Source organism: Mytilus californianus, unplaced genomic scaffold, assembly GCF_021869535.1.
Source record: "Mytilus californianus isolate M0D057914Y unplaced genomic scaffold, xbMytCali1.0.p SCAF_10, whole genome shotgun sequence".
NCBI classification, from domain to species: Eukaryota; Metazoa; Mollusca; class Bivalvia; order Mytilida; family Mytilidae; genus Mytilus; species Mytilus californianus.
In genome coordinates, this window is record NW_026262582.1 from 73,225,799 (window position 1) to 73,297,887 (window position 72,089).

The 72,089-nt window shown below is 32.1% G+C and overlaps 5 protein-coding genes across 8 annotated transcripts in view; 4 read left to right on the top strand and 1 right to left on the bottom strand.

The window, feature by feature from the left end:
- The window catches only part of LOC127718502 (uncharacterized), a 2,160-nt gene extending 28 nt beyond the window's left edge, over window positions 1-2,132 (top strand). The window contains exons 1-4 of the mRNA XM_052224555.1: window positions 1-80; window positions 846-928; window positions 1,493-1,586; window positions 1,819-2,132. The exon at window positions 1-80 is cut by the window's left edge and continues 28 nt beyond it. Of these exons, the coding sequence (XP_052080515.1) occupies window positions 17-80; window positions 846-928; window positions 1,493-1,586; window positions 1,819-2,063 (486 nt within the window). The 5' untranslated portion in view covers window positions 1-16 and the 3' untranslated portion in view covers window positions 2,064-2,132. The remainder of the gene's footprint in view (window positions 81-845; window positions 929-1,492; window positions 1,587-1,818) is intronic.
- A 21,614-nt stretch (window positions 2,133-23,746) lies between these two features.
- On the bottom strand, window positions 23,747-35,716 carry LOC127718497 (putative uncharacterized protein DDB_G0286901). Of its 3 annotated transcripts, none has more exons than XM_052224546.1 (4): window positions 35,584-35,716; window positions 32,034-32,094; window positions 29,256-29,801; window positions 23,747-24,588 (listed from the first exon to the last, which is right to left on the bottom strand). In XM_052224546.1, the coding sequence occupies exons 2-4, from the start codon at window positions 32,092-32,094 to the stop codon at window positions 23,894-23,896; spliced, it is 1,302 nt and encodes a 433-aa protein (XP_052080506.1). In that variant the 5' UTR covers window positions 35,584-35,716; the 3' UTR covers window positions 23,747-23,893. The 3 variants fall into 3 exon arrangements, with proteins under 3 accessions (XP_052080506.1, XP_052080509.1, XP_052080507.1); XM_052224549.1 differs by having other exon boundaries at window positions 23,747-24,576; window positions 35,584-35,715; XM_052224547.1 differs by lacking the exon at window positions 35,584-35,716 and adding an exon at window positions 33,372-33,396.
- Window positions 35,717-44,788: 9,072 nt separating this feature from the next.
- LOC127718507 (lymphocyte antigen 75-like) lies at window positions 44,789-47,406 on the top strand. Its single transcript, XM_052224561.1, has 4 exons — window positions 44,789-44,855; window positions 45,500-45,582; window positions 46,656-46,749; window positions 47,146-47,406. Exons 1-4 carry the CDS (start codon window positions 44,804-44,806, stop codon window positions 47,388-47,390), a joined length of 474 nt encoding a protein of 157 aa, XP_052080521.1. The 5' UTR covers window positions 44,789-44,803; the 3' UTR covers window positions 47,391-47,406.
- Window positions 47,407-55,701: 8,295 nt separating this feature from the next.
- LOC127718504 (uncharacterized) lies at window positions 55,702-59,770 on the top strand. Its single transcript, XM_052224556.1, has 4 exons — window positions 55,702-55,768; window positions 56,650-56,732; window positions 58,578-58,671; window positions 59,503-59,770. The coding sequence occupies exons 1-4, from the start codon at window positions 55,708-55,710 to the stop codon at window positions 59,745-59,747; spliced, it is 483 nt and encodes a 160-aa protein (XP_052080516.1). The 5' UTR covers window positions 55,702-55,707; the 3' UTR covers window positions 59,748-59,770.
- An 8,506-nt stretch (window positions 59,771-68,276) lies between these two features.
- Window positions 68,277-72,089, top strand: part of LOC127718506 (uncharacterized) — a 5,436-nt gene continuing 1,623 nt past the window's right edge. The window contains exons 1-2 of one of the 2 annotated variants that reach the window (XM_052224559.1): window positions 68,277-68,362; window positions 70,889-70,971. In XM_052224559.1, coding sequence (XP_052080519.1) covers window positions 68,311-68,362; window positions 70,889-70,971 — 135 coding nt within the window. In that variant the 5' untranslated portion in view covers window positions 68,277-68,310. Of the gene's footprint in view, window positions 68,363-69,522; window positions 69,609-70,888; window positions 70,972-72,089 lie in introns of those variants that run through there. The other variant, XM_052224558.1, reaches the window with a different exon arrangement.

Genomic DNA, 72,089 nt, shown 5'->3' on the forward strand with positions numbered 1-72,089 from the left:
ATAACCCACTTTCAGTATGAAAGTGAAAACGTATTATGTGTTGGTGATTTATGGACTTATATTGGTTCATTGCCATGATGGTATGTATCCAGTTTTTAAGTGAAACTCATTAAAATAAAGTGTTTTTTCTGTAGATATAATTATAATTTTAGTACATGGCTTTCAATTCATTCTTAGATTTAAAATAATAAAAATATTAGTAGTATCGACATTTTCGGTCCTAATCTGTAACGTCCTAGGTTGTTTCATTTTGTGGGCTGAAAGATTTAAATATGAGGTTAAACAATATGCGTTCGCAGTAAGATTCAATTTTTAGCATATTTGCAAACCCCAAAAAGCTCTTTGTGGTAAAAATCATTATTTTAGACAATATAGTTAATAACAAAAAATTTGAAATTGGAAAAAAAAATTGAATGATCGTGCAGGCCAAGGCTTTGGGTAAGCTCTCTTACTCGATGGGTGCCACATGTAGAGCAGGATCGGCTTATCCTTCCGGAGCATCTGCGATCACTTCCAGTTTTCGGTGGAGTTCGTGATGCTCAGTATCTTGTTTTCTATGTTGTAATTTGCGACTGTTTATTTTTTGTATTTCTTTTTTAGCCATGGTGTGGTAGTTTTTTTTCGACTTGTGAGGTTTAAATGTCCCAATTGCATCTTTTGCCCCTCTCTACCATAAAATCACCATAAATACCAGGCTTCAATTTGTTTACCAGATCATTGTTTCGTGTAGATAATACTCACCAGTTACTCTCGAATTACGAAAGTGAAAAGGCCAATGAATCACGAAGTTGACGAGCTATGACAATATTCCATTTACCTTATTGGCATATAACTTGTATTAACAGATGAATGCAGTCATCCATACCGACGAGTTGGTGAAGGATGTTATCTAATACACAAAGATACTGTATCAGGTGATGCTGCTTTTGTAAGTTTTGCTTTCTTTTGTAATATAAGGTCTGGCAAAAGATAATAGCAAGGGTGGACAAAGGCTGGTGGAACTCCTCTGTCTAGAGGAGACGAGCCTCGGTATAACGGGCACACCATATTTAGACCAGCTTCAATAAACAGGAGACACTTTCGGTCATCTCACATAAATTTTCACTAAGTCCTCACTCTATATTATCTAGATGAATAAATATGACAGATGAAAAAAGATAGATTTGCAAAGAGGTTATGTGTTTTTCGTGTTCAAACTGACAATTATCTTCCAATCTTCGGTAATCAAACTCAGTTGTGAAACAGATGTTATATAGTGTTTTCCTATCAAACAGAGTATTTTTACATACCTACAAGTGAAAAAAAATACTTGTAGATAATACTAATTTGCTTTTCTAAATATCGTTTTTTCTATTTATTTAAAGTTTTTGAAGAATTTAAAAGTAAGCTCCAGAATATAGCCTAAAGCCAATGTGTGCAATTTATATATATAAAATGCTTTCAGAATATAGTATATATCAATAAGTGCATTTATACTATTTCATATTTTCAGGCAAAGTGCTTACTACTTGGGGCATCGTTAGCAAACTTTGAAACCCTAAATGAAGCAATGTTGATGAAGCACGAACTTGTAAAACTGAATACAGGTAAGCTTGTTATGATCATAATGTCACTTGAATAATCTGATAAAAAAAGAAGTTCCCTTGTATGATATTTTTTTACATCCCAAATGACAATTGTAATTTCAGATAACTCAGGGGTCAGAACATGTGAATTGACATCATTGATATATAAAAATAGAAGGTGTGATATGATTACCAATGAAACAACTCTCATTGAAATATTCATTTTCTGTAATTTTTTCTTTTTGTTCTAAAGGCGTGCACTATTTCATCGGAGGACGTAACATCAATAGATATAAGCCTGGTGGAGATTGGAGATGGATCCGGAAGAACGGAGATATGGTGAAAATGACATACTTTGCATTTGATAGCGCAGAACCAGATGGAACAGTTAGTCGTTCAGAAGATTGTATATTCTTCTATGCTTTCAGGAAATACAAGTTTCACTCTGTCTGGTGCGAAAACGGAAGTTTACTAGGAGGATATATTTGCCAGAAATAAAAGGAGGATATATTTGCCAGAAATAAATAAAGTCTGTCTGTTAGAAATAAAGCATACACAAAAGTGTAATATGTCATTGCAAATCCTTTAGGGTTTGGTTGTCTGTTGTTTGTTTTGAGAAAAAGAGCCATATTTTGTATTTTTATGCATCGAAGTCATATTTCCAGACTTATCGATGACTTAAATGAATGTTGGTATCATTAATGTAATTCAGTATCCTAAATGGCACAGTAACTGACAGTGTTTTTCCTATACTGAATAACCAATGTTGGTCTAAAGTGGTCATTTTCATCTGAAAAGCTCTTTAAAGACTGAACAATAATATATTACGTCATGTTTAGTTTGTCAGTTAGTTTTCAGACTTATCCACTGCGGTAAATTAAGTATTGTTCGGACATTACGATTGCAGTCAATTTAGATCTGTTAAATTTATTTTCAGCCATTGAAGTAGTTGATATTTACCTGCACAGATCGACATTAAACTGATTAATCTGAAATGCTAATGTATAGTACTGAATATTTTACCCAATTTATTCCCTACAGCATTAATCAGTCTTTTATTTGAGGAAGTATTTTTTATTTTCCCATACATGATTGAACACCGTTTATGAAAAATTATTTTTCCATTTTGCAGCAAAACCAAATTTAAAGTTCATTCATATTGAGCATTGAAAGCGTAACTTTTCCATTCATCTAATGGCACAAACAAACTTGTACGGAAGCCCGTAAATCATTAAGACACTACAAACTGCTCAGAGTCTGAAAAGACCATATTTTGTGCTCGACCAGTAAGGTCGATCAAGGATTTTACTTGACGAGACTCGACATAATCTCGACAGTACTTCACTGTACTCGAATTTGGGTTCGACTTTACTTAATATGTCTGATTGAGTTCTTGATAATCTTGGTATAGTCTGAATATGATCTCGACAAATGCTCGACCAGTCTCGACTCAATATTGACCAGTCTTGACCTATCTCGACCAGTACCGACCAGTCTCGACCTGTCTCAACTCAGTCTTGCCCTTAAAATGTGGTCTCGACTGGTCTGAATCAGCCCATCTAACTTGATTATATATTGATTTTACAAAATTGCAGGTTATTTGGTAGTTTGGTTCATTGCTTTCAAATCAAATGATTTAATTGATAGGTTAAAAAAAGCTAAATGTTTTTGTTCTGATTAAATTCAGATATTCACCTTTAATTATTTCTTTAACTTTTTCAAATCAACTTGTATTTTCATAAAACTTTACAGCTATCTCAATTATATATTGATCTTACAAAATGCCAGGTTGTTTGGTTGTTTGGTTTATTGCTGTCAAATGTAAGTATTTAATTGATAGGTAAAAAAAAGCTAGAACTTTCAGTTCGGACTTAATTCTGATAGTCACCTTTAAATTTTTTCATAACTTTTCTAAATCAACTTGGATTTTCATAAAACTATACAGCTATCTCAATTTTATATTGATCTTACAGAATGCCAGGTTGTTTGGTATTTTGGTGTATTGCTGTCAAATTTAAGGATTTAATTAATAGGTAAAAAAGCTAGAATTTTCAGTTTGGACTAAATTCAGATAGTCACGTGCCTGTAAAATAAAATCAACTTGGATTTTCATGAAACTATACAGCTATCTCAATTATATATTGATCTTACAGAATTTATTCAATTTGTTAGTTTCTCCACATTTTTTCTCCATCCAAGTTACAATTTATAAAAGTAAACCATTATAGGTCAAGGTACGGCCTTCAACACGGAGCATTGGCTCACACCGAACAGCAAGCTATAAAGGGCCCCAAAAATTACTAGCGTAAAACCATTCAAACGGAAAAATCAACGGTCTAATCTATATAAAAACGAGAAACGAGAAACACGTATGAACTACATCAACAAACGACAACTACTGTAATCTGTAAGACTACCAATTGTGTCCTATTCCTGCTTGTGACATTTAGTCTGATTGTAAATTAACATGGCGGGTGGTGCATCAATAGCAGGATACGCATATACTGTTGACGCATTCGGTCTCGCTTCTTTTGGGGTTCATGCAAATGATGCAGGTTTTTTTCTTCCAGTCGTTGGTTTGGTCCATTTTACAGTGCAATCGTTAATGGTTTGCCTTTCATCCTTTAGTCAGCATGTCTGTGTTGACATGAATAATCTACTGAAATGGTCATAATTATAAATAAACTTTGAATATATCGAAAAAATAAGGATTGGTAACCTTACGTAAATTTAAAGAAATTATGTGTAATCTATAAAAATTAAAGAAAAATTAAAGCTAATTCCGTGTGCTTGCGTCCATGTTAAAAGCCTTTAAACAATCAGAACTGTTTGCAGAGACACTTTTAAATTAACTGAATATGTTTAATGAAACGTATGATAATAACTGTTATATTGATTTGCTTTATTATAAAAAAAAGCAATAATTACAAATTATATGTCTTTTTTTTTAAAAACAAGTTCTCAACTACGGTCATGATGGGGAGAAAAATAATATTTGCTTGTCATCAAGTTTTTAATCATAATTATCATCAATAAAAAGCTTATCTTCATCATTATCCTCATAATCATCATCCGCATCATAATCAATCTCATCATCATCATCAAAATCACCATAAGTATCATCATCATCATCATCATCATCCTCATCATCATCATCATCATCATCATCATCATCATCATCATCATCATCATCATCATCATCATCATCATCATCATCATCATCATCATCATCATCATCATCATCATCATCATCATCATCATCATCATCATCATCATCACCGCCGTCGTCGTCGTCGTCGTCGTCGTCGTCATCATCAATATCAGCAGCAGCAGCAGCAGCAGCAGCAGCAGCAGCAGCAGCAGCAGTAGCAGCATCTGAATGTACGCCTATGAAAATGTAAACGAGTAACTGACAGTTAGATTTCAAAACATATTTAAGTTAACCTTTAAAAGTGCAATGAAGCAGGAGGAAATTAAACATACACTGCATGTTATACCTGCTTGTTTCAGTTGTAATCATCGTATTGATTGTATTCAATTATATTTCTTTCTTTTTTTATTTCCTTGATAATGCTTACATGAAAGTGTTCAAAATGGTGGAAGTCTCTCTGCCAAGTATGTATTGATAACATCAGACTTTTAGTTGAATATTATGGAATATCTTTTGGCGTGGCTCGGTATTTATACATCTCGCCATTGTGCTATTGTGGTATAGTCGTTTTTTGTCATTCTTTTTTGCTTATGTGCTTTGTCTATAAAGTATCTACATGTCATTTTTGTTTTTTTCTTTGTTGACTAAGTTGTTTGTTTTTATAGTGAATAATATTAAAACACAATGTTGTGTCCCAATTTTTGACACGTTTACCTATTTTGTCTTTTTGTTCTGATCACACATATAATGGCATTTTATGAGACTGTCTTACAAGTGAGAGGTTATCTAGATATACAACCAGGTTTTTATCCACCATTTTCTACTTAAGGGAATACCAGTACAAAGTCAGGAATTTGACAGGTGTTTTCCATTCGTTTGATGTGTTTGAACATTTGATTTTGCCCTTTGTTAAGGGACTTTCCGTTTTCAATTTTCCTTGGATTTCGGTATTTTTGTTATTTTACTTTTTACAGATTTCCAAAAGTATGTTCAACAAATCCGTCTTCTTCTCCTGGATTGTATCATAACCGTAGTTATTTTTACTTTCAAATATCAACATTATAGTGCCATTAGTTCACATCCGGGTTTTAAAGGATTTTGTGTTTTGTTCAATGTTTAGTTTTCTGTCTATTGTTTTGTTTTTATTCTTTTAGACGTTATTCTGTTCAAAATCTTTCATGTTTTCGTGCATAATATTAACATCGTCGTGCATGCATCGCGAACCTTGATGAAGCAATGTTGATGAAGGACGAAATCTGAAAAATGAACACAGGTAATGTATTTAAAGCACATGGTGTTAACTATCATTGTAATAAATAAAATAACACTCAAGAAACGTTTTTTAGTAAATGAATCTTTGCTTGTTATTTTAATCTAAACATTGACTTTGAGATGCAGAACATTATTAAAAGTTATGTATGTAAGTTATTTCTCACCTTAAAATAGTTTTTTCCAGGTAAAATGTTGTTGTCCGTAGTGTTGGTCTTCAGTAGCGCTCAAGCACATAGTTAAACTTAAATCTTACATGTATTATACAAAAATATGATCTGTTCCCGTTGCTTTGAATGAATATTTTTACAATTTGCCCATGCATGATTGTTTTCTTAATTGCAACATCCAGAGGAATGCAAAATAACGCACTTGTGTTTTATACAAGTAGTTAATATGGTCGTAGGGAAAGAATAACTGTAGAAAAGTTGCAAATAGTCCTCATTTATAATAATTATAAACACATTTTAATAATATACACAATGCAAAAAATATCTGAAAGTCTAAGGTAAACTAAGTCCTTGTTCATTATTGGTAATTACAATAAATGACAATAAAATGAGAATGGAAACGAGGAGTGTGTCAGAGAGACAACAACTCGACTTAAGAGCAGAAAACAGCTAATGCCACCAATGTTTGTTTGTTTGTCGAAAGAATTTGTATATGTCTATTTTAAAGAGGAATAAATCATACTTTTCTGAAATAGACATTATCAATCAAGATGCTTGATTTCTTGATTGACAAACAATTTGTTTCGTTTGGAGCCTTGTTTTTCAAATTCAAATGGGAACCAACTGTGTTCCTCTGTCCATATAAGGTAGACTTCATACAAGAACTTTTAAGGAAGAATGAAAATAATATAGCATTGTCCTTGACCTGTACATTCCGCTATATAGATAATGTCTTCTCGTCGAATAATTCAAAGTTTGGTGATATTCTAGAACTCATCTATATCCCATCACAATTGAAATAAAGGATGCAACTGATACTTTTAGGTCTGTCTCAAAGCTTGACTTAATCTAGGAATTGACAATGAGGGTCAGTAGAGAACAATACATTATGACAAAAGAGATGATTTCAGCTCTCCGATTGCGAACTTTCCATTTCTATGTAGCACCATTAAATTAGCGCCTACAAATTGAGTATATATCTCCCAGTTGATTTTATGTTCCAGAGCTTTTCTTATATGATTTCCTTGTTAGAAGGTTGCTGCTTACAAAGAAGCTATTAAACGCAGAGTTCCGGTTGTTTTAATTTTTACGGAATCAATGTTCAAATTTCATAAATCAATTAAGAACAAACAAATCAAGGTAACAAACATAAACAGAATAAATCGATTGAACAATCGGAGACCAGATGAGTAGACAGGGTAATCGACTCCTGCTATTTATGCATCACTAATTCACACTCAGAATATAACACCGAGAGAACCACTAACCTTTCGTGGGAAAATAGAGAATTCTAAAAAATTGATATCGGCGTCAAACACATAATGCCACGAGCTGTGTTTGAACTCACAAGATCAGCTTTTACTGAATAGTGATCACTGTAGTGGAACTGTTTATGGTGCCCAAAATCTCAAGCTGTTTTATTTTGTTTCCTTTTGTTTCCACTGAAAATTACTAATGATAAAATAAAAGTACTAAAAGTTGAAAGTATTAAACAACTCTGTACTCGTACTGTGAACAACGAATTTATTTACTTTGAAAAAAATGTTTCCGTACTTCTAACAACAAAATTATTATATTTAATTTTACCTGTGTACGTTATTTTATTAAACGCCATTTTGTTCCAGGTTTGAGTTGTCTTTTTGACATTGTTCTACAACTTTTTTTATTAATATTGTATTTATATTGTGTCATAGATCAAACGTATTCGTTCAGTGTATGTTAACTTGTTTGTGTTTATATTTCTTTTTGGTCGAGTTAGCCATTTGAATTGATATTTCATTGTGTGTCTTTTTATATTGTAATGTTACACTACTATTTTAGGTTAGAGTGAAGGTTGGCGCCTGTTAAAACGTTTAAACCCGCCGCATTTGTATGTACCTATCTTAAGTCAGGAGCCTGTTGTTCAATGGTTATCGTTTGTTCATTTGGTTCATAAGTATTTCTCGATTCTCGTTTTTCATATAGATTAGAACATTGGTTTTCCTGCTTGAATTGTTTTACACTAAACATTTTGGGGCCATTTATAGCTTGATGTTCGGTGTGAGTAAAGGCTCCGTGTTAAAGGCCGTTCTTTGACCTATAATGGTTTACTTTTTACACATTTTGACTTGGATGGAGTGTTGTCTCATTGGCACTCATATCACATCTTCTTATCTATATTAATTTTAATTTCCAAGATAACGGTTTAGATTTTTTCTTTGATTTTGTATATTTTGCCAAGTCAAAACCTTAATATATGAGCAGTATTTGATGATAAGTCAAATAAAAAAGTATTGAAACTGTTTACTCTGTGCATAGCTGTACACTTATTTAAACATTCATATATCATCAGGACCTCTTCAAACCAAATATTTAGAAAATTGATAAGAGGTAACAAAGCATCGAAGTAGCCCCCAGAAAAAGCATCTTGCCATGTTCTTTAATTTCATCTTATCCCTCAAATCTTAATCAAGAAAGTTCCGACCGTGCAAGGTCGTTAAACGATCCCGTAGTAGTGATATTTCTTCGTTATTGATACAGATAGACGACTTGTAAAATATGGTCAAAAGCTAATGTTTTTAACTTTCCAATATCCATTTATTATTTCTCAACATGTTCATACCCTCTTCAATAAATGTAATTTATATCTTTATTTAACATTTTGATTATTTCTAATTATGTTAACAACTATATAATTATGATTCCATCCAAGTCAAAATGAGTAAATGCCGGAGGCGGGCTTCAGCTGGCCCCTAAACAAAATGTGTACTAGTTCAATGAAAATGGACGTCACACTAAACTCCAAAATATATAAATGAACTTAAGTTAAAAAACATACAAGACTAACAAAGGCCAGAGGCTCCTGACTTGGGACAGGCGCAAAAATGCTGCGGTGTTTAAAATGTTTTATGAGATCTCAACCATCCCCCAATACCTCTAGCCAATATAGAATAAACAAACACACAGCAAAACGCACAGTAAAACTCAGTTTAAAAGAAGTCAAAGTCCGATGTCAGAATAGATAACTAAAGAAACTAAGTAAAATGACAATTATGCATAAATAAATAAGGGACTACTAGCAGTAACTGACATGCCAGCTCCAGACCTCAATTAAACTGATTGAAAGATTATGTCTTTATCATATGAAAATCAAGCAAAATCCCTCCCGTTAGTGGTTTAGTATCTTACCATCATAAAATATACGAGAAGAACATAACCCGTATCATGCCAACAACTGGTTATAGAATAAATGTGTATATTTCATCTTAAATAATATGACAACAGTATCATAACTATATTCCTTCTGAATAAGTCTGTTTAAAGGTTTGGTTAGCTTTTGAGGTGAATGTCGAAATTTTTGTGCTTTGTACAGAATATTACCATAAAAAATTGGATGTAAAATACCTGAACGTAAAAGATGTCTGCATGTTGATTTATATTTACAAATGATGTCCTTGTACCGATGATACAATTTAGTAAAGTTTTGACTAGTTTGTGATATCGAAAACCTTGGTGTTATAATTTTTCAGTAATACAGAGATTTCTTTCGTTAAAATCAAATACGTTGTTACATACACGAGCAAATCGAACAAGTTGAGATATATAAACACCATAAGATGGTGACAAGGGAACGTCACCATCTAAAAATGAATAATTTACAATAGGAAATGACAAATCATCTCTTTTATCATAAATTTTGTTATTAAGCTTCCTGTTAAATATATAGATATCAAAATTCAGTACTGTGCAAGCACTTCGCTTGCAATCAATACATATCTGTTCAGACATGGTTCATGCTGTTCAGCAGTTGTTATAAGCTTGTACATACAACATTAAACTGAATTTCCTAAACAAAAACAAAAAAAGAAACAAAAAAAACTACTGAACAGTTCAGGATTGACCTCAAGCAAATTATCTAAACATTACTGAATTTACACAAGAAAAAACTTAAAAAGTTGCAAAGGCTCTTAACAGTACGTTTTTTGTGTTTAGAGTTTTCAGAGGCTGTTACGATCAAACTGACTGTTTCTAATTTAAATTCATTTACTAGTGCGGATTTTTTTATCGTGATCAAGGCATACAGTTTTTGTGTAATGTTTGATATTTTAGACTTAGCAACTGCGAGTACTCTCAGATCTGTACTTAGTGTCTTTTTGTTGCGGGGATGCATAATTACTCTGCCACGTCCACTCTGTGTTTATGTTAGATAACATTGAGAATGGAAATGGGGAATGTGTCAAAGAGACAACAACCCGACCATAGAACAGACAACAGCAGAAGGTCACCAACAGGTCTTCAATGCAGCGAGAAATTCCCGCACCCGGAGGCGTCCTTCAGCTGGCCCCTAAACAAATATATACTAGTTCAGTGATAATGAACGCCATACTAAACTCCAAATTGTACACAAGAAACTAAAATTAAAAATAATACAAGACTAACAAAGGCTAGAGGCTCCTGACTTGGGACAGGCGCAAAAAATGTATGTCTGCTTTGTATCGATCTGACGAGTTAAGCCCTTTTCAACTGATTTTTATAGTTGTTCTTATGTTGTATTGTTACACCACTGTCGATGGTTATGGGAAGGGTTAGCGCCTTCAATCTAGTTTAACACTGCCACATTTTGTATGTGCCTGGTCCAATTCAGGAGCCTGTAATTCAGTGGTTGTCGTTTGTTGCTGTATATCATATTTGTTTTCTGTTCATTATTTTGCACATAAATCAGGCCGTTAGTTTTCTCGTATCATTTTTTTACATTTGTGATTTCGGGTCCTTTTATAGCTGACTATGCGGTATGGGCTTTACTCATTTTTCAAGGCTGTACGGTGACCTATAGTTTTTAATTTCTGTGTCATTTGGTCTCTTGTGGAGAGTTGCCTCATTTGAATTCATACCACATCTTCTTACTTTTTTAGCCAAATTCGCCAACAACAACGATAACATGTTTTGGTTTTCTTATTCAATGTGTGCATTTATGTACAATTATTTGTAAAATCCAGGCAGGGGGAGATTCATATGTGTTTCAGAATTTCTTTATTCTTTTATATTATTGACAGCTAATATTGAAATAAAGTATCCAAACTTATTATTTTTATTTTTGTTGAATGGTTGGCATGGAAACATGCGGCCTTATTGCAGGAATTTATTTTGAAATCGTACATAAAATAGGGAAAATGCATGCTTTTGTAAGTGCTGCAAATTTCTGATAATAAGACTTGCATAAAAAAATTTTCAACACATCATTAAACATTATTTGAATTTTATATTTCTATTTCTAAGTTTTTATATTTTTTTTTATAAGACAAAAATGGTATTTTAAAACGTTACAAAAACCTGTATTTTCATATTTTTTGAAAATGGCGTGAAATTGCATTTTAAATCAAGTAAAATTGACATTGGGCAGATGATTTTCTTAACAAATATAATTGCACTTTAAAGTTCAGATATTGAATCATGGGGTTTTTTGGTATTTTTTGTTGTTGTCTTGGGAACCATCATTTATAGATTTCATAAAAAATGACAATAACATGCTTGTTCATGATCAAAATTTTGTCTATGTGTTATATCAATGCAATTTAACAGACAATAAAAATGTCATGTGTTTGAAAAAAAACGCTATACTTATTTCACAAAAAGACCATAGCAACCAAAATCCTTAGCAACCAACCTAAAGTTGCTAAAATAATTCAAAATCAGCAATAAACACATGCAAAAATGTGTTGAATATGTATATTAAATGAAGTTTGAAGTCTATACTCAATAACTAAGTATTTCACTCTACTTTTGATGCAGATGCTTGATTTCTTGATTGACAACATATTTGTTACGTTTGGAGGACGTGTTTTTCAACAGACTGTCGGAATTCCAATGGGAACAAATTGTGCCCCTCTTCTTGCCGACTTGTTTCTTTATTATTATGAGTCTGACTTCATACAGGAACTTCTTAGGAAGAAAGATAAGAAGTAAGCAATATCCTTTAACTTTACGTTCCGCTATATAGATGATGTTCTCTCACTAAATAATACAAAATTTGGTGACTATGTTGAACGAATCTATCCCATCGAACTAAAGATAAAGGATACTACATATACAGTTAAGTCTGCTTCATATCTTGACTTACATCTAGAAATTGACAATGAGGGTCGGTTGAAAACAAAACTTTACGACAAAAGTGATGATTTCAGCTTCCCAATTGTGAATTTTCCATTCTATGTAGCAACATTCCAGCAGCGGAGTATATACACGTATCTCCCAATTGATACGATATTGCCGGGCTTGTATTTCCTATCATGATTTCCTTGATAGAGGATTACTGCTCACAAGGAAGCTATTAAACCAAGAGTTCCAAATGGTGAAGTTGAAATCATCCCTTCGTAAATTTTACGGACGCCATCACAAGTTGGGTGGGGTTCGTGTTGCTTAGTCTTTAGTTTTCTATGTTGTGTCATCTGTACTATTATTTGTCAATTTGTCTTTTTATTTTTGGCCATGGCGTTGTCAGTTTGTTTTCGATCTACGAGTTTGACTGTCCCGCTGGTATCTTTCGTCCCTCTTTTGGTTACCATAGAAACAAAAAATATCAGATTTGATACTAACCGTTACTTTATATCTGTAAATGTACTTTATTCAACCAACATAAACATGCCATTATATTTCTTTTTTATTTACAACTCACAACCTCTGATTCCACGAAAGCGTTCTGTGGTTATCGTACACATTGTATGGCATAGAAATTTTAGATGGAAGGCAAAGTTAATACTATAGGATTGCTGAATTTGATGATTCCTAATAATCTTTATTCTGAGTAACAGTGACCTGCACAATAAATCTGACTACCTCAAATTTTAAAAAAAACTAGTACATTGCTATAGGTCCTTGCCTCTCAAAACATATGTAACACATCCATGAATATCATCAAATTTTACAAAGGTTAACCAAAGGCATGTAAGTTATTGCCAGGAAGCAATTTTCCTAGAGAACAAATTATTTTTATAAATCATAACTTTAACCTTTGACATTTTGAACTCAAACCCAATCTGGTGTATCCTTGTAACCATATATAAAGTCTATGTAAACATCATCAAATTATACCGAGACAAAGTAAGTTATCATCAAGAAACTTTTTTTACAGTAAAAGATCTGTTTTTAGACATTGTGATTTCACCATTGATACGAGGAACGGAACTCAAAATCAATCTGTACTTCCTTGTCACTATAACTTATTGTCTAGAATCAACAAAAAAATGGGTGGACTGTCACGAACAGAATGCTGAATATTTTAGTCCCAGTTATAACTGCCATATGCATATATGTTTATTTCAATCAATGAATGGAAACTTGATCATTCGGTAAACAAGTGTGGACAAAGTCCAGCGTGGATAGCATCTAGCATTCTGAGAGTATTGCATGGCACTACATAGTCACCTATCGATTGAAAATTTATTGTTCCAGAACAAAATTCAAACTGTTTTACACTGGTAATTTTAGGGCCCATTATAGATTGCTGTTCATGACGCGTGGAAAGGTGGAAAATAAAATGATTATATCAAGCAATCGTCTATATCAACCAACAGAACGGATGTAAAACAACAGCTGTCATATTCCTGATTTTTCTGAGGAAAATTAAAATCAGAAGAAAATTAAGGTAAAAAAATGAAAATGATAAAGAAAATATTAGCTGTAGTGAACAATTAAACTCGTCTAATCTTCTACTGAAATTTAGAAACAAAGTGTAGATTCTATTTACGTTGGTTGTTTATCTGATAATAAACTATCAATGATATTCTTAATCTCATTGTACGAGTAGTTTTGGAGATGTGTTATATGGACCTTTTTTATTTTCTTTTTTTTTTCAAAACCAGTGGCAAACTAAAAAGAGATTAATTATTTCTATTCCGTCTTTTTGGAGTCAATCTCAAATTATAAAGAAATTGATTTGTTAAAATGAAATATTTTAAAGTAAAGTTATCGCAATACAGTACCATATATTACACTGTCTGAATGTTTGAACGTTTGAACTCTTTTCCCTTTTGATTTTATGGTTTTTCACTCTTTGATAAAAGGTATGATTGTCAATTGATAGTTTTTTGAAAAATAATCTTATTGAGTTGATTTGAACGAAAATTAATGCCTTAGTGATAAAAATTAACTTCAATATTTTTAATATTGAATTGGGAAAAAAATCAAAGCTATTTATTCCGTAGAGGGTCATATGGTATTATTGCTGAGGTTGTTTACCCATCGTTTGAGCTTTTAACCGATAAAAAGCACTTTATGAAAAACACAATTCTGAAAATTGGAATAAAACCTTTGATTTATGTGTGGGTAAACGGAGAGCCTGATTCCGACAAGTCGAAGTAAGACAGACAAACCCATGGACAATCAGAAAAACGACGAATAGACAAACAAAAATCTAAAAAACACTTTTCCGAAAATAAAGGCTAAAAACACCAAAACCTGGGGTGATCTAAGGTGTTCCAGAAAGGTACGCAGACCCTGCTTCTTTAGTCGCACCCGATGTGTTTATCGTAACATGAATAAATCACGACGTTGCATTAGATGATGGCATAAACGAGGAAAGAACATGACTACAGTATATAGAACTATCCTTTTGTTTGGACAAGTCTGATGCCATACTGGACATCTACAGTCCAACTATTTGACATCACGGTTAAGTTGCAATGTCATTTCGGTTATTTAAAGAAATTAGTTTCAATCTTAAGACATGTCCAGGACTAAAAATTTGTCAGATAACAAACCAGATAACGAATGGACAACAAAATATAAAGAATCTAGATATTTTATAGTTCAATTTATTTTCGCATATATAACCTCCAAGTGTATCACCGTTTGCGCAATGAACATTGTGGAACATGTATCTTCTAGAAGCAAAGAAAAACATGCAATCTTCCTGTGTACTGAGTGATCCGTTAGGTTCCCTTGAATGAAATGCGAAGCATGTCATTTTGACCATCTATCCGTCCTTCTTGATCCATCTCCTGTCTTTTATATGCAGTAAGTAAGACTGGCATGCATTTCTGTTCCCTTCAGAGTATGATGAGTGATATATGCATTTCAATAATAATGTAAATATACTTTTAACGTTCTATTATAACTTAATCTTTTTTTGATCGAGGGAGAGAGAGAGACGCATGAACACTGTTTATTTCAGTGTACAATCAACATTAGTTTTTTCACTTTTTATTCCTACTGTGTAATTTTCATTACTTTAACTCCTTTTTTATATTATCTACATTACCTGTGTTCATTTTCAATAGTTCATACTTCATTAACATGGCTTCGTTCAGGGTTCGCCAGGTATGCGCCTCGTTTTAGCATTTAGCCTGAAACCATATTATTCTATGATTGTATATGAATATACACGTGTTATACACGTGTTATACACGTTAAACACGTTCCTGATGAAGGTTAATCCAGAAAAGCGCTTCGGACGCATGAAATTATTAAACGTGTTGTTTTCATTTTTTTATACCAGAAAAGGTCAATTAAAATTAAAGATTATATTTTATGCACAACGAGTAATATCAAAAAGGAAAAACAACTTTAAAAACATTTAACACATGTCTTCTATACATTTCTCAAAACATTCAACACGTGTACTTTATATAAATATATCAAAATATTTTATATAAATTTCTGAAAAATGAATGTAAAGCTTAGCAGTCTTATAAGATTCAAAAAAGAGATTGTGTTTGTTTCACTTACAAACACATCATCTCCCGATATATTATCTTTTTGGATAAGATAACATCCTTTACCAACCCGACGGTATTGGTAACTGCATTCATCTTAAAACAAAGAATTGCTTAATTGATACAAAGGTCTTGGTAGATACAATGTGAAATAAAACAAAAGATTAACTCTATGTATCAAATAGGACGAAAAGTCATACGTGTTTACAGGGTATGAACAGGGTACATATATTACATTATAAAAGGTCGTTGCTTCTCTCGTATCCAGTTTTTGTTCAATATTTAGTTACCTCACCAGCTTTTCATTGGATAGGGATAGGCATCATATAAAACCCTGAAAATACTCATCTTAAATTTTGGTAGTGAAAATCCGTCAGGAAATAAAATGGACTGGAGCATGTATATTTTTTATAGCTAAGAGATTTAACTTACTGATTTTTGGAAAATTTGATAACGATTCTAAAATTAGAAAATATTTGGTTTTCACGATTTCAAGTATTATTACATGTTGTACATTCTTTGATATATTAGTTAAATGGTTGTGCGTTTAAGATAGTAGTACGAATCCATACATCATTTAGGATTAAATATGCGATTGAGTGTTATTTTTTCTTAAATGAACATAAAATTCGTTTTACATACCAGCGTAACATTGAACCAAAACAAGTACAAACATATAGTAAGATAAGATTATCATACAGAAAACTGCATATATTCCCAAATGAAAATTGATACTAACTTTTCTTTTTTATACCACTGATATAGAGTGAAAACAGATTTTTAAAAACTGATATTGATCTTCTACTTAGCGGTTGCGACTACACTTTAGTTTACGGTAATTTTCTCCTTTCCACCTGCCCAATTTGTGTTGTCCACCTTTGTTCACTCAAATTTAACCTCAGACTGAATGTTAAATTCTACTGATAAAAGAAAAGAATTGTCATATCAAATCCATAAAATGGGTGCTTATACATCTAAAACATTTGTCCTTTCTTGTCAACATTGGAATGGCGGAAAAATACACTTCAGGAACGTGCACGTTCTAATGTTGAAACCATAAAGGGATCAAAATATGTCCATCTTTTCGACACCCCCAACCCCAACCACATACACCGTGTAACATCAATAAGATTGCTTGTCGTTAGTAATACTTTTGATGCTATTTCAAATCAATACTAATTTGTGATTATATTCAAAATTAAATTATATGAACTTACCGACAAACACATGAACATATAAGATATTATAAAAGTAATTTTGGAGACACTGATATTAAGAACACAGCTATATATATATATACGGCCTTCCAAATACCGTTTCGATTCCTAACATCACTGAAGAGACATTAATTGTCGAAATCCGGATATGGTGTACAAATTTGTGTACCTCATGTATGCGGTATACCATCTTTTCCGCAAGTTTATTGTTTTCTGTTTGGTAATAAATTAATAATAAGATCTATTTTGTGACATCTTGTTGTCCGTTTATTTGGCAATCGCCAATGGTCGTCAGCAGGGTTTAAGAACATTTGTTGTTTGACCTGCTAGTCAAATGCATTTTTGTTAAAATATACTTTTCACTCATTTGGTTTTTTGGAAAATGTTGTTTGTACTGTATTTAGACCCCTCTACCAAGAAATTTGTTTTGCATGCACACGTATGAAAATTGCGGTTTTTATCTAACGCAATCATAGGTTTGAACGTTGTTTTCAATTTAGACTTGTATATTTATATATATAGATATATATAATTGGTCTAAATAACAGCCCAACAATGTTAGATCTGTAAATTTGCGGAAGCAAATTTTTTGTTCTTCTCTGGCCGGGATTCGTACTCATGCTACTGAGATATCGTGGCAACAAATCGCCTTGCAATATCTGTATCTAGAATAAGACTTATACTAAAGGAATTGAATGATACTATTGTCTTAGTTCAAGCTGATAAGGCAGTAAAAATATGGTTGTTGTTTGACGTAAAAAGTATATTAATATATTTCTAAATCAGGAAAGTTTGTCAACTAACCTAAGGCAAATAAACACATCTAAGAAAATCATTTAGTCGAAACTTAACATCTGTTAGTATCGTATCGGAATCACGGTGTCCAGAGTGGGGACACTGTAATTGGCCACTATGAAACTATAAACCCCCCTTAAGAACAGCTTTACTACTACCATATTTAAATCATACAAAGTGTCTGTTCATCTGAAAAGTGAAATTTCTACCAATTTAAATCTTATATCTAACTTGAAAATAGATTATAAAAACTCGGGCGTCAACTATTACTTGATTATACAAATTCTGATGCAATCTTAAAATTATACTGATCGTGTTGTTAACTCTGTTTCTACTTTATACACTGCTCTTCTAATCAAAATTCAAAAATTCACTTGCATAATCAAACAGTTAGTTATTGAATTATTCTAGAGTTTTTTGTAAGCTTACTGCAGTCTATATGGGTTTGCTCATTGTTAAACACTAAACTGTGACCAGTAATTGTAAACATCTGTGTCCTGTAATCTCATGGATAGTTGTCCCATTGGTAATCATACCTCCTCTCATATTTGTTTACATCGGTAAACAAATATAATGGTTTTGATAACTCAGGTCTAGAATTTTAGTGTTGCAAAAAATTATGCAGCTGCTGGTAGACTCTTTGTCCCAAATGATATCACCAGCTCAGTGGTCTGTGCTTTGGTACTGAAATGATTTAAAACATATGTTTCTAACTTTCCCCGTTGATAAATTCCAATATTACTTAAAAAAACTAAAAGACTGAGGTCCCAAATTCCTGGAACACGATTGACCTTTCATAGTTGTGGCTATTCTTTTGTCGTCTCTTTTGTTTATATAGCTTCTTCTGTTTCTATTTACTGAATTATTTCGTCAAAATTGCCCCTCCAATCAATCGTCTGATGATTTTAAACACGTAGTGACCTCACACAGAAACTGCTGATTTCAATTGAATTTTATGTTGAGACTTAATGAAACCCTTTAGGGGCGTTGGTAGCTTTTTACTTAAGCGGTATGTACTGATTTTAACTTCAAGCTTTGTATACCTAGCTTTTTGTGCAAGTACAATTTTACCCTGCTTCCAAATTATGTGACTGTTTAGTATGTGTCGTCAGGGTGGTAGATATACTGTGTAGTTTGTTATGCGTGTTTATTTTTTGTGTCCCTTCTGTTCATACAGCTTCCAAAGTGTCTACGTATTTATTCATCCCTGGCTTGTAAACGTTCTGTACCAAGCCAACCTATGCATAACATATGTTCATGATGTCAATGTTTTTGGAATACTCTGGTTCTTGTGGTTTATGTGGTCTTCTGTATAAGTATCCTGTTCGTGAGTCATGACAAACAAATATGGTCATACATGGCGAATATATAAAGGAAATATTTTAGAATAAATCAGAGAAATAAGAGTTCTATAAGTTATTCAACGTGTCAATATATTATTTCAAATCATGATAGAACACAGTGAAATAGTATGCACGCCTACAATAAGTATATTATAATTATCATTGTTTGAAATCCATTTCTAGTTTATTCCAATGTACATACATTTAGTTTGCATATTATGATATAAACGCAATTTGTTTTTAAATCAAATTTAGTTGATTGATTAAAAGTTCCAAGACGATAAATACAGAAAATTCATTTATAAAGAATTTAATGACATTGGAATCTATGTCATTGGAATCAGAAATCACGGCGGTCGGCTGCAAAACTCATATTTGGTATTTAATACAATTTGTTTGATGAGATGAGAGATAGGGTGTTTAAAAAGATCCCCAAACGACACATAGAGTCCAAATAATTTTGGCAGTAAGATATATAAAATTGAGAATGGAAATAGGAAATGTGCCAAAAAGACAACAACCCGAACATAGAGCAGAAATCAGCCCAAGGCCAACAATGGGTCTTCAACACAGCGAGAAAATCCTGCACCCGGAGGCGGGCTTCAGCAGGTCCCTAAACAAAAATGTGTACTAGTTCAGTGAGAATGGACGTCACACTGAACTCCGAAACATATAAATGACCTAAAATTTAAAAAAAACATACAAGACTAACAAAGGCCAGAGGCTCCTGACTTAGAACAAGCGCAAAAATGCGGCGGGGTTAAACATGTTTTGTGAAATCTCAACCTTCCACCTATACCTCTAGCCAATGTAGAATAAACAAACACACAGCAATACACACAGTAAAACACAGTTTAAAAGAAGTCCGAGTCCGATGTCAGAATAGGTAACAGAAGAAACTAAGGAAAATGACAATGATACATAAATTACCAAAAGGACTACTAGCAGTAACTGACATACCAGCTCCAGACCTCAATTAAACTGATTGAAATATTATGTCTTCATCATATGCAAATCAAGCACAATCCCTCCCGTTAGGGGTTTAGTATCATACAATCATAAATGTATCTATCTCAAACAGCCTGCTTCATATATAGAAACATTTAGGTTCTAAGTAAAGTTTAACTTTCATGACCCGATCTGGATGTATACAAAGGAAGAAACATCAATTATTGTGATACGCGTTTCTGAATTTACCTTCATCAAAAACAATCAAAGCCAACAATTAGATATATTATCTGTATTTGGCAAAACTTATCTGAATTTTGGACCCTAAATGCTCCTCAACTTTGTACTTTATTTGGCTTTACAACTTTTTTAATGCTATCGTCACTGATCAGTCATTTGAAAACGAAACGCGCGTCTGGCGTACACAAACATAAGCCTGGTATCTTTGATGAGGTATTTTTAAAGCCGGATGTGTAAGTACTGAAACACGTTAAAGAAAGGCGGAATATACCAACGGGGTATCCAAACTCAAAAGTTCAAAATTAACTGCCAATGCATGGGATATACATTTTCAAACTCATTTAGTATTCAAGAGCTTGTTTTATTAAACGTCAGCCGTGTCTGAGCAGAAAATTGACGAACCAGGGTTATGTCCCGTCCTTTTTCTAAAAAAGTATATCGGAAGATACCAAGACTTTCTTGATAAATATTCCGTATCAACTTCACAAATTATACATGTTGGTCTTGAAGAATAAATTTTAGGTACTGACGTTGTATATCATCTGAAGTACGTGTTGTGGTGTTCTTTTTATGTCTTTGTCTACTCTTAATCTTTACTGTTTAGTGGCTCGAACCTTTACTGTTCAGTCCATTTTTGGTATTATCCTTTTGGCGTGGCTCAAACTTTTACTGTGTAGTCCATTTTTGGTAATATCATTTTGGCGTACCTCGAACCTTTACTGTGTAGTACATTGTTGGTAATATTCTTTTGGCGTGGCTCGGTACATATACAGCCCGCCGTTGTGTTATTGGTACATGGTTATTTTTTGTATTATTGTCCTTAATTTTTGCTTAATATGTGTTTTGTCTAAATGCCATTTTGTTTTTTTTTTGTTGACATATTTGTTCGTTTTATAGTGATTAGGATTATAACACAATGACCGTTTTGAATTTTCCTTGTGTTCGGTATTTTTGTTATTTTTCTTTTTACCAGCTCAGTGGTCAGCACATTTTGTGTGTTTACATCATTGGTATATATAAAAATAGAAGGTGTGATAAGATTGCCAATGCGACAACCCTCATTGAAATGTTCATTTTTGTATTTGTTTTTATTCTAAAAGTGTGCACTATTTCATCTGAGGACGTAACATTGATAAATAAAATTCATATGGTTGAGAATGGAGATACATCCGGAAGATCGGAGATATGGTGAAGATGACGTACTTTGCATTTGATAACGCAGAACCAGATGGAACAGTTAGTAGTTCAGGAGATTGTATGTTACTATATGCTTAAAAAAAATACAAGTTTCACTCTGTCTGGTGCAAAAACGGAGGTTTACATGGAGGATATATTTGCCAGAAATAAACGATGTCTGTCTGTTAGAATGAAAGTATACACAAAAGTTTAATTTGTCATTGCAATCCATTTGAGCATTGGTTGTCTGTTGTTTGTTTTGAAGAAAAGAGCCATAGTTAGAAATGTAAAATATGTTAAGTATTTGTATGCATCGATTTCATATTTCCTCACTTATCGATGACTTAAATGAACGTTGGTAAGCTTAATCTTATGGACATTTCAAAGCAAAATACAATTTATTTTCGACCTCTCTTACAGAGCGGATAAACAGTTTTGTCAAGGGATAATTAACGTGTCTACCGTGTTCACTATTTAAATTACTATATTCATTATTTAATCTTATTCTAATAAAATTAGATATTAAGGATCGGTTTATAACTATCAATACAAAAGTTATAATTTTTAATAATTTAATTTGGATGTAACACGTCTTCTGATTGGCTGAGAGAATTTTGTTTATCAGCTCATAGACATAATTTTGTCATGTGACCGTGACGTTATCAACGTTTTTTTCATGATTTACTCCTTAAACATGGAATTTAGAATTAAATTATAAGGAATGATTGTAATATTTTTTCTGTCTATTCGAAATAACAGAAAACATGTGGTGCACACTGTTAAATAACCCGCTACGCGCGTTATTCAGTGTGCACCACATTTTTTATTATCAAATTTGTTTGTTTCTCCACAATTTCGTCCGTCTCTCCTCGAATATGACAGTACCGAATTTTTACATACATGAGTTACACGACGGAATCCACATCTGAAGCAGGATCTGCTTACCCTCTAATCTAGAGAAAAGTCATAATATGAAGGATACTTGACTTATCTGTTGTATCATATATTTCAAACTTAATGGGATAGATGTCTCAACATAGTAACCAAACTTTGATTTTTTTTCCATTTGTCAACTTCCCATTCTCAGCAGTAACATACCTTCTGTCTATCCGTATTGCGTGCGCATATCTTAATTGATACGTTACACTCGTGTATCTTTACACTATGCAAACTTTATTAGCTGGGTCGCACCCCAGACACAAAAACTGCGCCAGGACAGTTATGAGGAAAACGACAGAAATCGACACTACATTATATTTAGGGTCACCACGATGAATTGGTTAATTGTTACGATATGTCCGTGTCTCAACTTACTACCGACATGTTTTTGTATTTGTAGATATCAAAAAAATTGAACGATTTGTAAATCTACCGATTGTTTTCCATTCCTGTGACATTAAGACTGGTTGTATATGGCGGATGGTGCATAAATAGGAGGACATGCCTATACTATCGACGCATCCATTCCCTCTTCTTTTTTGGGGATCATGCGATTGATTCAGGGTGTGTTTCCTTAGTTGGTTTGTTTGGTTTGTTGTAGAGTTCGATCTTTAATGATATGTCTTTCATCCTTTAGTCAGCACTTCTGTGTTGACACAATCTATCATTGAAATGGTCACAATTATAAATTAACTGTTGATGAAACCTGGATTTTTCGAAATATAAGGATTTTATACCCGAGGAATATATTACTTTAGCTGTATTTGTCAACCTTCCGGAACTTCGAACTTTATTTTGTCTTTTTTCTCGAGCGCCACTGATGAGTCTTTTGTAGACGAAACGCGCGTCTGGCTTGCACAATTTTAATCCTGGTATATATGATTTGTTTTATTTATGCAGATTTCACGTTTTCTTTTCAATTATGGATTTTCATATATTTTGGCGTCGAGCATCACTGAGGAGACATATATTGTTGAAATGTGCATCTGATGCAGTACACTTGGTACTGGTAATGTTGTAAACATTACTACGTAAATTTAAAGAAATAACGTGTAATTTATCAAAATATAAAAAGTGAAAGCTAGTTCCGTGTGCTTGCATCCATATCAAAAGCCTTTGAACAATCATAATTTTTTGCGGAGATACTTTTCAATTCACAGAACATTTTAAAAAAACGTATAATAAGAACTGATATATTGAACTGCTTAACATATTTCATAAAAATAACATGAACTATTTTGCCAAATCTATTTTTTTAATAGTTTTATGGTCATGATGGTGTGAAAAATAGTATTTGCTGGTTACAATGTTATTAATTATAATCATCATCATCGTCAAAAATCTTTTCAAAACCATCATAAGCATCATCATCATCATCATCATCATAAAAATCATTTAACAGAATCTTGATTGTTATCGTCATGATTGTTTTTGTCATGATTATTATCATCATGATTATCATCATCATTATTATCATCATTATTATTGTCATTATTGTTATCATCATTGTTACATTCATCATTGTTATTGTCATCATTGTTATTGTCATCATTGTTATTGTCATGATTATTGTCATCATTGTTATTGTCATGATTATTGTCATCATTGTTATTGTCATCATTGTTATTGTCATCATTGTTATTGTCATGATTATTGTCATCATTGTTATTGTCATCATTGTTATTGTCATCATTGTTATTGTCATGATTATTGTCGTCATTATTATTGTCATCATTGTTATTGTCATCATTGTTATTGTCATCATTGTTATTGTCATGATTATTATTGTCATGATTATTGTCGTCATTATTATTGTCATCATGATTATTGTCATCATTGTTACTGTCATCATTGTTATTGTCATTATTGTTATCATCATTGTTACTGTCATCATTGTTATTGTCATGATTATTGTCATCATTGTTATTGTCATCATTATTATTGTCATCATTGTTATTGCCATCATTGTTATTATCATTATTATTGTCATCATTGTTATCATCATGATTATCATCATTGTTATCATCATCATCAGTATCATCATCATCATCATCATTATCAGCAGCAACAGCATCTGAAAGTACGCCTATGAGTATAAAATACAGTAACTGGTAGTTAGATATCTAAATATGTTTAACTTCACCATTTGTAATGCATTGAAGCAGGAGGAAATGAAGCACTCTCTGCATGTTATACCTGTTTGTTATAGTTGACAAATGTTTTCTAGCAGATTTTTTGTATTCAATTATTTTTTTTTTTATGAATATCTTGATAATGCTTACAAGAAAGCTTTTCCACAAAGTGTTTCAAATTGTTGAAGCCACCCCCTTAAAATATGTGCTGATAACATCAGACTTTGGTTGACCATTATGGAATATCTGTATTACAGATGACCACGAGTATGTTCCACTCGTCTTTACCACAAATCCGTCTTTTTTTTCCTAGATTGTATCGTAACCGTACGTATTTTTTCTTTCAATGAGTAACACGATGGTGTCACATTCGGGTTTTGATGGATTTTGTGTTGCTCAATGTTTAGTTTTCTGTGTATTGTGTTATTATTATTGTAATATAGGGAGATGTGGTATGATTGCCAATGAGACAGCTACATAAATATATCAACCAGAAACTAGATGACGTCGACATTGTTTTCTAAGAAAATTTCTGTACCAAGTCAGAAATATGACAGTTGTTTTCCATACGTTCCGTTGGTTGATAAAGTCTAACGTTTGATTTTGTCAGTTTTTATCGACTTCCCCCTTATTGAATTATCTTGGAGTTCGGCATATTTGTTAATATTTTCTCAACAATTTTGTTGGTCTTGTAAAGGTCTTCTCGGTCATCTGTATACTGTTAACTAACTAATTTTGAAAGCGATTTATTTTTCGCGACTTTCGCGAGTAGAAAAATAACGCGAATATTAATCGTCGCAAATATGTAAAATTTTGACTTTCCTTATTGAACTACATCAAGTAAATTAGAAAATCGCGAAATCAAATCGCCGCGAAATGGACTAGAAAGAGATAGACGCGAAATAAAGTATCCGCGAAAATAAGTTGGTTACCAGTATTAATTTAAAGGTAGCACTTTTTTTTTAAGAAATGTTAATGTAAGTATTAAAATGAAAACATTACACGGAACTGTCCAAGAGGTGACGTCCTATTGTCTTCTAAAGTATATATATATATTTACCTCTTTTTTGCAATTTTCTCAAATCACGTGCGGAATCACTTGTATTATAATTAAACGATTTTATATTGAATATTTTCTTTTAGAGGTTTATTTGTTCAACATCTTTCATGTGTTCATGCAAAAGCAGATAACGTGGCGCATACATCGCGAACATTGAAACACCCAAATGAAGCAATATATAAATGAAGTACGAACTCTGAAAAATTAATACAGGTAATCTATATAATGCATATTGTGTTAAATATTTTAACGTTTTTTTTTTTCTTCGGTAAATTAATATATGCATGTTATTGTGATCTATACTCTGACTTTGAGATGAAGAACATCAATAAAAGCGCTGTTCCTTTGCTTTTTTGTGTGTTTTTGCTGTGCATGTACTAACTTTGTGTTAGGGATGGATACCATATATACTTTGTTTTTCTATCAGTCATAGTTACATGAAGATAATGTCATAAAGGCGCAAGTCACTTATGATATTTATATTAACGAATTAACTCAAATCCGTTGTTTCATGTTTACGGCGTTAGTTAAAGTAGGTAACATGTACCTAAATGCTTCTTTGCAAGTTAATTTGTATTGACTACACATGAAATATCCTAGCAATTATTGATTCGAAGCCTAAACGATTTCAGAGTTAAAAGCGGTTTATGTTCAGACAAACATTAAGCAATCCGTTAAAAATGCTTATTAAATATTTTCTGTTCGCAATTATATTTTATTTTTATTTCAAAGATGTGCATTATAAGTCGGAGCATGTGACATCAATAGGTTCAAGACCTGTGGTGATTGGACATGGCCAAAAAAAAGATGGAGACGTACTTTGCATTTGATAATGAAGGACCAAATGGAACATTGAAGGCGTCACACTATTGTATGTTGTTGCTAGATGATATACATTCAATTCTGTTAGGTGCACAAACAGAGGATCGCTTGGGAGCTATTTTTGCGAGAAATAAATCATGACTGCCACTTTTACAAATTTTTACTTTTTATTTTAATGAACTGATTATAGTTCAGTCCTTGAAAGTTCTTTTCGGGAGACGTAAGGTTGACCTTGAGTCAAGCTTTGTTCTATACAGTCATTTAACCAGGATCCTGATATACAAAGGGGTACCAGTTGAGTGTATTGTTTGTGAATAATGATGGATGCCGATTGTATTTTATCTCATAAAATGTGATAAATTGATGCTTGTCGCTGTTTTAAGTGGAATAATTGTTTGCATTGTCCATTTGTTTGGTTTCTGTTCAGGCGATGCCACCGTTTCGTGTTTAATTAAGGCTAGTCGCGGCGAGTCTGTTGCTAATCCATATGAGTATTCTTGTCTATTTTTGAATATATATTTTCATTTTTACTTTTATCTTAAAGGAAAGTTAAGTTCAGGATGTAGTCGTTTCAGATTTAAGAACTTTTGTCAAATGTTCGGACTCCTTGAGTTTTTTTCCTGCGATACAGGGTAAAATATTTTGCCCAATGTCACCCACTTTGTATTCAAAGAAGACGTCAATAGCACATACAATATCATTACCAAAATCTAAGCAGATTCTAGATTTCTTTTCTTACTATTTGAGACCAAAATAATGCAAATGCTAAATGTAAGGTTGAAGTTTATACAGAGATCATTTATCATATTTGTTGCCCAATAATTTAACAGATTAAATTGTCTAAAGCTTTCCCTCTATGTTTGACTATATTATCATGATTATAAATTTCGTCGAACATCTTTCCCCTTTATAGCAATTTGTAAATTTGCATAACCCAAGGTGTTACAATTCTCTTCCTTATTTGTTGTCTTTGTACAATGCAGTTTTTGGTATTTTTGTCTTGTTTGTTGGTTCGTCTGTGTGCATAACGTGATGTTGTAATTTTATTTTGATTTATGATATTATTTTTCTGTTGTATCATCGAACAATTGTTTCTCAAAAGCCTTAAGAATGAAGTTGTTACAGTCTAAGATGCCATGTATTGATAATCTGAGAATGCCTGCGTGATGTCTTATTTGTGCAATATTTGAAAGTAGGTGTACAAGTCTACCTCAATTGACGCTCTTATCTTTCTCTGTTAAGGATATTCGCTCCTCTGTTACAAAATAACAAGCTTTTTAAAAGACTGTTATAAATTGATAGTATATAAATAAAGGTCTAAAAAAGCAGAACAAAATGTAGGGACAATGTGCTCGTTTTCGAGATATAAGCCATTGAAAATTTGGCGGGAAATGATTCTCTCTAGACTTTTCATCATTTAACATTGTCACCTTTTTTCTTTTAAAAACTATGAAAAATTAACAAGAAGTTTATAAGATTTTCAAATATGGCTTTTTAAACTATATGTAATAAAATTATTAACAAAAAAGTAGGGGTTAGCGGGAAAAAAATTTTAATGGCACTACATGGATAAAACCAGAGGATTAAGAATATCTGGCAAAAATTCAAAAACAAGAGGAGTGAACATCCTTAATTACAAATATAATTTATAATAATGACTACAAGTGACTTACAACGTTCTTAGTAATATGTTTTCAAAATATTCACACTTTTCTTGTCGTCATTAATTAACGCAAACATTAAGTTCGAAAGGTTACATTTAAAACACATTTTACACTGCAAACGGCGCATATTCAGACAGAATGAGGATTAACAAACACAATCACGAGACGTTTCCAAATGATAAATATTTCCATTTCTTCGTAACGTATCGCACGATAGCGGAAACCTAGCCTAAGAACAATATTATCAAAAACCTTTTTGTACATAGCCGAGGAAACATTCATCAATATTAACAAGTTGAGATATAAGAAACGAACATCCTCATGTGATGTCAAACTAGTAAAAAGGTGTTAGTCTGGAACGTTCATTAACCTTAACATCATCTGAAAAGTCTAAAAAATGAATTATAAAGTCATGTTCAGACTTTCAGTCAACTGTCAGAATTCTCAACTGCAATATATAATCAGTTCTGTTCAGACAAATTGTTTGCACTCAATTCAGTACTGTTCAGTAAATTTTGAGACAATCACGGTTGTTGTTGGTGTGTACAGGTAAATAACAGCTACTGAAAAGTCTGAACAGAGAATGAACAGATCTTAATTTACTTCAAGCAAATTATCTGAACAGTTATGGATTAAACGAAGTGGATAAGCCTCAAAGACTGAAAATGATGTACACATGTATTGTTCAGTCTTTTAAGACCTGTTCAGGTCAAAAAAACCGATTCAGATCAAAATAAGTTTACTAGTGTAAGAAGATATGTTGACTCTGTTAGACACCTTGACCCCCTCCGCCTTTGCTTTTTCTCCATTAAAGTTACAAGTATCGTTTGTTTTGGTCGATTGTATCAAGTTGTATTGCTTTTACATTGCTCATCGTTTTATTTTTTTGTTAGCTTTGGCGTTTTTCATGAGTACGCTATGTATGATTTTGGACGCAGTCTTCACTGGCGATTTGAGGTCTTACCGAAACAGGTAGATGTGTTTAAACAATTTTTACGTGTATCAGGAAATATAGTATATGACTGGATATTCTTACAAAATAGTATTGCTGATGATCAATTCTTAACATACTTACGTTTAGAAATATACTTTCTCACAGCACTTTTAATTAATTTCAAACGTAGAAATCTGGTCACCCGCAACATTTTCTTTCTGTCACTTGCAAATTTTTTCAACTTATACCTCAATCTTGGCCTTCCTACACCAATTACTTTAACATTAATTCCTTCCCTCTTGGCCAAATAAGTCATCAAATGTGTGCGAAATGGTGAGACTGATCGACCATCGGTAACAATGACCATGTGTTTTGACGCGAAAGACCGTCCTTCCTCTCGCATCATTTTTCGCACGCGTCTAATGCCCAATGCAGTATTAGTTCCTTTTTTTGGATGTCGTAAATTTTTTGCCAACCTTTTCAATAAGTATTTTGATTTAAATGGTTGTAGGTGAACGATGTCACCTATCGTACTGCTAAATACCACAATACCAACATGCACAGACTTTTTCCCAATTTTGAAATTATCTATCATATTAGCCACAACATGTTTTTGTCGTCGGAAGTCCGCATCGGTGATACTGTTAGATCCATCAATTAAAAATACGATGTCCCTAGCAACATTACCTGCAAAACACAATCCGACTGGTTTTAAGAAGTCAAATCGATAAACAAAGATTATTATCTAGGGTGACACACATTAAGTGGGACTGTTGGTCAAAATGATGGAGGGAAATTCTTTTCTATATTAAATATTTTTTCTATTCTATAGTTCGTTTTTTTTTTTGTTGACTGTCATTCTCAGTATACTCTCTATCAATTTATACATTATTCTAATATTTTTTTTCAAATAAAAAGAAATATAATTTAACCCTGTTTAGCTTCACACCAATGCCACATGAAAGGCGGGATCTGCTTACCCGTCCGGAGCACCTGAAACCAATCATCCCCGTTTTTAGGGGTTGGTGTTGCTCAGTCATTATTTTTCTATGTTGTGTTTTGTTTATTGTAGTTATGTCTTTTAGTCTTTTTTTTTGTGCCAGGGTTTGTTTTCTACTAATGAGTTTGAATGTCCATTCTAATATATTTTTTTTTCAAATAAAGAAAAGTAAGTTAACCCTATTTAGCTTCATTTCAATGCCACATGAGAAGCGGAATCTGCTTACCCGTCCGGAGCACCTGAGATCACCACCAGTTTTCGTTGTGGTTCGTTTTTCTCAGCCTTTATTTTTCTATGTTGTGATTGGTTGATTGTTTTTCTGTCAATTGGTTTCTTTTTTGTTGCCATGGCGTTGTCAGTTTGTGTACTACTAATGAGTTTGAATATCCCTTTGATATCTTTCGCCTCTCTTCAATTATATCTTTACAAAAGTTTCCGAAATGTTTTTGTAAAATTTTGCGTGTGGTCCTATAGTGGTTTTTCTTAGATGAAATCTCGTTGTCCGTAGTGTTGGTCTTCACTAGCGCTCAAACACGTAGTTAAGCACAAATCGTACATGTATTACATAAACATTTGATCTTTTCCCACTAAACCTGTAGTTTTTAATGAATATTTTTACACTTTGCCCATGCATGATTGTTTTCTAATTGCCACGTGCAGAGGAATGAAATATTCGCACTTTTGTCTTATACATGTAGTTAATATGGTCGTAGGGAAAGGATAGCTGAATAAAAGTTGCAAAATAGTCGTCATTTATCGTATGAAAATAAAAATAGTATAAAAAAAATATCGAGATGAGGTATTATTACCAATGAAACAACTACCCACTAGAGACCAAATGACTTAGATGTTAGCAACTTAAACCTCTTTATCGCGTCTGGCGTATATACAAAATTTCAATCCTGGTATCTATGATGAGTTTACTTATATGAAACTTATCAATAAAATATTGAAATAAAAACAGATGCACATTCAAATGTATTTGAATAATATCATTGCATCACCAATACTTAAATAAAATGGAAGAAGTCTAAACATTTCGAGAAAGATTTTGTTTGTATTAATTTTAGGACTACCTGAACCTCAAAGTAAGCTCAAAACAAATAATAGTCAAGGAATTACCTAGATATAATGACTAGAGGAGAAGGAAACAATTAAGTATATTCACTGCTCATCAATAACAAAAACATCGGATTAAAAGTCCACATGAAACAATACATAGTACCTGAGATAGGGGACTCGCATTCGAGTAATAAACTATAAAATATAAATGTTTTTTTCTTGTCTTGAATTAAAGTTTCTTATATTGTGTTTTGTTTATTTTGTCACAAATCAGGAAAAGCCAACAAGACTATGGCAAATAACGAAAAACGCAGAAAGACCAAGAACAATCTACAAATCACTACATAAACAACTAAAGACAGAGCACAATGAACTATACACGGGGGTTCATCTTGTGTACTTTTGAATAAGGTTATCCTTTTCCTCACCCGTGGTGTTGATCATTGGATGCATAATTTTCTTTAGATCGGACCTGGGTGTAGGGGGAGGGTTGAGATCTTACATATCAAATTGACCCCCGCTGCATTTTTGCGCCTGCCCAAAGTCTGGAACCTCTAGCGTTTGTTAGTCTTGTGTGTTTTATTAATTTTGATTCATTTGTATGTTTCGGAGTTTAGTGTGGCCTCCATATCGTTGAACTAGTCTATACTATTGATAAGGGGCCAGCTGAAACCCGCCGTCGGGTTCGGGATTTTCGCGCTGCGTTGAAGACCCATTAGCGGACTTAGGCTCTGTTCTGCTCTTTGGTATGGTTGTTGTCTCTTTAACACATTCCCCGTTTTCATTCTCTATTCTATTAACATATGAGAGTCATTTCGCTTTGGAAATGTGCAACTCCTCATAATTATAAAACTTACCGTGTTGATGTGAATTTCGAACAATGAAACATATTAAAACTATAAATAGCAATATCTTCATCTGAAAAATAGTCAAAATATAAGTTAGGTGTAAAAACTACAATTTTCATTGTCAGGTAAAAAACAGTATTTTTTTTTTTTTTTAGTTTTTATTTTATTTTTTTTAATTTATCATATTTTATTGAAATCTGTACATTTGTTAGTTGGAAAACATCAAGTACCGGTACCTTATCCCGGCCTCGTTAACATTAGTAAATAACATATTTATACAGCTGTGAGTATTTGTTAGTAATATACATACAATTTTACATACTTTTAAAATTATATGCCAGGTCAGTAAAATCAAATAAGAAGCTTACTACTAAGATTATCAAACATATAATTATATAATTTAACAAATGCACAAGTTATGAAAAATATAGAGTTTGCGTTGTTTTAGTAGTAAAATATAAAAATAATGAATAATAAACAGAAACAAAAACAAAAACAAATAATTGAAAGAAAAAAAGAGAAAAAAAAGTAATTCAGAAGAATTTTAAAGAAATCAAAAGTTGTTTTGTTTGTTTGTTTTTTTTTTTATTTGTACAGATGAATTATAGTTTTTTCTCATATAAGCGCCAATAAATCATACGACAATTTTATTTTTACTAATTTATGTACATATACCCATTGTAAACAAAAATAACTGATCATTCACTGAATAGAATGGCAAAAGCAGTCCAACTCTTGTCAAAAATATCCATTATTTTAGTATTTTAACAGCAATTAATTTTTCAATGCTGAATAAAGACTTTATTTTACTTTGCACTGCTTGGAATGTTAAAGCTTTTTAAAAATATTTGCAGTTGAATAGGTGCATTACAAATAAAAGTAAAATTAAGCCCATTAATCTTTAATTTTTTTAACAAGTTCTTGATTTAGATTTGGGAATGTAATTATAACGTGATTAAGGACAGGTAAAATCAGAGTTTTCACAACTGTAATTTTACCTATTACTGTAAGATTTCTTTTTGACCATATCTTAATTAGATTTTTTATCTGCAAAACTCTCTCATTATAATTAATGTTAATAATTTTGTCAAGATCAACATCAAAATTAATACCCAATAACTTAAAAGATGTTGTACCCCAAGATAAATTTCTGTTTCGACATAGTATATCACTACAGTATTTTATACTCCAATCCAAACTACCTGTGTTTTATAAAAGTTTATATTTAGAAAGTTTTGCATACCAATCTAATTCATTTAAAGTTTTATTTATAGACTGTTCACTTCAATCTAAAATAAGTGAAGTATCATCTGCAAACTGTGATAACTTATGTTCTATCCTACTCACAGTTATATCAGTAATATTTCTATTCCCCCGTATTCGGATTTCTGCAAATAGTATAAAAAAGTAGGGTGACAAGGTGTCCCCTTGTCTACAGCCACGTCCTATTTAAAAAGAAGTCTGAAAGATTTTCCCCTTGAAAGACTGCAGATGAAATATTATTATAAAATATTTAAACCCAGATATAATAATATATTCACATAAATTGAAAAATTGCAATACTGATACCAGAAAGTCCAAAGATAGAGATTGAAATGCTTTTTTCAAAATCAATTAAAAGCCATAAAACTAGAATGCTATGTTCTCCTGTATACTGTAAAAGATAATAAATCAATCTAATGTTATCCCCAATAAAACGTCCATTGATGAAGCCAGTTTGATCTAAATCAACCAGTTTGTCTAGAACTTCTTAGAAGCTACTAGCAATAACCCCTGAACCAATTTTGTATACAATATTCAGCAAGGAGATATGTCTCCAATTTTTGAGTAAATGTCTTGGTTTATTCTCTTTTGATAAGCATGTAATGATACACTGCCCTTGAGTTACTGATAAGAATACTAAATTCGACCCATAATTTAACAACAAATGATTTTAAATCTTTCCAGAAAAACTTTAAAAAATCTGTTAAAAAACCATCTGACCCTGGTGATTTATTATTATTTATTTTCTGCCAACTAAGGCTGGCTTCAGTTATAGTTATCCCCCCTTCTAAATTCAACTGTTCATTCACTGATAATTTAATCTTTCATGTCTCTTTATTAATCACCCATTTTACACAAATTGCCACTTTTATCACATTTTTGTATATAAGATTTCATAAAAGTCTTTTGTCTCCTTTCAAATATCAAATTGGTTTGTAATAATTTGCCCGTCATCCTTTTCTACTTTGAGAATTATTTTGATTCTAGACCACAAAATTACTTTGTAGGTTTCTTCAATCCACTGAACTCTAGAGCGTATAAATTTCCCCCTAATGTTTTCTTTTCTTATACTTTATAATTCTTGGGTTTTTTTTTTATTTCTAAGCTATGTACTGAATTTTCTTCTAGTGCAGCTTCTTATATTTCAATATCACATAATTTTTTTTTTCTTTTTTATTCCTTTGTTTTTTCTTGTAGCTTGAATAAGAGATTGATTGATTTTGATTTTAACGCCACTTTTAAGCACCGCTTTTGGGCTATTTCGTGGCGGCCAGTTTTTATTGGTGGAGGAAACCGGAGTGCCCAGAGAAAACCACCGACCTTAGATAGGGAAACTGACAATCCTAGTCAATTAAGATTGGAGTCGAAAGCACCCGCACGAGCGGGGCTCGAACTCACAACCTCAGTGTTGAATGGCTAGTGATTACAGTAGTAACTACTTAGACCACTCGTCCACTGAGGCCCCCTAAATAAGAGATTGTTTTACCTCTTATTTCTAACAATAAAGAAACAACTGACTATCTATAGTAAAATGAAAAATTATTACTTGATTTTTTTTATATCACACATTAACAACAATTATTGATAAGCTCTTACATGTTTTTTTTTTTTTTTTTTTTTTTGGATTTTCTATTATTTTCGCCTCACTGAAGATAACATTTATTTTTTTACAATCACTGAGGAGACGTTTATTGTCCAAATGCACAAATTGTTGCTGATTATGTTATTAATCGAAACAAAGTGATATTTTCTTAAAAAAAATATCATAAAATACAAATTTGCTTGATCTATATATCACACAAGGAGTTATCGTCAGCAAATGTTTCACCAACAATTACACTTTCAAATTGTCTTTGAGCTTTTTTGTAACATTTCAAATATCAAAATCTTTTTGTGCGCATAGTTTTTTTTCTATCTTGTGATCGTGACATTTTGCAACTTTACGTATACAGGCTTGTAGTTTAAATCTCCGTATGTGTGTCACATTAAAGTGTAAATAAAAATTAACTGGATATTTTGGCTTTGAACAACAAGATATTACATATATCACATTACCTATGAAACAATCTAATATATATCGCTTTATCTTTACAATTGTTATTCTTATCATTTTTACAAATTCTGCTACATTTATCATTAAGTTAAAAGATTACAGCAATTAAAACATTGAAGGAAATGTTAGAATAACTGTTTTAAGAATCAAAGTATTGAAATATAATATATGAAAGCGAATTTTGATTTTACATTTCTCTTAGAATAACAGGAAGGAATGAATTCAAAATATAAAATTCCATACCTTGGACAAAAAGTCCTCTCCGTGTTAGCTTACCAAACGGCACACAAATTTGTCCCTGTGTAACGGTTTAACCTTCGCCTTTTATTTCAATACGCCAAACTACATTTCTGGGTGTAATCACGATTTGCTAAATCTGGATCTGCACCAGACACCGAATTTATTCTGTTGACAAGATGCATTTGCCCAGAAGCTAAACGCCGACATTCTCATTTGTTTCTATTGTAAACGGCACTGGGGCATATGAGGGATAAAGCCAGTATGAAATTGCTAAAAATGGTGCCAAGATGTGTTTATTTTCAGATGTATATGCCAAAGATTTCCTTATTTTCAATTTACAATGTTCAGAAGAAAAGATGATATTTATGAACCATAAAAAAAAAACAGTATATGTATTACATTTTCATAATATATACAATGTAAAACAAATCTGAAAGATGACTTAGTCCTTGAACATCATTGTCGAGGGAATTTTTGAAATATATACTTTTTAGAGAGATAAATTATACTATGTAAAATAAAACATTCTGATTCAAACAAAATTTTTTTCTGAAATTGACATTATGTCGATGCATGATTTCTTCATTGACAACATTTTTGTTACGTTTGTAGACTTGTTTTTCAACAAACAATCGGCAATTGTGTTTTTTTAGTCATATGAGTCAGACATCATACAGGAGCTTATAAGGAAGAATGAAAACAAGCTAGCATTATCTTTTAACTGCATATTCCGCTATAAAGAACTTCTCAATTTTGAATTTTCCATTGCTATGTAGCAACATTAATTAGCACCTTCAAATTGAGTATATATCTCCCAATTGATTCTATATTCTAGAGTTTTCCTATGATGATTTCTTTGATAGAGGATTGCTGCTTAAAAGGACGCTATTAAACCAAGAGTTCCAGTTGTTTTAATTGAAGTTATCTCTTCAAAAGTTTTACGGAATCCATTACAATGTTCAAATCTCATAAATCGATTAAGAGGAAACACATCAAGATAACAAATAAAGTCTGCGGAAATCGCATGAGCTCCGTAAGAAGGAGATCGAATGCGTCGACAGGGTATGCGACGACATGGTATGCGTCGACAGGGTATGCGTCGACAGGGTATGCGACTCCTGCTATGGATGCATTACCCGTCACACTAATCCACACTTAGAATATTACTTCATGAGAACCACTAACCTTCCGGAGGAAAACTGCGCATTCTTATAAATTATTATCGGCGTCAAACGCACATTGCAAGGAGCTGGGTTTGAACTCACAACATCATCGTTTACAGGCTAGTGATCACTGTAGTAGAACTGCTTATTGTGTCTAGATTCCAAAGGTATCTTATTTTGTTTTATATTATTTGCACCGAAAATTACTGATGATAAAATAAATGTATTAAAAGTTGAGAGTACTTAAACAGCTTTAATTTTTGTTTCCAAGATACCGTTTTAGCCTTTTTTTCTTTGATTTTGTAAATTTTTACAAGTCAAAACCTTTATATATAAGCAGTATATCGATGATCAAACAGAATTAAATAAAAATATGTTAAAACTGTTAATGCTGTACAGAAAAAACATTTGTTTAAATGTGAATATGCTGCTAATTTATAGATATCAATGAAAAAATATGTTTCTTGTCATTTTAAAAACTAAAAAATGATTTGAGCATGTTTTTGTTCATAATTTTATTACATATAGTTTAAAAAGCCATTTTTGTTAATCTTATATTGTATTTTTTCATAGTTTTTGAGTGAAAAAAAGGTGTCAATGTTAAATCATGAAAGTATTATATTGGCAGGAACTCCAATATACCGACTTCAAACGTTTATAGTGCGATGCCGCAAAATCGTTAAGTTTCTGTCAATTAACTCGACATGGCATATAGATGCATGGGTTCAATCAAATTTTTGGAACATCGTGATTGATCGTATTTACGGAACATACCGAAATAACCGTATGTGTACTTAATTGTTAAGGAAGTGACATTTAACGACCATGTCACTAAATGATAAATATGTCAGTTTTGACGAGTTTTGCTGCGTTAAAATAAATAAAAAGAAATAAACAAAAATCCTTCGACTGTTTTAAAAAAAAAACTGAAGAGTGAAAATACTCTCAAGCCATGAACATTTAAGTTTTAGTTACAATAAATTCAAATGATAGTAAGGTTTTTATTCAAGAGAGGGCTGTTGGCTATGCATGCATAACTGTTACAATATACATGCTAGGCTCGAAAATCATAAAAAAAGGGCTTTGATCGGGAAAAAAATATGATATTTTGGCATAATGAAATAACGCATGGGCAATCATATCACTATCTCCTTCTTTTAAAATTAGCTTGAATAACAATAAATTCCTTGCGTAAAGAAAAAAAACAGTTGTAATCTGCATCTGAGTTTTAATGCTAAAATTTGACAAATATTTTGATTAATTGTTTATTGAAAGTCAAATGACAAATATTTCTGCAATTCAACAAGAGACAAGTCATTCCTAAAAAAAATTCTGTCAGGCGTCAGATCGAGCAATCCCGGACTAGGTTGAAGGTTGAAAGTTGTTTTTTAACTTTTGAATTATTATAAAAGGTGTAACAATTCATCTGTCTCGTCATCTGATACATGCTATGTAGAGGTCATTACGTGCTTGTAATTATTAAACTTTTTTAGTCTTTAAAACATATGTGATAAATACGTTAATAACATTTTTCTACACTGAGACGATAGAGAAAACCATTAATATTCTTGTAAAAATTAAATCACAAAAATACTGAACTCCGAGGAAAATTCAAAACGGAAAGTCCCCAATCAAATGGCAAAATCAAAAGCACAAACACATCAAACGAATGGACAACAACTGTCATATTCCTGACTTGGTACAGGCATTTTCTTATGTAGAAAATGGTGGATTGAACCTGAAAATGGTGGATTGTAACAATCGATAAAAATTTACAACCTTTAACGTAAATTTCAGCGATCCTTCGCCATCTTACACACTACATGCGCATCACTTTATTTTCCGCAAACACCCAACTTCAGGTACATGTTATTTTTAATATCGGATATTTCCCGATTTCCAAGTTCCAATGATTAAAACATATTAAACAATACAAAAAATACTCTTGCCCTCTTTCCGAATGCAGTTAATTTTCTTATGTCATTCTGTTAAATATGGACCGATTTTTCAGATGTTTTCAGCTTTTGCCTTCATTTATTAAACGGAAACAGTTGTAGTTATTCATGTGGCGATTCACAAATAAACACGGGAGTACGTTTTATTCGCTCGTGTTCCCTTTATCATGCTTCTCAGTTGACCACATTTGTTTACAGTAATCTATTCTGTCGTACATTCTTATTTTGCGTTCTTATCTCTAATATTGCTTAAATCCTAAATATGACTTCTACATCAGACTCAAAATCTCATTCATTTCATTACATCTCAAAACAACAAATAAGTGTAACTAAGTTTTAGTCGCTCATCCGTTGCGTACATTCTTGTGATGATTTTGTAGCTTCGTTAACAATTTAGGTTCACTGCGGCCTTTAAACTTGTCCACAAGTAAACCAATCTTGATCTGAAATTGTCATTTTGATCTGAACAGTTCTTATACGATTTAACAATATCTCAAAATGTATCAATGTTTAGTTTTTCGGTAAATTTTCAAACTTGTCTACTGCGGAAAATTCAGTACTGTGCAAATAATTCGCTTGCAGTCAATAAAGATTTGTTCAGACAATGTTCATGCTGTTCAGTAGTTGGTATTTACCTGTACAAACAACAGCAAACTCAGTTTTCTTAAAAACCTACTGAACCGTCCTGGATTGACTGCGAGCAAAATATCTAAACAGTACTGAATTTACAACAAAAAATATCTTAAAAGTTTCTTAAACTCTTGTCAAGATATAACGTTTTTATGTTTAGACTTTTTAGATACTGTTAAGATCAAAATGACTGTTTCAAGCTTAAATTCATTTACTAGTGTTGTAATATTTATCATTGTCAAGGCATTACTCGCTTAAACTTATATATGCTATCGTTTAGCAAAATTCGCCAATGATGTCGGTCTACAACGATTACATGTTGTTTTTGGTTTCCTTAATTAATAGAACAATGTACGCCTGTGCATTCATAGGGTTAATCCAGGTTTATTTGAATATTTGTTGGGTTTTCACATGAGTTTTTGTCGGACCGACACAAATTCCACTTCTTGATCAAAAGTAAATTATCGCGAAAAATAATTGTAACGTCAAGATTTGCACCAAAATAGCTTTCATTCGTATTCATATGAAAGTGTACTATATTGAAAACATATTGTCATTTTTTTTTTTTTTTTTGGAAGCCGTAGAAATTGCTTCTTTAAACTTAATGGCTCTACTCTGATTTAGCATCACATTTCACCAAATGAATATCTCTCGTTGGCATGTGATTCCATCATTTAAATGAAATTCAGCAGATATATGTGTAAGACTCACATCTAATCGAAGTTCGTCCCTCAAATCGACGTCCAAATCTGACTTCATAATGAAATAAGATTCCAAATCGACGGCCAATTCTATGACCCTCTAATTGACGTCTTTCTGGTTTTTTGTCAAATCGACGTCTAATATTTGGCTTCTCTATTTGACGTCCTTTTTACAGAGTTGCCGCAATGAAGTCACTACTTTATTTAATTATAACAACTGTCAAGTTCCTGTTTAGTTACAGGCATTTTTCGAATGCAAATGGTTGGTTGAAACTTAAACTAAAAATTTGTTAAAACATAAGATTTTAAATCTTGCAGATTCCAAATAATTATACTTTTCAACAATTGACTCTTCTTCTTTATTCTGTCTATTGTTTGAGACTGTGTATTGTCCTGTTGTTGACGTTCGGATGTATTTGTCGTTGGGTTGTTGTCTCATTGTCATATACCCACATGTCATTTATCTATATGAAAATGAAAGGAATAAGACAACGTGAGCGAATGGATAAATTACTTTCGCCAAAATACTAACCTGTATGTACATGTGATATGATGTTGGTGGTTGTCTTAATTATTACTATTCATTGATATTTGTTCTTAATTAGTATTTAGCCAATTATTTAAGACGAAATTTGGCCTAATTTCTTTTTAAATACACGCCAACTAAGTCATTATGATTAGTAAAGTATAAAGATATAGGAAAACAACTAGTTTTTTAAGCAGATTTACACAAAGATAAAACGATACAGGTAATATGAACAACGGTCAAACTCAGAATACATGATTAAATCTTATTGAACGTCGCGACGTCTTATTTGTTATACATGACGTCATTTTGGACGTCGATTTGAAGGTACAAATATTAGACACTGACTTGAGAACGTGACTTAACATTGTACGTCGATTTTAGGAATCGATGTCGATTACAGATCGGACGTCGATCTGATTCGAACATATTTAAACTTGACTTTTGCTATTCACATTTTGTTTATACTATGGGAACTTGTATTTGTTCATTGTCATGCCAGTATAGTATAATTTTGTATTTCTTTTTTTTTAAAAAACCTATTGTGCACAATATTAATCTTCAATGATTGTTTATTGATTAGTTATATTATGGTTTTAAATAATTTTGTGAAAAAAAATCTCTATTTATTCAATTTAAGTATGAACGAGAAATTCTTCTATACTTTTTTTATCTCACATCAGTATCAACCCGAGGCATTAATAGAATAAAGGGAAATATGCTCGAGTGATTAAACTTAGTAGTAAGTAAAAAACTAATTTTTTATGTTGTAAAATCAATGGTAATCTTTCTGTATAAGGTATCCGTACTGAATGATATCAGTCAAGCTTGCATGGTATCAAACCCCATAAGAAATAACATTTGCTGTGGGTGTACAAACTCATTATAGTTGAAATTGTGTACGCGTTTCGTCTACAAGAGACTCATCAGTGACGCTTGAATAAAAACAATCTAAAGGGCGAAAATAAAGTACCAATTTGAAGAGAATTTAGGAGCCAAAATTCCGAGAGGTTTTGCCAAATAAAGCTTAGGAAATCTATTTCTGGCATAGACAATCCTTAGAATTTTGAGAAAATTCAAAGTTTTGTAAACAGTTAATTTATAATTATGACCGCATCAATGATAATTCATGTCAACTCTGAAGTGATGACTACAACAATTTCAAGCATCGAATTAACCCTCAACCAATATAATCCCTCGTACAGAACCGTCTGAATTATATTTGTGAATCTGGTTAATAAGGATGTGATACATGAATCGTAAAAGCCATATGATATATTCTATTTATTATGTACGTTTTTTTTTTTTCTGTTTCGGTTTGATAAAGCTTATGCAATCTTCACTGATTTGTATATCGATATGAATCAGCACGTTATGCTTAAAATGTCGACGCACATTGCCTCAATCAACTTGTTCTCTGTCTTTAAGGGCTCTGTATTTTTGTTATTACTTTTTTTTTCATAAATTAAGGCGACAGCAGTTTACCAATGTGCAAATCTCGTAGAGCGATTGTAAATAGACAAATCAAGGTAACAAACAAACCCCGAGGGAATCACATAAAACTTAAAGAGGAACGAGACCGGGTGCGTCGACAGGGTAAGCGTCTCCTAGACATATAACATAAACATCTTCATCTTCTGTGCGTAACTTTATATTTTCAGACGGATGCAGTTATCCATTCGGTCGAGTTCGTTCAGGATGCTATCTTCTACAAAAAGATAACATTATTGCCGGTAAAGCTTTTGTACGTTATCTTATCCTTCTTTCCGCAGTACTCAACTAGTTAACGATAATAGCCTTTGTTGCGAAATGCTGTTGACATAAGGATTTGGACTTTCAGTCAAAATACGTACGACGTGGTGCATATTTGGCGAACTTTGAAACTCTAAATCAAGCAATGTTGATGAAGTATGAACTCTGAAAAGTAAACATAGCTAATGTTAAGGTGAGGAAAAGGAGTAGAACACTAACAAATTAAGGTTGTGGATTGCAAGTCAGTGAAAAGGGTGATTTAATATCTCTCAAGGCTGACATTCAAACTACATGTATCTGCTGAGCCTATTTCGAAAATGTGTTGGAAAACAGCTAACACACATAAGAAAAATCCTGCACAAAGCAGCTACCAACAGGATGACCGCTCATTCTAACTACGAAATAAAAACTGGCCCGTGATTTGGAAAGCCGGCTTATATGTTTTAAATACTTAATGAGGCTAGCTAAGGTAAACAAATAACTCATGTTTAATAGATTGTGAATTTAAATGTCTGTTGTCAAAATGATGTACCCCTACACTTATAGCGAGACGTGTTAATTGGTTAATTATTTCATAAAAAGGTATCAGTTATTTAGGATTGTTTTCCAGATGAGGAAATGATTCACAAAGTTTGTATTTAGATATTTATACAATGTCTAGTTGCTGTTAGTTTTCTGCACGTGAACGCTAAACTGCATACCTAGAGACCAAAACACTTCTAAATTGACAACAAACACAATGCATTAATACTCCGGGTGCGGGAATTTCTCGCTGCATTGAAGACCTGTTGGTGACCTTCTGCTGTTGTCTGTTCTATGGTCGGGTTGTTGTCTCTTTGACACATTCCCCATTTCCATTTTTAACTTTATACTACTTTATTCACTATTATAACTTATACATCAGAAGGATCACATGAATCTAAAATTGTAAAAAGAAAGGTAAGCCCATAAAAGGGACCTGAACAGAACAGATAAATAGATTATAACAGCAGTTTATCGATGTTCAATTTTCGAAAATCCATTTTGAATTACATACTAGTATATAGTAATAAATTTTGATATCATTGGTTATTCGACAACTTTTCACCAGAGTTCAAGTAACGAAGATAAAAGCAAGTATAGGTCACCATATGGCCTTCACCAAAGAGGAAAATCCGCATCGTATAGTTAGCTATAAAAGTCCCCGACATGTTAAATGTGACACAATTTAAACAAGAAAACTAACTGCCTAATTTAAACAATACAATTTACGAAAAACAAATATGACAGACATGAACCAACGACCAATGACAATCAGCAGTACCATCATATCGTAGGTCAACTACAACGCGTTTTTCATCACGTTACAATGAATTTGCAACAGGTTCCATATGTTCAAATGCATCACAAAACATGAAAATGAAAAACAATTAAATGGACTCAGACTTAAGTTCGGTTTGTCAAAAGTAGATAATTGATAACTATGTTACTGATTTATACCATTTGAATATGTCTCACATGTTTTTTAGCTGTCTTAGATCTTTAGATACCAGAATAATCGTTTGTTCGGAAGGTTTACCGATTGTGTACTTTTCCTGATTGTGACACTTTGACTGACTGCAGAAACTACTGTTGCCTTTTTTTTTCAAACAAATATGATCAAATTGAGCATTGAAGGACCTTCACAATAGATAATGAAATAGTCTAATTAATACTTTGCCTTGGACAATACACTTGCATGTACATCAAGACTGTTGCTTCGAAAGTGTAAAAATATTGATTCTGACGTATAATATACCAAATATGATATGTGTATTGAGAGGGATACATATAACGAACGAGAAAAATCAAAACGAATTTGGACCTGCAAATATATGTCAAAACGAACAACATCATCTACCAAAATGCTAAAGAATATTAAAGGCCTGATAAATTTCTTGCATAGGCAGACAGGTACATATAGATAGAATTATCTTACTACAATACTCTAAATGAGTGAGAGAATAAGACAAAATAATTTGTTTCAATGTCGGTAAAGGGCTATTTTTATATGCATTTATAAAAACGAAATGATTAATTGTATTGTTATTTAACGGGCCAGTCATTTTTCTTCAGTATATTTCTTTTTATCAGTTCATGCTAGTAATCTCGTTACAAGAAAAGAAATCTAACCAAAATATTAGTTCATTCTTTCTTTCTGGTTTCTGCAAAATTTGTGTGCCATTTTATGAGTTTGAGATTCTATCAATAATCAATAATATAATAAGGTCAGTATATTACTTTTCGTTAGGTACCATTATTATTCAAATGATACACTGTAAATGAATTTGCAAGGCATATGAATATTCTATTCTGGTATGTGATTCAATATTTGCATTGTTGCAAAAAGGTCAAAGTACATGATATTAATTTTACGAAATATGTTTCCATCATTAAAATGACATTTAATCAGGTATATAAACACTAAGCACACTGTTAATATCGACATTCATTTTGGAAATATCCACAATTTTATCCATGTATTGTTTGTTTATATTATGTGGACTAGGTTTGATTTTTTGTCATGCTGGTATGGTAACATATTTTTTCTGTTTGTTCCTTTTTTACAAACAAATATCGATTTACCACTCTATTTATCCTGAAATATTGACAGTTTGATTCGTTTTAAACTTCTCTGATAATCTGTGAAGAAAAGCCCTTGGTCGTTAATAGTATGTTCACCACTTCATTTTATTTGGTAATGGGTAAATGCTGCTCAATTACAACTATTATTCTTTTAAAAAACATATAATGCATTATGCTTGAAATTATGAAAAAATCATTATAGGTCATTTTCTTGGGTTTTTTTTCAAATTAAATTGAAATGAACAATTGATATTTTTGAACACATATTTTTGGATTTTTCTAATAATACGCTTGGGAAAAACGAAGTATTGGACAGCTTTAAAGATATAATAGAAATAACTGAAATTGCCAAGTATTTCACAGATGGGTCATACTGTTGTAGGAATAGAAAAAACCCAAAGAGGATTAAAAAATTTAACACAAGACAAACAATGTATCTGGATATACTGATCATTTCAAGGCACAATGTCTCACTTCATATCAATGTAATAGAGCTTCGTATGCCGTCCATATCTTCTTTTCCTTCATCACCAAGAATTCTGCTTTTGGAATTTTTTTTAAATTAAGATCTCTATTTTATATTTACAGATGCATGTAGTTACCCATACCGACGAGTTGGTAAAGGATGTTATCTTATACAAAAAGATAATATATCAGGCGATGATGCTTTTGTAAGTAATTTCTAAATTTCTTAAAGAAAAACAAAGTTTTACAAAGCATTCGACCGATAGAAATACATGGATATATAGACAAAGGGGGCGCACGTAAACCATATTTAGCCACACTTCATTTTTTGCCTGAACCAAGTAAAAAATCTGGCTATTGCGATTATTTAATGTTCGTTGTTGATTTCTTTGTTTGTATGTATGTTTTCCGATACGGAAGTCGGTTTTTGGGTCCTCAATGCTCAGCAACTTAGTACTTTATTTGGCCTTTTTAACTTTTTTCGTTACTGATGTGTATTTTGTAGACGAAACGCGCGTCTGGCTTACAAACTTTTAATCCTGGTATCTATTATGAGTTTATTTGTTGGTTGATGTGGTATGCTGTACTGTGGATTAATTTTACGATTCTTGTTTTCCCTGTGTATGTGTTAAGTCTAAAAACAGAAGATGTGATATAATTGTCAATGATATAAGAATCCGCCAAACACCAAATAACCAGGGTGTTAACAACTACATATCACTGTACTGCTTTGAAAAATTTTGAAATCTTATAACGTGTAAAAAGCTTCAAAATAAGATTTAAAGTCTCCTAGTAATTCATAATATATATTAATTTTATTTCATTTCCCTGACTTGTGACTCTAATATTTTAAGTACTCTTAGCTACACAATCTTTTTGTCGTCATCCTTGTTAAATTTATTTGTATGTCTGTTTCAATTTTTTAGTCATCCCAATTATTGACACATTAACATATCATATAAAAATAAAAAAGAAGTGGTATGATTGCCAATGAGACAACTATCCACAAAACTTCAATTGAAGTGGATGAAAGCAATTATAGGGAACCGTACGACCTTCAACAATGAGAAAATCCTATACCGTATAGTCGGCAATAAAAGGCCCCGATATGAACAGTATGAAACAATTAAATTGAGAAAAACTAACGGCCTAATTTATAACAAAACAACTATAGAAAAACAAATATGACAGAGATCACGTGTGGACTCACTTGTCTTATAAATACACGACTTTAAACTCTTTTATACGTTATTTTGCTTAAAATCTTTCATGTTTTCAGGCAAAATGCTTACGACGTGGTGCATATCTGGCGAACTTTGAAACCCTAAATGAAGCAATGTTGATGAAGTATGAACTCTTAAAAATGAACACAGGTAATTTATACAATGCAAATGTTGTAACTATCATCCTCATAATAAAACAACAAACAAGTATATTTATAATTAAATATATGCTAGTTATGATTACATGTAGATCATGTCACAATGTCACAATGTCGTCTGTAATTTAAGATTTTATTTATTAACGAATTTAACTTAATCCCCTTGTTTCATGTATACTACATTTATTTATAGTAAGTTACATGTGCTTTAATGCTTTACTGCAATAAAATTTTAATTGGCTACAGATGAAATGTCCTAGCACTAGCAGATTCGACGGTTCAAGGATTTCTGGGTATGAAGGGGTTGTATGTTCAGACATAAGCGATCCGTTAAATATGCCTATTACATAGTACACACTTGCAATTGTCTTTTATTTTTATTTCAAAGGTGTGCATTATTATGTCGGTGCACGTAACATCAATAGATATAAGACCGGTGGTGATTGGAGATGGATCAAGAAGGACGGCGAGATGGTCAAAATGACTTACTTTGCATTTGATGGTGGAGAACCAAATGGATCATTCAGTTCACCGGAAGATTGCATGCTTTTCCTTGGTTCTAGACGATACAGGTTCCACAATGTTTGGTGCGCAAACGGTGGTTTACTTGGAGGTTATATTTGCGAAAAATAAATTAATTATAAAATATTGTGATTTTTTTTTATTTTTGTTGTCCATTTGTTATCTGATTTGAAATCTCTAAAATATATATAAGAACAAAAAAAAATCGAGCCCGGACATAAAACCAGAGCTATGCATTAGGGAGATTTTCTCCTTCATTTTACTGAATTCAAAGTTGTTATTCGAACAATATCCGTATTTTTATGCCAGTATCGAAGTACTGAATACGTGGCTGGTGATACCCTCAGTGATTTAAAGTACACACGCAGGGGTATCTATTACCAAGGCGATTATTCCAACTTTCCAATTGTCAACTTCTCATTTCTCAATAGAACGATACACTCTGCTCCGTCGGATGGCGTTTAAATACTAAATTTATACATTATGATCATGCATGTTCACATATTCAGACTTCATGAACAGGGTGTGATCCTACAGAGGAATTAGGAAGAACGACTGAAATCGACACGTTGACCGATACGATGTGTCCGTTTCTCAGCTCACTAGTGACATGTCTTCGCGGTCCTAAATTTTAACATACAGGATACGCTCAACCTGTCGACACAACCAGTCTCGCTCTTTTTGGAGCTCATGCGATTCTCTGAGTTTGTGTGTGTACCCTTGATTTCTCTCTTTTTGTTCGATATACGAGATTTCAACGTCAGTAAAAATAATCGACTTGATTTTTATGTCTTATCTAAGACAGATGTTTTGTTCTTTAAAAATTGTAGAGATTCGAACATTGGTAAACTACTTTCTCTTTAGTTTACCGAACGAGAAAAATCACAGGAAATATGTCGTGCGTGATAAAATTGGTATCTCACATTCATATCAATGATTTCGGTATGGTCTACTGTGGTCTTATCTGTCACTTTCTCCTTAGATTACAAATTGTACCAAATCAGTTTGAATTCATTTTCCTGTAACTGATATTTTGTAATACACCTGTATTTTATTTGTATATGCATCTATTCGTCTGTAAGCTTTGTAATCGAAACTGCACTCGACCTATAAACTGAAGAAGGGAACTGATGATATTCAAATTGATTAAACTTGACATTTATTAAATCTAAATTGTAACAATGGTAATTTTGTATTTGAATTAAAGAAAACAATGTATTCTGCTTCGAACATTGATATTTTAGGCATTGATAAATATATCTGAATTCATTCTGTTTTAAAAGCGTTAAATCATTGTATATTAGAAATGCATAAATAATCGTCATGCAAGAATGTGCCTTACGTTAACGAAAACTAATGCATTTGAGATAATAATCGCATTAAACATTGACATACAAAGTAAACTATGTCAAAGAATACAAAAATAAGAAGATGTGGTATGATTGCAAATGAGACAAATCTCCACCAGATACCAAATTACGTAGAAGTTAACAAACATAGGTCAAAGTATGACCATATCATGTTGTATCGATTTCTGGTGTTCTTCGGCATTACTCAGTTGTGACAATTTTTATGTCGGAAGTACACCCTGTTAATTGAATCCGTATAGTGTAAACATGCACGAGATATGTTAAACCCATACGATGGGTCAGGGGCTATATGTTACTACGGAGAAATGGGAAGATGACGATTGGAATGTTGAAATCATTACATTTGTCGTAGAATTTAGTTTGAAGTCGTCCATCCGTGTCATTGTCGAGGGACGCAGTGGTGTTAAGGTTGTTCGCCACTTGAAAATGAACAAATATGGAGTGTTTTCATATTCAGTGTCCGGTAAACAAAAAGTTGTCTCCAATCATAGTATAGTCGGTGTGTATAAATACATTAGATGTAGTTCTTTGAAAAAAAAATCAAAATCTAGTTTTAGACCCAGGGAAAAAGTCACGTGACCACCCGAAATAGAAAGTAAAATACTGGAAAACAAATCGTAATAGAACATTGACATGCTGATGTGTAAATATATCGTTGAAGACACCTATGAATAGCCTATGGTCTAAAGTTCATTCAAAAATCATGGCAAAGTGTTGTTCTTAAAGATAATGCATAGAAAAACATATTCAAAGGTCCCATTTCACATTTTGTGCTTTTTTCAGTTACTCTTTCTGGGAAGCCAAAAAAAAATCGACCTCAGAGGCCAGTATGCCCTTGTTCTAATCGTTTTTATGACTGATTCGTCAGTATTTCAGTTAAATCGTCGATTTTAAAACGCTCAATTGACTTTCAATGTTCCAAATGAGTTACTTCCCTTTGGTAACTGAGAACGCTGATTTTTCCTTTTAATTAATAAAATGAGCTGCTGTTTTTCTGTCCGTATGATATATTTTTTTTTTCTAAACTCTTTCACCTTGAGTTTTATTTGTTTGGTTATCAGCACAATTGGATAAGCGTATCGCTATTTTCATATATGTGGTTGAAAAAAGGAGGAGGGGTCGGGAGGACAACACATTTCATCAACGAATTTTGAAATCTTCGTTTTCATATCTAGCATGTGAAGGCACTGATAGTTTATGAAATTTACTGTATGCAGTTAAAGTCAGATTCTTTCATTTATACGCCAGTAAAAAATAAGAAGATGTGGTCAGATTTCCAATGACAGTGAGACAACTATCCAGATAGGATATTCAAATATTGTGGATATAAGCAATAATAATTATAGGTCACTGTACAGTATTCATTAATGAAGTTTATTTTTTAAAAGTTAAATTTGAGTCTAGACATGGTTGAGGGGGGTCCTGCATTTCTGTCAATCTGTATTCTTTAATGTTTAGGTAATCTTTTCTGTTCTTTATTTTTTTTTTGCCTAATCACTATTACAGACACTTATCTTTAAAATTTAGCACCATATTATTCTCTTTTTTATTTTTTGGGCCTTCTTTTCACTATTCTTTTATTTTTTTTTTCTTCATTTTTCTGCAGTATTGGCCATTATACTCTAGTATTCTGTAAATCCCTCTCAGACTCTGATATATGTATCATACATGCTTTCCCTCAGAGTCAGAATTGTTGAATTTGTTCTGTTGTACTTGGTTCATTGTTTATTGTAATAATTTCATGTTGCCCCTAGATCATCATAGATGACCCATTGATTTTGAATGAACTATATTTATATGATCTATACTTTAGTTACACTAATGAGCAAATACATGTTTCAATGTTTTAAAAAATATCAACACAATCTTAACTGTCCAATTGGTCAATTTATCACTCAAAAGAATACAAGGTGAGAAGATTTGACTTGATTTGCATGACTAAATGGGGAAAAAGATTAACAAGCAGGAGATCAGTAGCCAAGGCTTGTACAGGTTTTGGACTTGGCCCCTAAATATTTTTAAGTTAATTGAAAATATCCTTAATGCTTATGTTAATCTTTCATATTTTCACAAGTTGGGCCCTATATTGATACCCTGTTGAATATAATATTCAGTTGGAGAGGTTTTTGCATAGTTATATTTGTAATTGTATATACCATGCTGATATGAAGACCCTTTTGATATATAGGTCTAAGTTCAAAATCTGCATTATAAGGTAAGAACTGGTTCTTCTCAGAATTGGTATATTTGACAAAGAATTAGAAATAATGTCTAATATGAGAACATTTATTGCTAAAAGCAAAGAAAAATTACATTAAAAGTTTCACTTAAATACATTTGTAGTTTTAATAATATCATAGAAAAAAAGGCACCTGTCAAACTGTTGATAAACATTTCCACTAGAACATAGTATAATATCCTAGAAGGAATAAATTATATTTCCTACCTCATTGATAACGAATGATTACCTACACTTTTATTTAATCACTTTATCCTTGAAGTACATGAATCACATCGAATTTCCCTTTTCCATTCACATTGCTTTATACTCATAGCAATTTTGAAGTAAAATTAACACATTTGTGGTGAACATTTAGAAAATTAATCCTCCCTTTTTAGGGTTTTCTCCAGTAGGCTTGATAACCTCTATGCTTTACTTTCAGTTTAAATATATAGGTCACTTTCTCACAGTTTGGATATATATATTCATTTGATCTGGAAAATATTAATAATGAAAATTAACAACTTGTTGGTCATAATGCTTGTAACTGTAAACAACCACCATAATCTAACACAAAACTTCACACATACATATAGATGTATTAAATAAATTGAAATATTTCAACTTCATTTATCCTCATTAATTAAATTAAAATAAATATACTATCATCATTATAACTTTTCCAAAGATTGTGATCACCATTATCATAAATGATGGTTCTAAACACACTATCAGTAAATCATCCTGATAACAAGACTTGTGAAATCAGGACCGAAGAAAATACACGAAACTGTTTGTAAACTTTAATGATGTACAGCTTTAAATTATTAAAAATTTTGATTGTTTTGAAGTTTAAACAAAAATTAACTGATCATATTTAAAAAGTGTTATTCTCATCATATATATTTATAATGACAGCAATAAGCATGAGCTTGAAGTTATATTCATAATTAAAGAGATGCATTTTGTTCAATTTCAATGTCTATAAATTCAAAATCTTGTACCAAATTTAAATTATAATCATTTATGCAAACAGTTTATTAAATGGAATTAGAGATTTTAAATTTAGTTTGAAATGACCAAAAAACTGGGGTTTAGGCTAAACTACTGATTAAATTTATAAAAAACCAAGTACATTTTGTACTATCATTGTTTAATCATTGACAATCATACCACATCTTCTTTTTTATACTGAAATTTACCTGTCTTGTTAATCCAATTGTCAATTGATGGCAAATTAATATCCTATTACAGCATACAGTCTGGTCACATCCTGTAAGAAAACAGAGAACACATAAATAATTGAAAGACTTTCTATGCAAAAATTAAATGGAACAATTTACTCAAACAATCTTGAACAAGCAAATAAAAGATTTATACATTTTTAATTAAAATGCTATCTTTATTTTATACAGTATAAACCTTTGTTATCTATATTTTCTTATTCCTGCTATATGATAAAGAATAAAAAAAATCCTTTTTCCTAAAACCATAAATAGTTACCCTGCTAGCTAGCTACATTTATATAATGTGCACACACTTACAAATATAAAGCTTGATACTGGATTTATATAGAGAAATAAATGACACATTCAGGAAAAGTGCAATAATGTATCATCAACATTTTTTCTGAATGAAAGTTACATTTATTTTAACAAAGATTTTCAAACCATGAAGTTTTTCATACAATATATTTCAACTTTCAATTATATTCAGAGTTATATTTTTACATCAAGAAATTGTTCATTCATAACTTTTCATTTGATAAGAGCTCAAAACTTTTATTTCTATATAACATGTATAAGTTTCCATGAAATAAAGTATCAATGAAATAAATACAAATTCATGTTTGTCTTATATACTTGTCTGATAAGACAAATCAGTAAATTTATGCTTTGTGTACATATTTAATTGATTTTTCTGAAATCAAATGGCAATTTATTGTACGTATTTAGAATTAAAGAACTCTACAAATAGTGTTATATGTACGAATCCAGATTTATTTTCGTCTAAAAAAACGAACACTTAGTGAACACGCGTTCACATTATAAAATAAACAGGATCAAGTTGGAATTGGATAACCTCCCCTTTTTTATCGAAAAAAAACATACCACCTAACAGTACGCGATTTTAACACATCGCATGAAGACAAACATAAGTTTTAAGTGATATTGTACTTACATTTGAATACTCATGATTGTGTATGAGTCTTGTTTTCCGTCAGGAACATCATTGAATCTTGTAAAATCCTCGTCAACAGCTGATTCGCAATTGTTTGTTTTGATGCCTTTTCAAGCTTTAAAATGACGTTGAGTGTAAGAATAAATGTGACGATAACCAATGGAAACGACTACAATGACTTCACAATGAGATTACGATAGAATCGTTGAAAATTCATGGAGAACTGCCTTAATATTACTGCGAAAAGATTAAGATACGAAACAGACCTTCTAAGTTTGGAAGCATCCTTAATCTCAATTTCACTTGGATATATAAGATTCAAGCTCTCACTACAATTTGAGATATTGAGTGACATGACATCTAATTAAAACTTCGGAAGATGTTTTATTTCTTTCTGTCTTTGAAAATGTGTTATAATTCTGCTTCATATGCATACACGGCAAATAAGGGGGCACAATAAGTACCTATTGCAGTATCGATATTTTGTTGAAATATCAATCCACCAAATTAAATACATATGTTGTCAATTAAAACGTTCAGCACTTTGATGATATCATCTTCGGTCTATTTTTAATTGAAATCAGTACATTTCTTCACAAAGTAAGATTTGTCATGACCTAAAACAAGAAATTTGTATAAATGCGCTGTTTAGTGAGAAGATGAATTCGATCTTTCAATTAAACCTGGAAAATAGTACTGTTAAGTGTAGAAACAAAAATGAAAAGTTTTTATATAACTTCAAACTTGTCAAGGTTGTAATTAAAGATTTAGCTTTTTTTTTTAATTTCCAGTATCATCATCTGATTGACCAAGTTCAACACTGTCAAAATCAGTTGTAGGGTAGAAATGTCAAAAATTGTTATGAGATAGTACTGCTACTGTCAGAAACTGTTCGAAATATGACACAATTAAAACTTGTGTACTGTGAATTGCTGTAGTTCTTCCTCATAAGACTGTTAAAGCAGTTTTTGTGTCAGAAGGACATCTCTATCAATTAAGTCCGTGTAGATGAGAACATGCACGAGCGAACAGTAATAGGCGAGGTAAAATATTCGTCATGTTAGTGTTATAATTATGTACCTCATTTCTTTCAAAATGTACAGAAATTGAACATGATGTTTAAAAGCGCAATATCATAAATATTTCAATGACAGGTAGAAAGTAATGTATGAACCTGTGGACCTAATGAGCAACTCTTTGTTCACTTGGGTTTTTTTTAATAAATAAAACAAAGAATCACCATAAATAAATAAAGTCTGATCTTTTCTGTAGAAAGAACACTAATAACACCAAAAACTGCTTTTTTAGAATTTTTTCGCTATATTTCTATGGGAGAGTGACCATGGATATTGGAATTTTGTTATATCCCAATTTCGGTCATGCTGGGAATTACTCATAGATTGTTATCAAATTATTCAAAATATTTTCGCATAGAATTAATACGATAATTTTGATAACAATATTATAGAGTAAAAATATCTAAAAAATAGTTCAGATACTATGCTATGAGAATATTTTTCTCCAAACTTCCGATGACCAATTACATTATAATTCAACGGGAAAGTGTGGAGAACAGTATAGTTCGTTCAAAACACGTAAAATGTACAAATATCGTATCAAAGTTGTGTAGGGAGGTAGATCATTAAACCTAAATCTCATATATTAAGATATCTACGTTTTTATTAACAGTGGACATAAAACACTATTAGACTCACACGACGATCGAAAACGATGATAGTAGATATATAAAAACTGAGGAATTATTAGCTACCCGTGCAATGAATCAGAGCTATGCCTGAAGGAGATACGTTTTATTTATTTTTTTAACATGATTTCCAAAATTAATAGCTGAGAAAATATTGACAATTTAAAAGTGGACACCATACTGTTTGTTATAGATTCTCGTTTGAAGTTGTCCATCTTTGTCAAAATGAAGATGTAAAGATCAGGCTTTGAAGAAGAGCTCCTAGTTTTTGTGGTATCCTTACTTTTAAAGTTCATTTAGATAAATGAGATGAATTCAGTATATTGTGAATAAATGTTAGAATGGACACTACAGTTTATGGTTTTACCGAGGTCTTTAATGCTATCTATAATACTAGGAAATATTGAAATCTAAATGACTCTCTGATGTAGACGGGTAAACGTAAATGCCTAAATACAATACGTGCAATGAGTACCAGAACAACGAACAAGCAAAAATTAGTCTGCCTGTCGCTTCGTGATTCTTTTAAGGGGTTATTCAAATAAATTCTAAAAATTCCAATGACAAATTTAATTGCTCAATAAAACTTGTTTTTTATTTTCTTTTCGTAACTATCATTTCATCTTAGACATTTACAAATTAAATCGTGATAAAAAAATCTAACCAGAATAATAGTGCAGTGGGGTTTTTTGGTGGTTTCTCCGAGATTTTATATGTCTTCAGATGAATTAAAAATTCTATGAATTAATGATTCATTGAGAAGGTTAATATATTACTTTTCGTTATGTACAGTGGCATGTGTTTCAATATTGAAATTGTTGTAAAAAGTACGGAGTACATCGATAACAAATGTACAAAATATGTTTCCATCATTAAAATGAAATTTGATCAGGTATATAAATATAAAAGGACTAGCTGTCTATTTCGACATTAAGTTTGGAAAAATCCGCCATGTTTACCATATATTGTTTGTTTATATTATGTGGACTAGTTTTGGTTTATTGTCATGCTGGTATGTTAACATTTTTATCTGTTTATGCCTTTATTTACAAATGAATTTTTCTTTACAACTCTTTTTATCTTGAAAAACTGACATTTTGATTCGTATTTCTCTTGTGATCAGTTGAGAATAGTAATTCACAAGAGGTTTCATAATTTTGTAGGCATAGCCAAGAAAAAAACCAAGAGCATTAAAAAAGAAACACAAGGCAGACAATGTAGCTGGACATTTCATGGCAATTTTTCTCACATGACTTCAATTCAATGGAGCTTAATATTCATATGATGAAGACATAATCTTTTAATCAGTTTAATTGAGGTCTGGAGCTGGCATGTCAGTAACTGCTAGTAGTCTGTTCTTATTTATGTATTATTGTCATTTTGTTTATTTTCTTTTGTTTCCTATTTTGACATCGGACTCGGACTTCTCTTTTACTGAGTTTTACTGTACGTACTGTTGTGCGTTTGTTTTTTCTACATTGGCTAGAGGTATAGGGGGAGGGTTGAGATCTCAAAAAAACATGTTTAACCCCGCCGCATTTTTGCGCCCGTCCCAAGTCAGAAGCCTCTGGCCTTTGTTAGTCTTGTATCTTTTTTTTAATTTTAGTTTCCTGTGTATAATTTGGAGTTTAGTATGACGTCCATTATCACTGAACTAGTATACATATTTGTTTAGGGGCCAGCTGAAGGACGCGGGTGCGGGAGTTTCTCGCTGCATTGAAGACCCATTGGTGGCCTTCGGCTGTTGTCTGCTCTATGGTCGGGTTGTTGTCTCTTTGACACATTCCCCATTTCCATTCTCAATTTTACTTCCATATCTTCTATACCTTCATCACCTAGAATTTTGCTTTCGGGAAGTTTTTTAAAATTAAAATCTCTATTGTATTTTAACAGATGCATGCAGTTATCCGTACCGACGAGTTGGTAAAGGGTGTTATCTAATACAAAAAGATAATATATCAGGCGATGCTGCTTTTGTAAGTAATTTCTAGATTTCTTATATTAAATAAAAAAAACAAAGTTTTACAAAACATTGGACCAATAGAAATGTGTCGTATTAATTAGAACTAATCATCAAATACATCTACTCGTCGTACCATTGACATTAATGTTTAAATTGACTTATAGGCCTAAACGGTCGGGTATTCTCATAATTGTTTTCATTTTCACTGTATTATAAAATATTTGTCAAAAATACTTGTCACTATAATAAATAATTTAGTTAGTTAGTTTGTTACATGGATAGACAAAGGGGCGTACGTAAATCAGATGAAGCCACACAACAGTTCTTGACTTTACCAAGTCAAAAATCTTGCTATTTTGACTCTTCAATGTTCGTTGTTGTTTCCTTGTTTGCAGTATGCTGTTTTATAGGGAAGTCGGGTTTCTTTAATATCGTACTTTATTTGGCCCTTTAATTTTTTTCGTCACTGATGAGTCTTTTGTCGACGAAACGCGCGTCTAGCTTACAAAAGCTTAATTCTGGTATCTATGATGATTTTATTATATGGTTGATGGGGTATGTTGTACTAGGGAATATATGTGAGATTCTTGTTTTCGCTATTTATGAGTCATTTAAAAGAAAAGAAGATGTCATTCTATTGTCAATTGTATGATGTTTACAACTACATATATGTATCACTGTAATGCCTTCAACTATTTTAAAACCTTATAATGTGTAGTAAGCTTCAAAATTAGATAAGTAATTCATTATATATTAACTTCATTTCATTTCTCTGACTTGTAACTCTCATACTGTAAGCACTATTAGCTACACAAACTTTTTTGTCGGCGTCTTTGTTATGTTTGTTTTATTTTTTTAGTCAGTTGTGTTGTATGTCTGGGATATATGTTTACACTGCTTCGGCCAAATTATTGTTACAATAATCTCTAATACAAAACTAAGGAAATGTGGTATGATTCCCAATGAGACAACTTTCCACCAAAGTTCGAATGATGAGGATGTAAGCAATTATATAAGCAACAGTACGGCCTTCACCAATATGGAAACCCTTATTGTGTAGTCAGAAATTGAAGCCCCGACATGAAAACAATAAACCAATCCAATTAAGAAAACTAACGGCCATACTTATAACAAAACAATTTACGAAAAACAAATATGATAAACATGGACCTACGACAACCACTGAACGACAGGTTCCGGACTTAGGACAGGCAGTTAAAGAATATGGCGGGGTTAAACCTGTTTGAAACCCTCCTCTAACCTTGGACAACCGTCCCCTTGTATTATGTTTATTGCAAATTTTATCAATATAATATAAATATAAACAAATGTCATACAAGTGGGAGGTTAAGCTAGCTTTAAAACCAGGCTTAACCACCATTTTTTTTTTTAAAAATGTATGTTCCACGACAAGAATGTAACATTTGCTTTCCATACATGTACGTTCCATTCGTTAATAAAGTCTAACGTTTGATTTCGTCAGCTTTTCTTGACTTCCCCATAGCTTGTTTTTTTTTAATACTTTTTTCTCAACCATTGTGTTGAAAACTTTGGTGACCCTATAAGATAACGAATTCTCCATCATCCATGTGTTATCTGTATTTTAATTTTCATTAAATGTTTATTCATTTCTTTATTCAAAGATATTGATGCTAGCATTAGAAAAAATAACAAAAAACAAGGAGTTTGCCAAGAGGTAATTCCCTATTGTCTTATAAGGTAATATTTATTTACCTCTTTCTCTGCATTTTTCTCCAATCATGTGAGGACTAATAATCAAACGATTTTATATTGACATGTTTTTATATGATAACATTCTTTTAGAAGTTATTTTGCTCAAAATCTTTCATGTTTTCAGGCAAAATGCTTACGACGAGGTGCATACCTGGCGAACTTTGAAACCCTAAATGAAGCAATGTTGATGAAGTACGAACTCTTAAAAATGAACACAGGTAATGTATACAATGCAAATGTTGTTTCTATCATATTATTGAATAAAGTAACAAACAAGTGCATTAATATATGTTAGTTATAGTTACATTTAGATCATGTCGTCTGTAATTTATGATTTTTGTATTAACAAAATAACTTAAGGAAGTTCGCTACTCAGTTTCAAAATAACAAGCTTTTCATAACACTAGTATATATTGATAGGGCATTAATAAAGGAACCAAAAGAGCGGAAAAAAAGTATAGGTCCGTGTGCTTGTTTTCGAGATATTAGCCATTGAAATTTTGGCGGGAAAATGTTCTCTCTTGATTTTTCATAGCTTTATCATTGACAAGTTTAAGTTGTCAAAAACTTTTAAAAAATAACAAAGATTTTATAAGACTTTTACAGATGGCTTATAATTATACATGTAAAAGATTTATAAAAAGAAAAATGGGGGTTAGTGGGCAAATTTTTTTAAGGCATTCAAATGGATAAATCCAGAGGATTCCGAAAATCTGACAAAAAGTCAGAAACAAGAGTAGCAAACATCCTTAAGTTAATCCCCTTCTTTCATGTTTACTACTTTTATTTTTAGCAAGTTTCAAGTGTTTTAGTGCTTTATAGCATTAAAATTTTAATTGGCTACAGATGAAATGTCCCAGAACTAAGAAATTCGACGATTCAACGATTTCTATGAAGGGGTTGCACGTTCAGACATAAGCGATCCGTTCAATATGCCTATTACATAGTTTATACTTGGAATTGTCTTAGACATAAACACTTATCTTAACATTTAAGTCAGAAAAATAAAGATTGCAGTTTAACACTAGTGTCTTACTTTCATTTCATAGGTGTGCACTACTATATTGGTGGACGTGACATTAATAGATATAAGCCCGGTGGTGATTGGAGATGGATCAAGAAAAACGGAGAAATGGTCAAGATGCCATACTTTGCTTTTGATAATGGAGAACCAAATGGAACATTCAAGTCGGCACAAGATTGTATGTTCTTCTATGCTTCTAGAGGATATAAGTTCCATTCTGTTTGGTGTGCAAACGGAGGCTCGCTTGGAGGTTATATTTGCGAGAAATAAAGCATGACTACCACTTTGACAAATGTTACTTTTTAATTAGTGCATTGATTATACATGTAGATTAGTTCTGGAAAGTTCTTTCCGGGAAAATTTACGTTGACCTATATTTTGGTTTAATCCGTTTTGGTATCTATCATATATCTTTCCACATTTCTGAGAACGAAACTATTGTTTTTGAATAAACTAATGACGTCGTCTGATGAACAGGTTTAGATAGATTGATAGATAACTCTCTAAAAATTGAGTACAAGTTCACAGAGAAACATACGATATCAAAAACAACAATAAAATAAAGTTAAAGATAAAGGTAAACAAATGCAGTGGGTTAATGTTCTGTACGATCCCGGAATTGACAGTTAGTTTAACCGGTTGAATCCAAACATGCATTGAAAATAAACACAAAGTTCTCCAATCACATCTTTATTGGATGTCAATAGGTAAAAACTACGAAAGACCAAATTAAAAAAAACAACCTTAAGTACTATTTCAAACATATATGTACTCAATAATACAATTTTCAATACAATGTCAAAAATTTATTAACCAAAATTTATGACACAAATGGATTTCCATAGAAAAATTTAATCGAAAAAGGGGACACTTTACAAAGCAAAAAAAAGAAATTTTAGACGGCGATACAGGCCAAATACTTACTCTAAAATTGGATTGGACTTCTATCTAACTTGCTACAATGCCCGAAAGCTGACACAATATAAGACAATCATAATCCGATGTTTCCAAAGGCTTTTATTACTTCAAATCATCACAGAAATCATTATGGAAGTAACGGTACACATCAAAACAATTCGTAATAATGCAAAGCATAACTTACAGTAAGGTGGACAATAATACGACAGAAATTGATCCAAAGTTCTCAAGCGAGCAAACATGTGTGTTGTGCTGATAAAGGGAGATAATCAGATAAAAAGTACCTATGGAAAGCATGTTAAAAATGTGTCAGAACACTCCTTACTTACCTGATATTAATATTTAATATCACTATTATTAAACATAAATAACCAAACAGTTATGAACTATGATGAAACAAAAAAAATCTATTCACTAGCATATCTTGCAAAGGGACAACAGAATAACGTTTGATAAAGTCTACACTCTAAACAAAATCACCATTTGTGAAATAGGTCTGGTGAAAGTTGAACCATTCCTAGCGACTCGAACCTCTGCCTTTCGAACTCGTCCGTCATGACCTGTTAGAGGGTTAACGATAATTCCAGTTGGTCATTCATTTCTCGAAACGTTTGTGTCCTGAATTAACATACTATCTCCTTGCTTCACATTCGAAGAAGAGTCTGTCCATTTTCGACGTGTTTGTAGAGTTTGAAGATATTCTTTGTTCCATCGTTGCCCGAAAAAATCTGCCAAATATTGCACTCGTCTCCACTGTGCTTTATACAGATCCTTCGTATCAAATGTTCCAATAGGAGCAGGGTAACAACCGAGTCTGAGTGAGTAACATCTCTGGACTGGGTATTAAAGGCGTTTCAGGGTCAGAAGATACTGGAACGATCGGTCTACCATTCACTACGGCACACACCTCTGCCAAAAAGGTAATTAACACTTCATGTGTCAGATTTTCTATTGTACTTCCATGATCATAGAATCAAGAATTTTTCGGGTAATGCCGATCATACGTTCCCACACTCCTCCCGTATGTGAAGAATGTGTTGGGGATTAAAAATCCATACTGACTGTTTATCTTCAAGAAATTTATGAACTGGCCCTTCTTCTACGTATACATTGATCGAAGCAATATTCAAATGATCTATTGAACTAACGAAATTATTTCCTCGGTCTGAGCGAATTTCCTTAATGCTTCCTCGTAAGGCAATGAATCTACGCAGAGCTTTTGTGAATGACGACGAACGTAGTTCTTCAATAACCTCGATGTGTATAACCCTTGTTGACAAACACGTAAATAATATAGCCCAATGTTTACTGTTGGCTTGACCACCTCTTGTTTTTATTGACATTACTGACCACGGACCGGATGTATCTATTCCTACTGATGAGAACGGTGGACTTGGAGATAACCGATCTAGAGGTAAATCAGACATCAGTTGTTGTTCCTGTTTGCCACGTAACTTACGGCAACTACTTGTGTAGCAACGACTAGATAAATCTTTTCTCTCCAACTATCAAGAAACCAGCATCTCTGAGCGCTCCTGTCGTAAAGTGTCGGCCTTGATGCCTAACTTCACTGTGATAATAACGGATCAATAGAATAGCGATATGGTTATTTCCTGGAATAATAACAGGATGTTTCAGTTTGTAATCAATGTCTGCTCTACTATTTCGACCACCCAAACGCAACATTCCGATACCACCGAGGAACGGTTTCAAGTTTTGAATTCGGCTAGTCTTCGGTAAGGGTAATTTGTTACTAATGCAACTGATTTCTTTCGAAAACACTTCGCTCTGGGTATAACTAATACTGTTGTTTTCGGAGGCGTTGTAAGATGTCGATAAATCATCGGTTTTGTCTTTCTGAAAGGTCTTTTCAAATATTTTCAAACATCTCTATTATTTTTTACAGATGAATGCAGTTACCCATACCAACGAGTAGGTAAAGGGTGTTATCTTATACAAAAGGATAATATATCGGCCGATGATGCTTTTGTAAGTAGTTTCTAGATTTTTTAAAGAAAAACAATGTTTAACAAAGCATTAAACCAACAGAAATGTGTGGTATTAATAATAAATAATCCTTTAAATACACGGATAGATATACAAAGAGGGATGGCCTCAAACTCGATTAGCCCCAAAACAGTTTTTGCTTGTACCAAGTCAAAAATCAGGCTATTTCAACTCTTTAAGGTTCATTGTTGTTTCTTAGTTTGCAATATGTTTTTGCTTATATGGAATTCTGGTTTTGGGTCCTCAATGCTCTTCAACTTCGTAATTTATTTAGCCTTTTAATGTTTTCCTCACTAATGAGTCTTTTGTAGTCTAAAAGCGAGACTAGCGTTCCAAAGTTTAATCCTGGTATATATATGATGATTTTATTTGATTGTTGATATGGTAAGTTGTACTGTGGAATATGTGTGAGATTCTTGTTTTCCCTGTTTATGTGTGTTTTTTTTTTTAAAGGAAGATGTCATATTATTGTCAATTACATAACAATCCGCCAAACACCAATTGACTAGGATGTTTACAACTACATATCACTGTACTGCCTTCAACAATTTCATAGCATGTAGAAAGCTTAAAAATAAGATTAAAGCCTTCTAGTAATTCATTATATATTAACTGTAGTCCATTTCCCTGACTTGTGACTCTCCTACTGTAAGTACTATTCGCTACACAAACTTTTTTGTCGGCGTCTTTGTTATATTTATTTTTTTATGTTTTTTTTTAAATTTTTAAGTCAGTTGTGTATGTCTGTGATATATGTTTACACAGTTTTGACTGCTGCGTCCAAATTATTGTCACAATAATCTATTAAATAAAACTAATGAGAAGTGGTATGATTGCAAATGAGAAAAAATATCCACAAAACTTCAAATGAAGTTGATGTAAGCAATTATAGGCAACAGTACGGCCTTCACCAATATGGAAAACCCTTATCGTTTAGTCAAAAGTTAAAGCCCCGACATAAAAAATATGAGGCAATTCAATTGAGAAATCTTACGGTCATATATATAACAAAACAATATACGAAACACAAATATGATAGACATGGACCTACGACAACCACTAAACGACAGGCTCCGGACTTAAGACAGCCACTTAAAGAATATGGCGGAGTTAAACATGTTTGAAATCGCTAACCCTTCTCTAACCTGGGACAACCGTCCCCTTATATTATGTCAGTTGCTCACCCACTTTTATCAATATAACATAACTATACACAAATGTCATACAAGTGGGAGGTTAAGCTAGCTTTAAAACCAGGTTTAACCACCTTTTTTCCTAAAATGTATGTTACACGGCAAGAAAAAAAAACATTTGTTTTCCATACGTTCCATTCGTTAATAAAGTCTCACGTTTGACTTCGTCAGCTTTTATGGGCTTCCCCTTAGCTCAGTATTTTTGTTAAAACTTTTTTTTCTCAATCATTTTGTTGAAAACATTGGAGACCCTATAAAATAAGGAATTCTCCATCATCCATGTGTCATCTGCATATTAATTTCCATTAAATGATCATTCTTTTCTTTATTCAAAAATATTGATGCTAGCATTAAAAAAGAAAAACAAGAAATTAGCCAAGAGGTAATTCCCTATTGTCTTCTAAGGTATTATTTGTTTACCTCTTTCTCTGTATTTTCTCCAATCACGTGCGGACTCACTTGTCTTATAATTAAACGATTTTATTTTAACATGTTTTAACATGTTAACATTCTTTTAGAAGTTATTTTGTTTAAAATGTTTCATGTTTTCAGGTAAAATACTTACGACGAGGTGCATACCTGGCGAATTTTGAAACCCTAAATGAAGCAATGTTGATGAAGAACGAACAGGTAATCTATACAATGCAAATGTTGTTACTATCATCCTCATAAATAAAATAACAAACAAGTGAATTAATATATGCTAGTTATAGTTACATGTAGATCATGTCACAATGTCGTCTGTAATTTATGATTTTCTTTTTATTAACGAATAAACTTAATCCCCTTGTTTTATGTATACCACGTTTATTTATAGTAAGTTGCAGGTGCTTTAATGCTTTACTGCAAAAAGACTTTGTATTGGATATAGATGAATTGTCCTAGCACTAATAGTTTCGACGGTTCAACGGTTTCAGAGAATGAAGGGGTAGTATGTTCAGACAAAAGTGATCTGTTCAAAATGCCTATGACATAGTATAAACTTGCAATTATCTTTTTTGTTTTATTCAAAGGTGTGCATTATTATGTCGGTGCACGTAACATCAATAGGTTTAAGACCGGTGGTGATTGGAGATGGGTAAAGAAGGACGGAGAAATGGTCAAGATGACTTACTTTGCATTTGATATAGGAGAACCAAATGGATCATTCAGCTCACCGGAAGATTGCATGCTTTTCCTTGGTTCTATACGATACAGGTTCCACAATGTTTGGTGCGCAAACGGTGGTTTACTTGGAGGTTATATTTGCGCAAAATAAATTAATTATAAAACATTGTGATTTTTCATTATTTGTGTTGTCCATTTATTATCTGATTTGAAATCTCTAAAATATAAACAAGAAAAAAATCGAGCCTGGACATAAAACCAGAGCTATAACGTAGGGAGATACTTTCCTTTATTTTAATGATTTTAAAGTGGCTATTCTAGCAATATCCGTATATTTATGCCAGTATCGAAGTACTGAATACGTGGCTGGTGATACCATCAGTGATTTAAAGAACACACGCAGGGGTATCTATTACCAAGGCGATTATTTCAACTTCCCATTTTTCAATAGACCGATACACTCTGCTCCGTCGAATGGCGTTTAAAAACTTAATTTATACATTATTATCATGCATGTTCACATATTCAAACTTCTTGAACAGGGTGTGATCCTACAGAGGAATTAGGAACAACGACTAAATTGGCACGTTGACCGATACGATGTGTCCGTTTCTCAACTCACTTGTGACATGTCTTCGCGGTCTTAATCTATAACATACAGGATACGCTCAACCTGTCGACACAACCAGTCTCGCTCTTTTTGGAGTTCATGCGATTCTCTGATCTTGTGTGTGTAACCTTGATTTGTCTCTTTTTGTTCGATTTACGAGATTTCAACATCGGTAAACCATTATCGACTTGATTTATATGTCTTATTAAAGACAGATCTTTAGTTCTGTAAACATTGTACAGATTCGAACAATGGTATACCATTATCGACTTGATTTATATGTCTTATTTAAGACAGATCTTTAGTTCTTTAAACTTTGTACAGATTCGAACAATGGTAAACCATTATCGACTTGATTTATATGTCTTATTTAAGACAGATCTTTAGTTCTTTAAACATTGTACAGATTCGGACATTGGTAAACCATAATCGCCTTGATTTATATGTCTTATTTAAGACAGATCTTAACTTCTGTAAACATTGTAAAGATTCGAACATTGGTAAACTACTTTCGCTTTAGTTTACCGAACGAGAAAAATCACAGGAAATATGTCGTGCGTGCTAAAATTGGTATCTCACATTCATATCAATGATTTCGGTATGGTCTACTATGGTCTTATCTGTCACTTTCTCCTTTAATTACAAATTGTATCCTGTAACGGATATTTTGTAATACACCTGTATTTTATTTGTATATGCATCTATTCGTCTGTAAGCTTTGTAATCGAAACTGCACTCGACCTATAAACTGAAGAAGGGAACTGATGATATTCAAATTGATTAAACTTGACATTTATTAAATCTAAATTGTAACAATGGTAATTTTGTATTTGAATTAAAGAAAACAATGTATTCTGCTTCGAACATTGATATTTTAGGCATTGATAAATATATCTGAATTCATTCTGTTTTTAAAAGCGTTTAATCATTGTATATTAGAAATAAATTAATAATTGTAATGCAAAAATGTACCTTACGTTAACGAAAACTAAAGCATTTGAGATAATAATCGCATTGACATACAAAGTAAAATATGTCAAGGAATACAACAATGAGAAGATGTGGTATGATGACCAAATGACGTAGAAATTAACAAACATAGGTCAAAGTACGGCCATATCATGTTGTGTCGATTTCTGGTGTTCTTCGGCATTACTCAGTTGTGACAATTTTTATGTCGGAAGTACACCCTGTTTATTGAGTCCGTATAGTGTGAATATGCACGAGATATGTAAAACCCATACGGTGGGAAGGGGATATATGTTACTACGGAGAAATAGGAAGATGACGATTGGAATGTTGAAATCATCACATTTGTCATAGAATCTAGTTTGAAGTCGTCCATTTGTGTCATTGTCGAGGAAAAGATTAAGATACGAAGCAGACATTCTAAGTTTGGTAGTATCCTTAGTCAAACTCATAGATCGAAAACAAACTGACAACGCCATGGCCAAAGATAAAAAACAAACAGACAAATAATAGTACAGATGACACAACATAGAAAACTAAAGACTAAGCAACACGAACATTAGAAAGTAATGTATGAACCTGTTGACCTAATGAGCAACTCTTTATTCAGAAATAAAACAAACAATCTCCATAAATGAATAAAGCCTCATCTTTTCTGTGGAAGAACACTAACAACAACAAAAACTGTTTTCCCTATATTTCTATGGGAGAGTGACCATGGATATAGGAAATCTGTGATATCCCAAAATCTGTTATGCTTAGAATTACTCATAGATTGAGTTCAAATTATTCAAAATATATTCCCATAGAATTACTACGATAATTTTGATAACAATTGTATAAAGTAAAAATATATGAAAAATAGTTCAGATACTATGCTATGAAAATATTTTTCTCCGATGACCAATTACATTATAATTCAATGGTAAAGTGTGGAGATAGAACAGTATAGTTCGGTCAAAAACACGTAGAATGTACAAATATCGTATTCAAGTTGTATAGGGAGGTAGATCATTGTACCCAAATCTCATATATTAAGATATCTACATTTTTATTATTAGTGGACATAAAACAGTATTAGACTCAGACGACGATCCAAAACGATGATAGTAGATAGATAAAAAATGGGGAATTATTAGCCACTTTTGGAATGAATCAGACCTATGCCTGAAGGAGATACATTTTATTTTTATTTTACATGATTTCCAACATTGATAGCTGAGAAAATATTGACGATTTAAAAGCGGACACCATAATGTTTGTTAAAGATTCTCGTTTGAAGTGGTCCATCTTTGTCAAAATTAAGGTGTAAGGATCAGGCTTTGAAGAAGACCTTCTAGTTTTTGTGGTATCCTTACTTTTAAAGTTCATTTGGATAAATTAGATGAATTCAGTATATTGTGAATAATTGTTAGAATGGACACTACAGATTATGGTTTCACCAAGGTCTTTAATGCTATCTATTATATTAGGAAATATTGAAATCTCAATGACTCTCCGATGCAGATGGGTAAATGTAAATACCTAAATACAATACGTGCAATGAATATTAGACCAACAATCAAGCAAAAATTAGTCTGATTGTCGCTTCGTGATTCTTTTAAGGGCTTATTTAAATATATATAAAAACAGATCAAATGACAAATTAAGTTGCTCAATAAATCGGGTGTCTTATATTATTTTCGTTACTATCATTTTATCTTTGACATTTACAAATTAAATCGTGATAGAAAATCTAACCAAATTAATAGTGCAGCGTTCTTTTTGTTGTTTCTCCTAAATTTATGTGTCCTCAAATAAATATAAAATTCTATGAATCAATGATACATTTTGGAGGTCAATATATTACTGTTCGTTATGTACAGTGTCATGTGTTTCAATATTGAAATTGTTGTAAAAAAGTATGGAGTACATCGATTCCAATTTTACGAAATACGTTTCCATCATTAAAATGAAATTTAATCAGCTATATAAATATAAAAAGACTCACTGCTCTACAATCAGTTTGGAAATATCTGCAATTTCTACCATGTATTGTTTGTTTTTATTATGTGGACTAGTTTTGGTTTATTGTCATGCTGGTATGGTAACATTTTTCTGTTTATTCTTATTTTACAAATTAACACTATATGACATTTTGATTCGTATCAATCTTCTCTGGTGATCAGTTAAGAAAACCTCTTGATCGTCAATAATATATTTAGAACTTCATATTATTTTCTAAAGGGTATTCGCTGCTCAATTACAACTATCATTCCTTTTAAAAACATATAATGTATAATGCTCTAAATTATGGAAAAAAATATTATGGGGTATTTTCTTGTTTTTTTTAAATAAAAGTGAATTGAACAATTATAATTTTTTGAAAGAGAACCATATTTCTGGATTTTTTACATGACACGTTTGGGAAGAACGCACAGTATTGGTCAGCTTTTAAAATTATAATTTTAAAGCAATAACTGAAATAGCTAAGTATTTCACAAGTTTTTTAGATATATGTTCAGATATAAAGGGATTCTACACAAACATTGTGTAGGCATATCCCAAAATCTGTTATGCTTAGAATTACTCATAGATTGGGTTCAAATTATTCAAAATTTATTCCCATAGAATCACTACGATAATTTTGATAACAATTGTTTGAGTAAAAATATATGAAAAATAGTTCAGATACTATGCTATGAAAATATTTTTCTCCGATGACCAATTACATTATAATTCAACGGGAAAGTGTGGAGATAGAACAGTAAAGTTCGGTCAAAAACACGTAGAATGTACAAATATCGTATTCAAGTTGTATACGGAGGTAGATCATTGTACCTACATCTCATATATAAAGATATCTACATTTTTATTATCAGTGGACATAAAACACTATTAGACTAACACGACGATCCAAAACGATGATAGTAGATAGATAAACAATGGGGAATAATTAGCCACCCGTGCAATGAATCAGACCTATGCCTGAAGGAGATATATTCTATTTTTATTTTACATGATTTCCAAAATTTATAGCTGAGAAAATATTGACAATTTAAAAGTGGACACCATAATGTTTGTTATAGATTCTCGTTTGAAGTGGTCCATCTTTGTCAAAATTAAGGTGTAAGGATCAGGCTTTGAAGAAGAACTTCTAGTTTTTGTGGTATCCTTACTTTTAAAGTTCATTTGGATAAATCATTTCCATCATTAAAATGAAATTTAATCAGCTATATAAATATAAAAAGACTCACTGCTCTACAATCAGTTTGGAAATATCTGCAATTTCTACCATGTATTGTTTGTTTTTATTATGTGGACTAGTTTTGGTTTATTGTCATGCTGGTATGGTAACATTTTTCTGTTCATTCTTATTTTACAAATTAACACTATATGACATTTTGATTCGTATCAATCTTCTCTGGTGATCAGTTAAGAAAACCTCTTGATCGTCAATAATATATTTAAAACTTCATTTTATTTTCTAAAGGGTATTCGCTGCTCAATTACAACTATCATTCCTTTTAAAAACATATAATGTATAATGCTCTAAATTATGGAAAAAAATATTATGGGGTATTTTCTTGTTTTTTTTAAATAAAAGTGAATTGAACAATTATAATTTTTTGAAAGAGAACCATATTTCTGGATTTTGTACATGTTTGGGAAGAACGCACAGTATTGGTCAGCTTCAAAAATTATAAATTTAAAGCAATAACTGAAATAGCCAAGTATTTCACAAGTATTTTAGATATATGTTCAGATATAAAGGGATTCTACACAAACATTGTGTAGACATAGCTCAAAAACTCTGAAGAGGATTAAGAAAAATGGAAAACATTAGACATACGATGTAGCTGGATTTACTGACCCTTTCATGGTACCTTGAATCACTTCATACCAATTAAATGGAACGTGGAATGCTTTTTCTATCTTCTTCACTTTTATCACATAGATTCCTGCTTTTTGGGCTTTTTCTTCAAACCTTTCGAGTACACAAACGTGGTAAAATATGAATATTTTGTATGTCAGCTGACCAGCAACGTCATAATTTTTTGGACTGTTCCGATCATACTCCCACGTCATATGCTTTTATTATGAATGAGTTACCCGTGGTCAATCGGTGTAAATGACGTCATTGAACGATGGCGTATGAATTTAAGCATTAACGGGAAAATACACGATTGTGAAACTGAAAGTCATCAAAACAAGGACACATAAACATGATAAACAAAAGATGATAGAAATTGATTTTAATCCAATTTTTTAAATAAGAAATAAGATAATCGTTTAACTTCGTCCAATCCTATCCAAGTATGTTATTATAAATAGTCTATATTTTTAACTTCAATATTAATAGTGTGTTTGATTACGGGAACGGCAAATGTTTGCCTTCACCAAGAGCGCTTCGAGCCAGATGAATTGCCGTATTTGTCCTATTAGAACAGAAAATAAATCATGGGGGCTTGAATTTATACTGAATTTAGCATGGGTTTACCATTTATGCCGATATTGTATCCCTCGCTAGTGCTCGTGGTAAAATATTTAGCATAAAGGGCCTACCCGTGGTGAAATCAGTATTAATTCAAGCGCACATGAATTATCTCATAATTTTATATCTACAGATGAATGCAGTTATCCATACCGACGAGTTGGTAAAGGATGTTATCTTATACAAAAAGATAAAATATCTGGTGATGCTGCTTTTGTAAGTAATTTCTAGATTTCATTAAAACATATTGTAAGTTTGACAAAACCTTGGACCAAAAGAAATGTGTCGTATTAATTTGAAATAATCCTTCAAAAACATAGATAGATAGACGAAGGGGTTTGTCCAACTCGTTTAGCACCACCACAGTATTTGTCTGTACCAAGTCCAAAGTCTGGCTATCTTAAGCATTTGATGTTCATTGGTGATTCCTTTGTTAATATGTATGCTTTTTCAAAAAAGTTCCTCGGAGAGTACCAAGACCTCACATATAAAATTTCAGTGTCAACTCACAAATAATACAAGATGGTCTCAAGTTATTGATTCTAGGTGCTGAAGTTGTGTATCTTTTATTTACTTTACAGTGTGTCCTTCATTTGTCTGTTTATCTGTTTGCTATTATGTTCATTTTGGTCATATGACCCTGAACGTGACCAGCTATCTGGTTTGTGTGCCTAGTACCGGTGGGTCCGGATGTGAGATTCGGTCGCAAGAGAGGTTTTTACAGTGTATTTTCATTTTTTGTGGCTGCTGGATTCTAATTATTGTCACATTACAATTCTGACCTATTAGGCCTATGTAGGTTGCTCACTCAATTTTGTCAATATAAAGAAATTATAAACAATTGTCATACAAGTAAGAGTTTAAGCTAGATATAAATCCAGGTTTAACCCGCCATTTTCTTCGGAAAATGCCTGTTCAAAGTCAGGAATATGACAATTGTTTTGCCATTTGTCCGTATGATGATCAAGTCTAACATTTGTTCCGTATGATGATAAAGTCTAATATTTGTTCCGTATGATGATAAAGTCTAACATTTGATTTTGTCAATTTTTATGGACTTCCTCCTTTTGAATTAACCTTTGAGTTATGTTATACTTTTTTAAGGTTAATGTCGTCTGTTGTACTGTGGATATTTTGTTTGCGATTCTTCTGTTCTCTTTGTATGTGTTATGTTAAAACAATATATGATATAATCATTAATGAAATAACAATCTAAACACCAAATGACAAGGATATTTACAAGTACATCACCGTACGACCTTCGACAGTTCTTAAAACTAATATCGTATGGTAAAATTGAATTAAAGTATTCTTGGTATTGATAATGTTAGAAG

Excerpts from the sequence above, each read along its gene's own strand:
- LOC127718504 (XM_052224556.1), top strand. The coding sequence starts at position 55,708 with ATGTTTACCATATATTGTTTGTTTATATTATGTGGACTAGTTTTGGTT. Across the intron at positions 56,733-58,577 it reads TATCAGGCGATGCTGCTTTT|GCAAAATGCTTACGACGAGG; the intron begins GTAAGTAATTTC and ends TCATGTTTTCAG. Across the intron at positions 58,672-59,502 it reads ACTCTTAAAAATGAACACAG|GTGTGCACTACTATATTGGT; the intron begins GTAATGTATACA and ends TTCATTTCATAG.
- LOC127718497 (XM_052224546.1), bottom strand. The coding sequence starts at position 32,094 with ATGAAGATATTGCTATTTATAGTTTTAATATGTTTCATTGTTCGAAAT. Across the intron at positions 29,802-32,033 it reads TCGAAATTCACATCAACACG|GTAATGTTGCTAGGGACATC; the intron begins GTAAGTTTTATA and ends TGTGTTTTGCAG. Across the intron at positions 24,589-29,255 it reads GAGAAAGTATATTTCTAAAC|GCGTACTTTCAGATGCTGTT; the intron begins GTAAGTATGTTA and ends TTATACTCATAG.
- LOC127718507 (XM_052224561.1), top strand. The coding sequence starts at position 44,804 with ATGTATTGTTTGTTTATATTATGTGGACTAGGTTTGATTTTTTGTCAT. Across the intron at positions 44,856-45,499 it reads TTTGATTTTTTGTCATGCTG|ATGCATGTAGTTACCCATAC; the intron begins GTATGGTAACAT and ends TTATATTTACAG. Across the intron at positions 46,750-47,145 it reads ACTCTTAAAAATGAACACAG|GTGTGCATTATTATGTCGGT; the intron begins GTAATTTATACA and ends TTTATTTCAAAG.